At 39.3% G+C, this 72089-nt stretch overlaps 3 protein-coding genes across 4 annotated transcripts in view; 1 reads left to right on the top strand and 2 right to left on the bottom strand.

Moving 5' to 3' along the window:
• The window catches only part of LOC110889362 (uncharacterized protein At5g65660), a 1419-nt gene extending 964 nt beyond the window's left edge, over positions 1-455 (bottom strand). Inside the window, exon 1 of the mRNA XM_022136878.2 lies at positions 135-455. Coding sequence (XP_021992570.1) covers positions 135-359 — 225 coding nt within the window. The 5' untranslated portion in view covers positions 360-455. The remainder of the gene's footprint in view (positions 1-134) is intronic.
• A 44909-nt stretch (positions 456-45364) lies between these two features.
• Positions 45365-49422, top strand: LOC110889332 (auxin-responsive protein IAA8). 2 transcript variants are annotated; one of them, XM_022136845.2, is made up of 6 exons: positions 45365-45570; positions 46256-46889; positions 46971-47197; positions 47305-47437; positions 48865-48926; positions 49068-49422. In XM_022136845.2, the coding sequence occupies exons 2-6, from the start codon at positions 46285-46287 to the stop codon at positions 49103-49105; spliced, it is 1065 nt and encodes a 354-aa protein (XP_021992537.1). In that variant the 5' UTR covers positions 45365-45570; positions 46256-46284; the 3' UTR covers positions 49106-49422. The 2 variants fall into 2 exon arrangements, with proteins under 2 accessions (XP_021992537.1, XP_021992536.1); XM_022136844.2 differs by having other exon boundaries at positions 45372-45570; positions 46240-46889.
• An 18597-nt stretch (positions 49423-68019) lies between these two features.
• LOC110889333 (probable E3 ubiquitin-protein ligase EDA40) lies at positions 68020-70595 on the bottom strand. The gene is made up of 2 exons (XM_022136846.2): positions 69992-70595; positions 68020-69888 (listed from the first exon to the last, which is right to left on the bottom strand). The coding sequence occupies exons 1-2, from the start codon at positions 70307-70309 to the stop codon at positions 68227-68229; spliced, it is 1980 nt and encodes a 659-aa protein (XP_021992538.1). The 5' UTR covers positions 70310-70595; the 3' UTR covers positions 68020-68226.
• Between the last annotated feature and the right edge of the window lie 1494 nt (positions 70596-72089).

Below are 72089 nucleotides of genomic sequence, written 5' to 3'. Positions count from 1 at the left end.
TCGTAATTCTAAACTGGGTAAATTCGTAACTTACTCAAACCAACGGGGAACGCCAGGCACCCGAATTCTCAAAGACGGAACCCAAATTTGCTAAGATGTTAATGAATCAAATGAAACCGAGTCAATCAACTTACCGAGAAGGTGTTTCTAGGCTTAGAAGGGGATTGATCGTAGTCATCGGCACCCAAAAACGAAGCGCGGACGTGACGAAGCTTGTCCCAATGATAGCAGCAAGAGAGGATGCCGCTGAGGCTGAAGATCACAAGCAACAGCAAGGCAGTACCGAGCGGGAAGCCTAGAGTCGGGCGAGTCGAATCGGAATGGTGTAGCGGGGGTGGGTAGTATGATGGAGACTCCATTAGGTTTATTGAATTGAACTGGTTTTGGGTTGTTGTTTAGAGGTGGTTGTGTTGCTTGTCTCATGAGAGGAGAAGAGAGTGAGAAATGAGGATGAATGTGGTGAGGGGGAGGGGGGTGGGGTGGAGTTATAAAGGGAGGTGGGGTGGGGTGAGGTACAGCTGGGTGTCCCCATGGTACGGATGAACGGTGGAAATTTACTGACTTCTATATGTATCTACACACAAAATATATAATATCTTTTAACATGGTTTCATTATTTTTAGAGTTAAAAAGAAAATTTTAGTGTTTGAGTTTGTGTCATTTTGTTATTCTAGTTTAAATGTTTAATTTTTTTATTTATGAGTTTAAAAAAGATTTCATCGTTGCCATTTTAGCCTACTGTGTTAACTTTATCAATTTTTTCTGTTAACGAGAAGGGCAATTCGGTCATTTTATATGGCCGAATTGTCATTTTAGTTAATAGGATTTCATATAAAATAACCGAATTGTCCTCGTTAACGGAAAAAATAGATGAAGTTAACCCAGTGGACTAAATTGACAACAATGAAACCTTTTTGGACGCACAGGCGAAAATAAAACTTTTGGACTAAACTAGCAAAATAGCCCAAATCACAGGGACTAAAATGACATTTAACTCTTATATTTATTAACAGTTTTACTGTAACCATAATTATAACCGAACATCGGTTATGGTTAACTGGTTATGATGTCGGTTATGGTTCGATTTCAGTTATTAACCAAAAACTTTAACTAAAACAAACATTTCCGCTAAAGTTAAAAATTATATGCCAATGGGCCTATAAAGTAAGAATGAAATGAAACGCGAAATGTTGAATGTAGCTTGGCCTTTTTTATAAGATGATCATAACTAAACTTTTTGGTTAAACTATGGATGTGTGATCCATTTAAAAAAAGTAATTATGTAGCCAATGTTATACAGAAAATTGATACGATCATAACACCTTTAGTTCTTAATCAAAATAAAGGGCATCTACATCAATATCATTTTGTTACTACCATACTTTTATATTAGTAAAACGTAAATCCATTATATAGAATTATAGACTTAACATTACAAGTTCAATTTTGGCAATATGGGTTAACCAAAGCTTGATAACAATAACAATAACAAACTGGTCGGCTAACCAAAGTTTCATAACCGTAACCATCGATTATGTTGGTTATCGGTTAAAATCGGTTCAGTTATGATTCGATTATCGATTTTGGTGGTTAAATTGCTTACCCCAACCTCCATCTATTAAGGTGGACGGGAGACACGTAACACCAAAATGTCTCTCATCCCCTTAGGGTATACAAACCTTGTTGTGAGTTGGATTTAGTGTTACTTTGTTAGTTACAATGAAAATGAAAAGTAGTCCTTAGAATCCGTGCGTTGTGGCGGAACACTATTAGGCTAAGAGGTATAGGGACAGTCCCCACCCCGTCGAGAAACGGCGACGGCCGTCACACCGTGCCCCCCCCCCCAATGTCCCGTCGAGTCCATCGAGTTTCAGACGATGGCGACGAAGCAAAAATGGTGGGCCCCTCCATTCAAATGTTACCGTTACATTAAAAAAATAAATTCAAAAAAAAAGACCTGCCTTTGTTGAGGAGATTGGAGCTACCATTGTTGCGGAGATTGCTGCGGTAGGTGCAGGTAATAAAACCCTAGGAGATGATAGGTATTGGTTTAGGATGGGTTGGGCTTTGAGGCCTTTTATTTACTGGGTTGATTATTGAGCCTTTTATATTAGTTTTAGGATGGTATTGGTTTAGGATTTTTTTTTTAAGTTTATGTGTTTTTTTTTTAAGTTTAGGTTTTTTTTTTAAGTTTATCTAATATTTTTTAATATTAATGAAAATATTGTGTTAGTTTATTTGTTAAATGTTAAAAAAAAATAGAAGATTAAAAAAAACATAAAAGTGGTGGGGAGGACTATGAATAGGACCATCCTCCATACCCTCTACTTTTAGGGATGGATGGACCATCCTTTGGAGGACTATAATGTGGCACCTACATGGCGGACCATCCTCCCTTGAAGAACCATCACCATACCCTCTAGCCTTAAAGTAACTTAATCAAAAATATAATGTGCACGATGCGTGAATAATATAATGTTATCAAGATAGTGTATTTGTGATATACAACAGTTCATTTGAATTTTAACAAGGGTACATTAATGATATAATATATACAAATGATGTGTAGGTTGAAAACGAAGTTATTAACCGAGCAAACAAGAAACTAGGTAAAGCTCATGTCTGTTTAGGCTGGAGGGTGTGGTATAAAGCCCCTAGGGGCTTTATCACGCCACCTTAGCGCCACGTCAACGCCACGTCACACAGGGGGGCTTTAAAGCCCCTTACTTTAACTTGCAGGGTGTGATATAAAGCCCCCTTTACACTATAGTGCCCTCCTTTAAAGACCATCAACTTCGAAGATGGACATTTCCTTCGTTGTTTGCGATTATTTTGTAAAATTACTTTATTTTTTCTTTTGTGTAGCACATGGTACTAATTCCATATAGATAATCATATCTACCTAGTTCTTAAAGATGGACATTTCCTTCGTTGTTTGCGATTATTTAAGGCGGCTTTTGCTTCATCTGTCGTTTAGTATCTTATGCAATTGCCAATCGAGATTAATTCACAAACACACTATTAAGTTCTATACATAACTCAATTAAGCTATTCGAACGTATAAAATCAATGTTTTAACTAACACCCTTATTTAAAAACCATTTTTTATCTGATTTATTGTTCATGATATAAAGAAACACAATGCAAGAATGAATACAAAGGCGAGAAGTGGTTCTTTAATATGAACGTATGACCATATGTATTCAAATCGAATATTCAAAAGGCAAAAGGTGGTTTTATAGAAATTCAAAAAGGCTTGGACCCATTAGACTTGCAAAGACAAGCTGCCGTAAACTATAATCAACTGAGACAATTAGCCGAACCGGGTTTTACCACAGTGAGCCTTGAGGTGGGCGGGTTTTTCCCGAAACTGGTGGCTCGGTATGCATCCAATTCTGACCGTTATAGAGGAGGAGATGCATTTGCTCAATTGAAGGCTTATCCGGTGATTTAGCTAGCCGTTAAAAAAATGGACAATGAGCGGCTAGACTGAATCGTACAATAAAATTTGTGACACCATCGTTTTTATACAATAAGCACCAGTTGTCTCAAGCTTTTCGAGGGGCCCAAATCGTACAATAAAATTGAGGCTCTTTTCGTTAATGAAAATAGTTTTGGATCTAATGATTTTGTATATTATCCATGTGTGTGTATATAATTACAGATCATCAGGGGCGGATGTACAGCCACCCCAGGTTCTCATAATAACTTTCTATTAAGCTTGTGTAAGTTTATTATTTTTGGTTTTGAGGAAAGTTTAGAACAATGAAATACGGAAAAAGTCCTCAAATTTTCATTCGTTTTAGGCCTCTAAAAAAGTTAACCTGACCGATTGAAAATGCTAGATACGGTTCAACCAAAAAGATACCCGACCCAACAGATTAGATGTAGCAACATAATATAATACTCAAATTTAGAACTTCTCTGAGTAACTTTTGCTAAGTTAACTCGTATTCCATAAAATATACAAATTTTGTAGTATAGTAGTCTCCTTAAATAAGTACAATCTTTTTATCGATGAACCTTATCCGACACTACCTGAACCATCGAACCGACCTAGATGTTTTTATGTTCGGACATCTAAAATTGGAATATTTAAAAAAGTATACCCCAAAAATTTTTAAATCTGCCATTGTAGATCATAAACCCCTACGGCCTACGCCAACAATCCTAAAGCGTAAATTACATACATATAGTTGATTTTTTAGAATTTGGGGACATTAGGTAAGTACGGACTCAAGAAGCGAATGCCAAATAATCAAGAAAGTGACATGTCATCATTACACATCATCACTTCTAAACTAGAAAAAAAAAATCTAATGTGGAGATTCAGATATTCTTTGGAATTAATAGCACAATTATATCTGAAAAATATAGCAAGTTTGATATTGAAATCACAGTTGCTTGATATTTGATGTCTTGCATTATGGTCGGTTATTGGTCCCTGAAATGTACGTACGTTGAAAGTCTATCTTCAAAATCGGTCCCAAATCCAAGGAATCATGGAATAAAGTAGAAGAAAAACCCGATTTTGTAACGTCTTTTCATTTATAAATGGGGTATTAGATTTTAATAATCCCAAGTTTCACTGATTGGCAGGTAATAATTCCAACTTTAAAATTTGCCTACAACAGTCCCAACTTGTAAGATTTTGGCCACCAATGATTCTTGTCTAACTGGGTTATAACCTAGTTAGTTTTTTGAAGTTTTGAGCGGCGGAGAAGGTCACTAGAGGTTGGAGATGACAAGTGGTGGTCTCCTTTGGTGGTTTCAGGGGTAAAGAAGGTCGTCGGAATAAGTTGCAGGTCATCGGAGTTGCGTAGATGGTGGAAATTTTAAACTTTTGACAAGCGGAGAAGATTACAGGAGGTCGGAGATGATTGGTGGTGGTCTCGTTTGGTGGTTTCAGGGGTAAAACGGGTCGCCAGAATAAGTTGCAGGTCACCAGCCCAACAAGATTATAACCCAGTTAGACAAGGATCATTGGTGGCCAAAATCTTACAAGTTGGGATTGTTGTAGGCAATTTTTGAAGTTGGGATTATTACCGACCAATTAGTGAAACTTGGGATTATTAAAATCCAATACCCCTTTATAAATTTATAAAACAAATATATAAGAAAAATATATAATGGGATATTAGACTTAAATAACCCAATTTTTTATCAATTGACCGATAGCACTCTCAACTTTGAATTTGTACCACGTCACTCTCATCTTTCAACTTATTTTCCCGTGACACTCCCAAATTAACTGAATCTTAACCCAGTTAATTAGCTGAATGTTAGATGCCACATCATCAAAAATACCACATCAGCTGCCACATCATCAAAAATGCTACATCAGCCGCCACGTCATATAAAAGTTCCCAAATCGGATGCCACGGCAGCAAACAAAGTGCCACGTCAGCAGAAAACTAACTGGGTTAGAGTTTAGTTAGTTTGGTAGTGCTATCAGCCAATAAGTTGAAAGTTGAGAGTAACTTTGTACAAATCAAAAGTTGAAAGTGTTGTTAGCCAATTGGTAAAAATTGAGATTATTTAAATTTGCTATCCTTTCTTTTAGTAAGTATTTTTGTGTCTATCATCTACTGACATTATGCTTTTCACAATATGTGCAATATTTTCTTACATAAATTGAATATATCTTTCAACTAAATGGGTAACAACTTTAGTCTCTTTAACTAGTTAGCAACTTCTTTAAATCAGTTAATGGTATCAGATTCTGGGAAACCATAATTTTAAAAATAGACAATTGGGACCATGATTCCCACCCATAGATTTGTCATTGAGAACTTTTTGGTGCAATGTGTGTATATAAATGTGCAAGTATTTTGGTAGATATTTCAAAATTAACTAATGCACAATTCGAATCTCAGGTAAAACACCTAGGAAAGTAAAGATAAAATGAGATGTTATCTTAATTGATCATTTTTAGATATTTAAACTTGTTTTATGTGGTTGATTTTCATTTCAAAATTCTTATGTATGCTATGATGTTGAGGTGTAGATTGCTATTCAAAGTTTTGTTGTAAATAGTATATTCTTGTAACTTGTAAGATATTCTTTGCCTATAATGTTGTGGAAAAAATATTTACCGATGCTACTCGTTAAACACTTGTTTTGGATGTCCAGCTAGTATGGTCAAGCGCATGAATGGGTTTGGGTTTGGGTTTGGGTTAATTACTTGATTGGACTTTGATCAACTACAAACAACTAATCTAAAGCCAAAACCATGCTAGCTGAACCAAATTTACCCAAACTGACTTTTAGGTTAAAGGGTCGGGTATAGCGATACCTGAACTTATTGTTTGAACTTTGAAGTTTGGCCGATGATTATAAGTATCATATAACACAGTTTAAAAAGGGAGTTATAAACATATTTCAAGGATTTCATACTAGCTTAAAAAACTTTCTAGGCATATCCATACCAAGAACCCGAAATCTAATATGTATTATTATAGAGTAAATTACAAGTTTTGTCCTTTATGTATGTCCCAAATTGCAGGTGTTGTCCTTTAAACCAAAACTTGACAGGCGGTGTCCTTTGTGTTTTCAAAATCTTGCACGTTTTATCCTTTAGGCCAAACTTAGTTAGATTTGTTAGTTAAATCTGGTAACAAGGGGCTATTTTGTAAAAAAAAATTATTCAGGGACTAAATTGTACAAAACTTAAAAATATAAAACCCCCAAATTAGGTCGTCTTCCCCATTTATCCCCATTCACCACCGCCCCCAAACACCTGCAACCACCACCGCCATTACCACCACACCCACCGCCCTCCGCCGCTCAACCATCACCTTCCCTCATCACTCACACCACCGTTCGTTTTCCGGTGAAACACCCCGACCACCCCCCTCTTTCACTCACACCACCATCACCCTCCTTCTCCCTCTACTCTTTTCCCCTCTCCCCGATAAACAACAATGGCAGCAGCACCACCAGTGGTGGCGGTGCTCAGCGGTGGCGGAGGACCGAGAGGAAGCAAGTCAACGAGCAGGTTCGGGTAGTGTTGGTTCAGTCTCGGGTCAGCAGGTTCAATTCGGATCAATTCAAGCTAGGCGAGGTCAGGTTCAGGTTCGAGTCTCGGTCAGAACATCGATTTGAGTCGCTGGTTTTCCGATGAACTCGTCGGTGACACCATCAGTTCCAGGTTCAAGTTTCTTGTTTTGATTTTGTTTCCGATTGGTTAGTTTTCGTGTCTCGATTCAAGTACCGGTTGTTTTGTTATTTCAGTTAGCCCGGGTTTCATGGTGTGGGTTAGCTGGGTTCAAGACTAGGGGCTCGGTTCAGTTTTGACTCGATATACCCATCAGAATTTTTGATTCAGATGATAATTAAGGTGGGTTTGAATTTGGGGTTTTTTAATTTGTGGTGTTGGGGTTTCTTCTTCTTCAGATGATTATGATTGGTGATTGTGTTTTTTGTGATGATGGACAAGGCATTGTTGCAACCTGGGTTTCGGCTTCATCCCATAGATGAAGATTTGATTGGTTATTACCTTAGGCGAAAGGTTGAAACGCTAATTGAACTTGAAGTGATTTTTGTTATCAAATTGTACAAGTAAATTGATTTGTTTTAAAGGTCAAGTTTATGGAACTTTCATGCGAAGAATGGTGACCGAAGAGAGATGACACCGGATGAGTTTAAGAACAAAGATGGTGGCAGTAGTGGTGGTGGTGGCGGTGGTGGTGGTGGCGGCGGTGGAGGGTGGTGGTGATGGTGATGAAGGGTGGTGGTGATGGTGGTTAGTAATTTACTCAATAATATTAATAATAATAATAATATTAATAATAATAATAATATTAAGTTTTGTACAATTTAGTCCCTGAATAATTTTTTTTTTACAAAATAGCCCCTTGATACCAGATTTAACTAACAAATCTAACTAAGTTTGGCCTAAAGGACAAAACGTGCAAGATTTTGAAAACATAAAGGACACCGCCTGCCAAGTTTTGGTTTAAAGGACGGCGCCTGCAATTTGGGAAATACATAAAGGACAAAACTTGTAATTTAGTCATTATTATAAGAGCGGCAATTCTTAATATATGAGTTGATTTGTTAACCATAATATTAAAGTTATTAGGTTTGGTTGATCAATGTAACTCATTTAATAAATGGATCATGTATATAAATCATGTTGAACTATTTAATAAATGGGTCAAGTTCAAATAAATTTGTTTAATATATGAGTTGTCTTGTTACCTGTTAAAATTTTAAGTAATTTAATATCTTTTAGAGTTTGCTTTTATTCTCTCTTAGGGTTTACTCAGTCCACTCGAAACACCTCGTCGCCATCATCGGGAAAAACTGAAGCAACCAACCAATAGGTTCCACGTGGATTCGAGATCGAGGAGGTGTGAGAGGTGTCAGCCAGGCAAGGTATTGCGTGTGAGAGAGACCGAGAAAATAATGGTTCGGGTGGTGCGAGAACACCTCCCTCCCTGTGGTAAACACTATTTACTTTTTTTGAACGCTTAACTCCCTCAACTTAAAGTAAATATATGATCGTGTAAAACGATGTGTTAGGTCCTCAACTTCACATAAAAAGAAGAGTTAAATGCTTGGTTGGTCCCTGTGGTTTTCAAAAATTGCAGACTTGGTCCTAGTGGTTTACTAATTACACGCGTGGTCCCAAAACTTGTCAAAAATGCACTCGGTTGGTCCCCAGCCCTAACATCAGTTAAATTTCTCAGTTAAGTTCATGTTAAATGACCAAAATACCCTTGCTTATTAACAAAACCCACTGCATCATCTTCATCACTATCATCATTTGCATCTGCATCACCCTCAGCTGCTCCCACTCAAACAACCACCGTCGCCGCCACTCAAACGGAACCACCACGCCGTTGATTCAGGTCCGAATCTCTGTGACCATCCATGAACACCCGTGTCTGGCTTCGAACAACCAGACATCAGCGAGTATCCCCCGCCGTCGATCACCGAGCTCCGTCTGTCTTTCTCTTTCTCTCACTTCACTCTCTCTCTCTCTGTCCCTCTCCGTCTCTCTGATCCGTCGCCGCCGTACGCCACCACCAAATGGTGGTGGCCGGCCGTTAAAAATCGAGGGATAATAGGGTTGGTGTTGTGAATTTAAGATGAACGGGGTGGGGGTGTCTCACTGGAGAAACCCGTCGACCGATCAGTTGGAAATACGGCCGGAGCTGGGCTCGTGACTGCCGTAGAGACAAATGGAAACAGGGGTGTGTTATAGGGAGGAGGAGGGTGCTTGTCGGAGTTAAAGGGGTGTGCGACGGCTCGCCGGAATACGGCCAGTGCCGGAGAAGCTCATCAGAGAGAGTGGGGTGTCTGGTTTGTGTGTGTGCGGCTGGTCTGTTGCCTGCCTTAGGGTTATAAAATGAATTTATAGTAGGTGATGAAGATGCGGTGGATTTGTTAATAAGGAAGGATATTTTGGTCATTTAACATGGAATTAACTGAGAAATTTAACTGATGTTAGGGTTGGGGACCAACCGAGTGCATTTTTGACAAGTTTTGGGACCACACATGTAATTAGTAAACCATTAGAACCAAATCTGCAATTTTTGAAAACCACAGGGACCAACCAAGCATTTAACTCTAAAAAGAATCATTTTTTCTTTATTCATTTTTTCTTTATTTAAGGGACACACCCTAACTTGAAATAAAAGGTGATGTAGGGTTTACGTCATTTAATTTGTAGGTTTGATAAGAAGACCAAATGATCAATATATTTGTCAGGGTTTTTCTTTTCGCTAAAACTCACTCCACACTAATATATGTGGTTAAGTGTCGTTTACAAATCGTTTATATAAAACGTGCGTTATCATATTCCGACGTGTTAAACTCCTAAACTAAAATGATATATTTTTACAAAATGTGCCCCAAATTTTATAATTCACTTTAGATTTCATAAAAGGTTGGGGCGGCGCCCATAGACCAAAAGGCAAGAGGTCTAAAAAATATAAGAAGAAGGTTTGTCCTGTGTGTGAACAAGGATCTGATCCCCAGAGGCTAGTGGGTGCCTGGGTGGGCATTTGAGCATGCGACTCCTGTAGGCTGTAACCCACTTGAGTCACTTGACCACTTAAAAGTTTAAAGTATTACACACGCAACACTTTTAAACATACGGTTCAAACTATAATCCTTTTTAGGAAGCTTCTTGTGTACAAAGGGGTGACGGTCCATTGGTAAAGATAAAGTATTTAAACATCTGAGTTTAGGAGGGAGATGTTTTGGATTCAGGTTTTATTGTGACAAAGACTAAGGGGCTGTTTGTTTACCTCTTAATGAGGCTCTTAATGGTTCAGACATCTTACTGGTTCAGCACTTAATGGTTCAGACTGTTTGTTTCAGATATCTGAATGATTCAGACATTTGCCTCTGAATGGTTAAGATTTGTACAGAGTCTGAATAGTTAAGACCTCTACTCTGAATTGGTCAGATATTTGCCTCTGAATGGTTAAGTATTATACAGGCTCTTAATGGTTCAGACCTCTTACTGGTTCAACACTTAATGGTTTAAACCTCTTACTAGTTCAGCACTTAACCATTCAGATGTTGCCAAACAAGCCTCTAAAAGAAATTTGCTATTCAAAAAAATGGAAGCTTCGTGTGTGTTAATGAATTGAAAAGTTCGTAAACTAGCTAAACAATCGAATTAAATAATTTCTATCTTTTTCATATATATAGTTTACAAAGAATAATACGTATAATTACTTTATTGATGTAGTGTTGCTCATATTTTTTTGTATGTTTATAGTGAATCTATAACATGGATTAAAAGAAAAAAAAACAAATTAATCTCTTTCTAGTTCAGAGAAAAAGAATCTTCAAATTTATTTTCAAATGTGAAGTTTTAAAGTTCGATATTATAAAGTGTAACCTTTTTAATAAAAATGTGATCAAGCCGATAATTAATTAAAAAATGTTAAACTAACCAATGAAATTAGGAGTTAGAAACCATCAAAAAGGATAAAACACTATTTTGATAAATACTTTTAAAACAACGCTATTATGGCAAATATTTTTTCACCAACATCACTTTGGAAAAAAAAAAAAAAACTCCTGATTTAGGCAGTTTTGTATGTTTTCCGAATTTAGAGTAAACAACTTGACAAGTGACGCTAAAATAGACATAATAAGAAGCTTATCCAGTCCAGTAAACAACTTGACAAGTTACACTAAAATAGACGTAAGAAGCTTATCCAATCAGTATGCACATGTGTCATGTATGCATGCAAATGCACATACATTTACTTTTAAAAGAAAAATATAAGAGGCGTCTTTTTGAGAATTCACATACCCTATTTGATCTTGAAAAAATGTGTCCTTCCTTTATGTTTTGTTATTATTTAAAAAAAAAATCAAATTAGTATTAGGTTCAATAAACCTAATTCTAAGTGGGCTAAATTCTGAATCATAAAAAATAATTTGTAAATGGGCCTATATTGGAAGTGATATATGTTTACTCTTTAAAAAAATAGCATATACGTATAGGATTTTTTTTTAAATCGCATGCCCTTTGAAATCGCGAGCCTTGTGCGGAGGTCCTCCCCGCACACCATCAAAGCCTCCCATGAAAAATATACATAGGTTATGATAAAACACAATACAACAGAAAGTATAAAACATAATACAAGTATAATATGATTACAATTTATATACTACAAAGCCCAATTGATATGATCAAGCCCAAAGCCCAATACCATTCTAAATCAGTATTCTTTTAGAGTCCAGTAAGCGAATAAATCCATTTAAAACCTTTCCGTTTTGGTTATTTGATAATTTAATAATTTTATCATTACTTTTAGGTTTTCTTTTACAAAAATATACTTCCATTTTAGGTCTTACCGATGTAACATATGAAGTATGAACAGAGTTTTCTTACTTCCTCATGATGCCACAATAATTAAAGTCTATCCTCTTTAAAACCCAAAATGTGTATAAACATGGATGCCTTTAAGATGTAGTAATGTAATCAATTTGAGGTAGAGAATCATGATAAACAATTGAACTTAGTGTTGATTAGACATAGTATGGATTTAGGCGTAAACATTTGCTTTAATACTTAAGTAAAACATAAAACATTATTATCATCTTCCACTAAAAATAAATCATTAAAAAAAATAACATTTGATTTTTCAATTTTCAGAAAACCAAAAGTCATAACTGAACCGTATCTTTCGTTAAAAAAAAAAATCTAAGCGATCGATTATTTTCATAAAACCAAAGTCATAACTGAACCGTATCTTTCGTTTAAAAAACAAATCTAAGTCATCGATTATTAGTTTGGGTTAGTTTTTCACCACAAGGTTTTATCGGGTTTTTTAACGTTAAATTTGAATCACTAACGGACTATTAGAGTATCATCGTGCCATCAGCAGAACCACCCGATCATGTTTATCTATCTCCACTAGACAATAATGCCTATACACCGGTCACCAATTCAGGAGAAAACACAATAAATCTGAGAAAACCCCCCTGTCAGAATCAAACATAGGAACTAATGGTCTCTAAACCTTATCCCACCTCAATATGCCAATAGGCTATAATGTCATGCGAAGGTTTTATTGGTTAATCAGTTTTTTACTCACATCTTAATTAACATTTTACATTTTCTTTAAACAGCCAACATAATCAATCTCAAGTACTCTCAGGGTACCCACTGGACAAACGGATTACTCCGAGGGTAACTTAAGTCCACTACTAATTCCTGGGAAAACCCAATGACCCACCCGTCCGTAGTCACGATGGTGAAATTAACGATAAAACTCGTTTGGTTCAAGAATCCAACACAGGTTTCCCTGAGTCTCCTCTCATTGTCCACCAGTATCTCACTCTACACCAACTGAGCGTTGAACTTGCATCTCTCAAGAGAAATGCAAGCGTTCCAACACTTGATCTAGATATTATTGGCTGAAATTTTACATTTGATTATCATTTTACACTTAATTATGGAGTTTTTATAGCATAAGTTAAAAATAAATAAATTAAATAGTGACAAATCCAGTGGTACATCTTGCACGTGACCTGACCTCTAATCCTGATACACCTTTGTCGTCTAGGTGTTCCTCATATGTAGACTTGACCAAGAATATATACGTACACCTGGTCCCACACAATCACATCTTTCGACCCATATTCAATGCACAAGGTACAACTAGTTGATGCATCCAGCAACACTCCAATTTTCTAATTGTACAGTGGACACGTGTCTAAATACTATTGGATTTAGATAACCTAAGGTTTGTTGATCATGTTTAAATGTTAATCTAACCAAACCATGGTTATGAACAGTCACCGGCAAAAACGATTGACATCCGGTAGTGGGCCCACTTGGCCGGCCATAGTCCCGCAAATACTGTGGCCCTACGCACCTACCGCCACTCTTGTCCTAGCAATTTAAGTGTTCTTCATTTAATTAACCTTTATTTATTTTATACATGTATAATTTTTAGTATCAAAATTCAAACGAACCAAACGAACACGAAAAACACCTTGTTTGTGTTCTTTTTTCTAAGGATATGTATATGTTTACAAACGTTTATCTAACGAAATTTTATGTTTGTGTTCGTTCATTAAGAAAATAAACTTGTTCATGTTTGTTTGTGTTCGTTTGTTAATTTTAGGTACCGAACATTTATAAACGCATATGAACAAAACGAGCACAGACACGTGTTCATAAATACAAACAAAATAAATAAAAATAAAGGTATATCAATCTGTGTATGTATTATTTGGGTAACAAAATATAAAATAAATAAATATGTTATATTAATTATTAATAAACACCCTAAAAAATGAACACGAAAACAAACACTAAAAAAATGAACACGTTCACGAACATAAATAAACGAACGCAACATCTGTTCATGTCCGTTCATTTAACTAAACAAATGAAATTTTTGTTTTTGTCCGTTCATTTATTAAACGAACAAACACAAACGGACTTCCCGGCAAACAGTTCATAAATTTTCGCAGAAAGTTCAGTTCGTTTGCAGCCCTAGTTGGGGTGGATTGGTTTTGGGCTAAAATCAAATAAAAAACTGAAGATTCGGTTTTAGAGTTTTTAAATCAGTTTGGTTTAGTTGTATTTGGTTTTTGTTTTTTTAGTTTTCGGTTATTATAACTGGTTCGTTTGGTACTTTTCGATTTTGTCATTTGGTGTAACATCCCACAAAAATATATCGAATTATAACGCGACACGTGTCCAAACTCTCCGTTTAATACCGATTAGTGGAAGGAGAGGGACCATATACATTAGAATGGGGAAAGAATTAAAGTCCAGTGACTGGAAATGCAAAAATCCAAAATATCATCTTCTTCTGGGGGTTCCGAGGGTCCGCAAGGGGTTTAAATCCCCCCCGCTCCCAAGGTCCTTACGGTCCGTAAGGCATTCGCTGACAGCAAATAATTAGTTGTCAACTGCAGTTTGCTTGTTTGCCACATATCTTTGGTTGTTACCACCATAACTCTCTTTCTTCCACCTAATAGGACACTAATCAGCATGCTAGAGCTTCAGGGAAACTTGGCAACATCTCATGATTGTTGTTCAAGTATAAATAGGCCTTGAAGTTAAACATTTTAAGCACACACTTTCAATTTCACTTTAAATCTCTCTCCTGGAGTAATCTTTAGAGCTTAGGATCAACTCTCAAGTGTCCTTAGTAGTTCCTCAATCCTAGTCAGTGTTCCTCCTTGTTCAATTTCAATTCTATAGTTAGTTTTCAACTGAAAGTCAAACAGTTTGACTCTTCGTTTAACTTTCGGTTCTGACCACTATGGTCAAGTTAAAGTCCGAATCGAACTTTCCTACATGATCGTAATAACGAAGGTATGAATCCCCTATGATCATGCCCTCCGACAATCACGTTTGATAGGTGAAAGGATGAGTCAATCATGTTATATTTAAAAGTCAAAACTAGTAAATATGCATTTTACGCTAATTGGACTTTTAACTATCTAAACCAATTGTGTTGACATCATATCAGTTTATATAGACTAATAGAATGTAATTTGACATACTTAACTCATCATACTCAGTTTAGACCTCAATTCAATATCGAAAGTCAAACAGTTTGACCTTTGATTTGACTTTCGATTCTAACCCGTTTGGTCTACTTTGAAACCCAATCAAGGCATGTTATGCGACTATAATATTATAGGGAATAACCCTTTGAGGTTATAACTTATGGTCATACCATTTGAAGGGTAAATCGACAAGTCCACTATATATACTTTTATAAATGCCAAAAACACAATTTTTGGCGTAGAAATGATTTTAAAACCTACGCGGCATAAAAGTTGACATAGAAACTGATTATATAACAGTTGGAAATATGTTTCGACATAACGGACTTGTCATAGATCCAATCGACCTTCCGATGCCATTTTTACGCAAATGACTAGTTTAATATATATAATATATACACTAGTCGAATTGGGTTTAAACCTTTTACAATCACTCCAAATCAAAATATTTGGTTAAATAACCCATATCCAATGAGGCTTCGCATTCAGAAGGGTAAAAACCACATTCTAACCGTCAACGCTTAATCTAGCGAAACCGAACAATATTCTAAGTAACGAGTCAAGTAATATAACTTACAAAAAGACCCGTGAACATTCTAACGGATATATATCTGTTTCATTCTGGACTATAAAGCATTCCATATAATCGTGCCCTGGATATACAACTTGAAATACGACTTTGCTTCAAAGAACTTATTTTAACATAATATTTGCTAAGCAGAGGTAAATACTCTGAGCCTGGTTTTATTTGAAAACTTGGGATACGACAATTAGCCGTTTGGAGCGGGTATTATATAAATGGGCAAATGCATTTATAAATATAATAATCCAGTTTAATCCGTATTGCTTGAATAACATTTAACACTGGGGGTAATGATACCGTGTCCGGGCGTCCCGACTCATCAACTAGGAATGGCCATATAAAATACGTGCAAGGTAGTAGGCATACTCCCAGAAGACGTATTAAAGGTGGTGTGTACCATCATCACATACTGGCATAGATTTCTGGTTCCCAGCTGTATTGTCAAGCGTGTAAAACTGGTGACTAGAAATCTATCCGATAGAATACTAAATGATTAACCCACGGGTTATGATAATTTGCATCAAATGATTTTAAAAAACGTGTCAGTTAATTGTATTTACCAATGAAAACTGACGTATTTTTAAAAGATTAAACCGCAGGTAACGAGCCCTGAATATAAGGTGGAATCACTCGGTCAAAGGAAAAGCTTTGGAATTTGCGACTCCACTGCTTAAAGGCCTATGATGTCCTTAAGTTCGTTTTTATATCGGATATTATTTGTGGGTCACTGTATCAAACACTTATAAATTATATGTAATAAATTTAAAGTTTTATATTATTACTTTATCCTCCTATCTTCCGCTCCATATTTGTGAAACTGTTATCAATCGTCATATATAAGCCTACCATTCGGATCCACCGGAAATCGGGGTGTGACATTTGGGTATGTAACTTTTGGACCTAAATGTTTTTGGTAGTTAATGATTAATGGTTATTACTAGGGGTGCAAACGAAACGAGCGGCTCGCGAGCTACTCGAGATCGGTTCAAGAAAAAGCTCAAAACGAGTCGAGCCTTATCGAGCCCGAGCCGAGCTTGAGCCTCAAAACAAAGCTCGTTTGTTTATCGAGCCCGAGCTCGAGCCTCACATGTGAAGCTCGTTAGGCTCGTCGAGCTTTATCGAGCCTTAGTGTAAACGAGCCGAGTCGAGCCGAGCTTATTTAAACTTGTTTACAAGCCGACCTCGAACCTAAAAATAAGCTTATTTAGTAAACGATCCCGAGCCCGAGCTTTACTTATCGAGCTCGCAAGCCTAAAAAGTCTATTATTTATATTATTTTTATTTAATATACTAATTAATAGATAGCAAACGAGCCGAGCCCGAGCCGAGCTCAAGCTTGATAAAATACAAACGAGCCGAGCTCGAGCCGGAGCTCTCATAAGTTAATCGAGCTTGAGCTCGAACCTGGCCAAACTCGGGCTCGACTCGGCTCGTTTTCACCCCTAGTTATTACACATTTAAGCCAAAATGTTTTGGGCAATGTCATTCGTTAGTTTCTTATAAATTACTTTAACATTAAAAAAAAATACAATCCATAAGTTGATTAACAAACATTAAAAAATAAATGTTTTTTTTTTTGGCTTTTTTTCAATTATTTGTTCAGTTTGGTTCTTCGTTTTTCAAAAAATACAATATCGAAACTGAACCGTAAACTTCGGCTTTTCATAGTACAAAACCAAACTATTGGTTTTTGTATGATTCGTTAAGGATCATGCTAATCACACACGCCAAAATAATTTTCACACCCCTAAGCGCTCCGCTTTGGCCAAAGCGCGGCGCTTAGGGCGACAAAAGGTGATACGAGGTTTCGAATGACTGACTGAGTGACAGACTGACAGACATAAAGTGTGACTAGGTTTCAGTGAGCCCGTGAACCCTAAGCGCCGCGCTATGGCCAAAGCGCGGCGCTTCGATCCCACATTCTGGCTTTAAATCACTGGCCAGACAACGGATTCATCACTCGAATTGTTTTCTGTCGATCTTCTTTGCTCTATTAGTTAAATTTTTTGAAAAAACGATGTCGTGGTTCAGTAACTATCTTTTCGGTGATTATTCTGACGAGTCGGTTGTTCCTGATTCTTACGAGGGGACCGCTATTTCTGACTCGTTTGAGAAACCGGTGTCGTCCAACTTGAGGGAGACAGAGGTTGTCTCTGGCATTCGTTATCGTGATAACACGGTGCAGCTGGATTTGAATACCCCTGTGGAGGACCCTTACGCACAACAAGGTTATTCGAATTTCGGTTACGGTGGCGAGTATAGCTTTGTACAGCAGGAGTGTTATCCAAACGAAAGTTACGGTTGTCAACAAGGTTATTCGAATTTCGGTTACGGTGGCGAGCAAAGCTTTGTACAGCAGGAGTGTTATCCAACCCAGAGTTACGGTTGTGAACAAAGCTTTGAACATCAAGTCTATTCGAATGTCGGTGACGATGGTGAGCCGGAGGATGTGTCTGTTGACGAGGAAGGTTGTTACCCGGTTACATTTTCGTTTGATACAACGCAGACCTTTTCGTCACGTAAAGAGATGGTGCGTTGGGTACAAGACACGGCAAAAGACAATGGTTACCTCATTGTGACAAAGAGGTCGAATAAAAGAGGAGAGAATTACAAGATTTGGTTTCAATGTACTTTTGGTGGGGAGCATAAGAGTGTAGCTACACAGAGGAAAACGGGTAGCAAGAAAATAGGCTGCCCGTTCGAGATGATCGGGTTTTCGGAATCATCCGGAAGTGTTTGGAGGATCGAGGTGACGAAGGCGAAGCATAACCACACTCCTATTGAAAACTTCGAGGGTCACGCGTATGCGAGAAGGCTTTCTTCGGAGGACAAAAAACTGGTTAAGGAGTTGGCAGAGCAAGATATTCGCAACCAAAGTATTTGGCGAACGCTGACAAAAAACAATCCGGCTAGAAAGCTTATTCCGAAAGATATACACAACGCTGTTCAGAAGATCAACGCCGAAAAAATTGTAGGTAACTCTCCGATGCAAAAACTTGAAAACATTCTTATCGAAAAAAATTACACTTATTACATGCGCACGAATGAGATATCGAACGAAGTTGAAGACGTCTTCTTTGTTCACGAAAAATCATTCACTATGTGGTGTGCCTTCCCGCATGTGCTAATGATTGACGCCACATACAAAACGAACATGTACAACCTGCCATTTGTTCAGGTCGTAGGCATGACGTCGACAAACAAATCGTTTACGGCTGCTTGTGCTGTAATTTCCGCCGAGAAGTCAGAGAACTACCTATGGGTGTTGCAGAGGATCAAGTCTATGCTGGCAGGATGTATGGAACCGCGCGTGATTTTAACAGACAGGGATTTTGCGCTAATGAACGCGTGTGAACAAGTTTTTCCAAAAGCGCATAAGTATCTTTGTCGGTTCCATATTCAACAAAATATTAATAAGAACAGCAAGAGGAAATTCTCTGACAAGGAGTGGAAAGAATTCGTACGTACATTTTGGACATTGTGCGAATCTACGACCGAGGAAATTTACATGTATAACTTGGAAAACTTTGAAGCACAGCTGAAAGAGGCTGACCGTGAACGTGAGTATTTCTTACATAATTATGTTCAAATTTTATATAATAACAAAAACTGACTATTTACGTTTTTTAATTTTAGAGGTTTATGATTATATGAAGAAATCCTGGTTGGATCCGTACCGTGAAAAGTTTGTATCTTGCTGGATTAACCAAACTATCAACTTTCGCCAGACTACGACCAACAGGGTTGAGAGCATGCATGCAACATTAAAAAGTCACTTTCCAAGTCATCGCAACACACTGGATAAACTTGTACTGTATGTTGATCATGTTGTTGCTAAACAATACGCCGAGATTAGAAGTACCTTTGAAACAAGCCTCCGAAAAGTGATGACGCACCACAAGAAGCAGCCCATGCTTGCATATATTCTCAGAAAGGTTTCAATATATGCGATTGAGCTTTTGAGTATCGAACTAAAGCGTAAGGAAGACGGGTTGAGAGCCTACGGTGCAAGCTGTGGTTGCCAACTTTTTACCAGCTGTGGTTTGCCATGTGCCTGTCGTTTGGAAAAGTTGGAAAATAAAGGTAATTATTATTTTTGAACTTTCTCGTTATGATTTTGCCACCTAATTTGTTTTCATCCACAGGTCAGCAAATCCGGATCACACACATAGACGTGTTTTGGAAGAAGCTTGACTTCAAGCCTGCAAGGAATAAAATAGAGGATATTGATGTAGACGCGGAATTTGAAAAATTGAAAAAACAGATCGATCCAACACCCCCTCAAGTGAAAAGGAGCTTCTTTGAAAAGTTTCAGCAAATCCTCAATCCAGGGGACAGTAACAAAAAACCTCCTGCTGTTCTGAAGAAAACTCGTGGTCGACCAACATTGAAAAGGCAGGAAGAAAGAAAGGCTGAAGCTGCTAGACAAAGCTCTTACAATCCGTCAGAAGAAACTTGGGTCGATGCCTCAGACGATCTTCCCCGTCACAGCTCGTACGTATCAGCCGAAGATTCTTGCAGAGGAAAGAATACCAAACCGCTCAACCTACACCCTGATTTCCCGAATATCAAGCTCGGTCCTAAGACGGATATAGCGATCTGCAACTACGCATCTCAGATTCCCAACGTGATCCATCCATACATCGTTAAAATAAAGGACGTGAAACCAGATGGTCATTGTGGATTTAGATCGGTGGCTGTTGGGTTAGGATTGAAACAAAATTCATATTTGAAGATCCGGGAACAGCTTTTAAAGGAGTTACGTATGCACGAATCGCTTTGGAGGCAGGTTTTCGATCCGGAAAATGTAGGACATTATGATGAGCTGGTTAAACGGATCGATTTCAAGGGGGTGGGACGAGCAGGTATCGAAAATTACATGACGATGCCTGAGACGGGGTTTCTTATTGCCCAACGATACGGTGTGATTGTTCACACCTTCGACATTCGTGGGAGCGATACAATTTTCCCTATGCTGGGCGGCCCAAACGAAGCTGATGAACCTCACCTGGTAGTTGCGGTTGTGTTTGTCGACAAGGGTCATTTCATACATGTAGAGCTTGGAGGTTCTTATCCAATGCCTCCCCCAAACCTACTATGGACAGCGAACAGAACAGAGCGCGCAGCAGCCTGGCATACATTATACAGTGATCAGATCAACACGTACGAAATGCTTACGTATCGTGCCCCCGACCTTAATGCAACCCCATATGTTCACGATGTATCTTAAATGTGTTTAATAATAATCACGTTTGTGTTCGTGTATCCTAAATGTGTTTAATAATAACCACGTTTGTGTTTGTTCAATATACGCGTTACATCACGTTAAAAACCAAATGTCACCGACACGACCCAATCGGATTCAATACGCACTTGTACGACCCGAAATGACAACATACATCATAATACTACAATTAATGAAAAATTAAGTCATGTTCATGTACGGTAGGCGGCTGTTACACATAACACTTCTCACAGGAGTACTTGTGATTTCAAACCTAAATGACACGAGATAACGGAATAAGACATCACACGTAACCGATTTGATCCGAAACTTGCCGTATAGTCCATATATATTAAAAAATGATGTATAAAAGAAAAAACGGCAAATTTAGACTATTTATTGACCCGTTTGTTAATTAAATACAATTTTAAAAAATTTAAAAAAACACCAAAACGCCCCGCTATGACCATAACGCAGCGTTTTGGACCCAAAGCGCCGCGCTATGGCCATAGCGGGGCGCTTCGGTCCCTCGTTATACCCTGAAGCGGGGCATCTTCCCCCTCACTTCACCCAAACAACCAAACACACACAAACAGTGCGATTTACACACACTTGAGCAAATTTCGTTGATTTTCAGAGCTTATCTACATTATAAAGGTTAGATCTAAAGCCCTTAGTCTTCGTGTATCATTTCATTCGATTATATTGCATGATTATTGTTGATTTGAGGTTGATCCGCTGCCATGGGGGGTTCTGTTCTTCAGAATGAAGAACCAAAGCGCCGCGCCTAGGCCATAGCGGGGCGCTTTGGTTCATGTTGATTTTTTTTTTTAATTTGTTTTATTAAATAATCTGTTTAATTATTATTATTAGTTTATTAATTTTAATTATTATTTGTTGTTTAATTATTAATATTTGTTTAATAATTATTAATATTTGTTTAATTATTAATATTTGTTTAGTTATTATTATTTAATTATTATTTGTTTAATAATTATTATTTGTTTATTTATTATTATTTAATTATTATTTGTTTAATAATTATTATTTGTTTATTTATTATTAGTTTATTAATATTTGTTTAATTATTATTATTTAATTTTTATTTGTTTAATAATTATTATTTGTTTATTTATTATTATTTAATTATTATTTGTTTAATAATTATTAATATTTGTTTAATAATTATTAATATTTGTTTAATTATTAATATTTGTTTAGTTATTATTATTTAATTATTATTTGTTTAATAATTATTATTTGTTTATTTATTATTATTTAATTATTATTTGTTTAATAATTATTATTTGTTTATTTATTATTAGTTTATTAATATTTGTTTAATTATTATTATTTAATTTTTATTTGTTTAATAATTATTATTTGTTTATTTATTATTATTTAATTATTATTTGTTTAATAATTATTATTTGTTTAATAATTATTATTTGTTTAATAATTATTATTTGTTAATAATTATTATTTGTTTAATAATTATTATTTGTTTATTTATTATTATTTAATTATTATTTGTTTAATTATTAATATTTGTTTAATTGATCAACGTGCAGGGATGGATTTATCCGATGAGGAGATTGAGCATATTGATGAGGGAGTGGAGGGGGGCGAGGAGGAGCCGGAGTGTCCGTATCTTCAGTTTCCGGTGGGGTCACGGGCGAGAGGGAGATGCGCTAGGTTGCGCACTATACCGATTGGGGAGCACGTAGGTATAGACTGGGAGCTGCTAGCTACCGTGGGGGAGATCGAGCGGGCGCGAGAGATAGTTGGGCTAGATACTCCTTGGTCGCGCCTATTTCAGTTGGCGATGGAGGACTCGTACCCGGAGCTTACGTACGAGTTTTGCTCTACGTTTACATACGCGCCGCATCCGGCGGATTACGTGGAGGACCCTTTATTTCCGGTACACGAGGTTACCTTCCGTCTGGCCGGTCAGCAGTTTAAGATGAGTGTGCGGGAGTTTGCTGTCCACACAGGTTTGTACACTGAGCCTGAGCTTGATACTGATTTGTATACGCAGGCTGTTACGATGATGGACAGGCAGACGCTTATTAGTTTCTGGAGGGCCATTTCCAGGGTTCCCTTTGGGAAATCCTGGCAAAAGGCCACCACCATTGTAGATCCCTTGTACCGATACCTGCACCAGGTGATTGCGTCGACTATCGTGCCGCGGGGTTCCAGCAAGGAGAAGGTCAACCTTAGTGACCTTTTCTTTCTTTACTGCCTACTACGCCGCCAGCCCTGCGATCTAGCAGCCAGCCTGGCAGAGTACTTTGCTACTGCATACCACCGGCAGCTCCGCGGGTTTCTTCACACTGGCTCGTTTATCACTGCCATTGCACGATCGCTAGGGATCGTGCCCGAGCTAGATCCGCTGCTGTCCGATCCGGTCCCGTCATCTAGGTTGGGCCGCGCGTCAGTATCCGCTATGCAGATCACCCGTACCTTTGATGTCGGTCTACGGTTCAGGGGTGCTGACGGGCTGATTTGTCAGCCAGAGGAGTTGCCGGAGGTCATCCCGGTTGTTATCGAGGCGAGGCCTGGGATCTTAGCCCCTCCTGATGTTCAGCAGGCCGCTCGGCGGGCTCAGCGACGGGCTCTGGGCATCGATGAGCCTGAGGATCAGCCTGAGGGTCAGGCTCAGGCTCAGGCTCAGGCTCAGCCTCAGCCTCAGGCTCAGGATGATCCGGCGCAAGAGGACCGGGTCGAGGAGGTCCACGTACCACCAGTTGAGCCAGCTCCTGAGCCTCCACAGTACCCGCAGCACGTTTACGCTGACCTACCTCCGGTAGCGCGTGAGGTGGCTCGGGACTTCGACCGGCGCCTCAGACGTCAGGGCGCACTCATTGAGTGGATGGTCGAGACGCTCGTTGAGCTACGAGAGCTCGCTGCGTTGCCTCCACGTCCCCTCCCACCGTCCCCACCGCACGAGGATTAGTACAGTTAGTTTGTTTGTTTAGTGTTTTGTTATGTATTATTATTGACTCAGTTGTACCTTTTTGTTGTGTATTGTATGTACAAACTGATATATATATATATATATTGCAGTTAATCTTCTATTTACATCACGTTGGTTCTGGATTGTTTACGTTTAATGCTTTCTGTATATTTTATTTAACGTGTTCGCTTTATTTAACGCTCGTTCAACTTATTATATACACCTTCTGTAAAAATAACGACGTAACGACGTAATTATAAAACAACGTTAATTTAATAAAATAACGACATTTTAATTCAAAAAAGGCAACATTCAATCATTCAAAAACAAATTCCCATTCATAACGGCAAATATCACATAAAAATTTTTTACTTCAAAAATATCTACCATACTAATTCAACCAAAAATCCCTACAAAACTAACCAAAATCAACCCAAATAATCCCCACCCCAAGCCCCAAGCCCCAAGCCGTTTGTCTTTTTGCAAACCCAAAGCGCCCCGCTATGGCCAAAGCGGGGCGCTTTGGCTTAGTCAACAGACAAGGACTGACTTCTGTCAGTCCTTGTCTGTTGACCAAAGCCAAAGCGCCCCGCTTTGGCCATAGCGGGGCGCTCTGGGTGTGCAAAAAGACAAACGGCGTGTGCGAATAGACCTAGCCTTCGTTAATTTGTTAATTGGTTTTTTCCCACCTCTGCCGAACGTAAGATTTTAGAGTCAAGGTCGTGCTTATTTTAACCGTATCAAACTTAAAATAAGGTGGTTGTATTACCAATAAAACTACCGATATGGATGACAAGAGGACGAGTTTCGGTGATCTACAATAAAAAAAATTATCTCATATCCGATAGATATTTGTTACTTAGTCAACTTTACGGTTTTTCTTGGGGGTATGGGGTTTACCCGTTTGGTACCCATTACTTATTATAAATTAAGATCATCGTTACCCAAAACTTAATCTTGAACTTGCCCCAAAACCAACTTGAAATGTAATATACGTAACTACACTACACCGAATTTTTTTTTAATAATTTTAAATTTCTAACAACCTCAAAACACTAGTTATTTTACTTTCTAAGAGTTCATAATATATATTCATATATTTGAATGTTATACGGGTAAGGGGTCAGCTACCACACAAGTATCACCTAATATCGTAATCGTCTCAAAGTCTTTCAATCTTTATCATTAATTCCATACATGAGTAAGATTTGAATACTCGTCTTAAATATTTAGGGTCTCAGAGTTTCCCATTCGTTGGGACTAATCTTGTTAAATATTCAAAAGTTGGAAATACTAAAAGGTTTAATTTATTTTAGTAGGAAGATTTAGTTTTATTTTATATGGTTAATCTAAGGGGATTGTTTAATATAAATAGGGGTTATCTGTTTAGGGTTCATGTACATTCAATTTTAATCAAAAGTGTTTTTCCTTGTTAAATCCATTGTTTGATTAAGTTGAAAAAGGTTGGTTTCTTTCCTTATTAAATCCATTGTTTGATTAAGTTGAAGAAGGTCTGGTTTCCAAGACCATTGAACTTTTCTTTTATCCATAACCATCAATGTCTCAAGATGTCTCAAGAGAGACATCCAAAAATAAGAAACTATCTTCTTGTGTTCCTACCATATATCTATATTCTATAACACAAATTTGAGAGGCGTCACTTTTGAAACCCCACATCCTACTTTGACATTCAAGAGTCAAACATGGATACCAACAAATATATAATTCTAACAGTTTGGAGTTTCAGTCACACTAGTAAAGGTGGGGTCACGTATTTATAGCAATTTTTTTTTTTTTTTTTGAAAAGTACGTATTTATAGCTAGTGTTCCTTCCAAAAGGAAGGAGAGATGTCTTAGCATTATTGTAAGGCTTGAGCGTGGCAATGCAGTTAAAGAAAGCACAGATATACAATCATGATGTTTCAAAACATGTTGATATGTGTTAAATATGATCGATAATGTTTAGGTTTTGAGTTCATTCTGAAGATACATGTTATGCTATTGGAAAGTGAACCTACTCCATGAGCCTCTTTTCGGTTCTAGGTGTTCGACTTACTCCAAACACATCAATATGATATCAGGGCCGGCTCAACGTTTTTGGTGGCCCTAAGCGAACTATAAAGTCGACGGCCTTTTGAAGTGATCCTTTTTACGATTCGACATTGAGTTATTGGTATAAAATTATAAAAAAAAATGATAGAATAATAGGCAAATAGCAATCTGCTTAAATTATCGAAATGTCTGTATTATCAATTGCAATGAAATAATCAGATTATCACAATGCTTATATCATTAATCACAATGAAAAAAACTTATGATAAATCAGATTATGAAAAAAGAAAAGAGAAAAGAAATGGAAATTGGCAGACAAAAAAAAACCCGCATAGTTACCTTGTTCAAGGGTGTTCAATAAAAAGACAAAAAAGATGTAAAATGGTTATTGCTTAGAATCGAACTAGGGACATAAAAGATATAAAATGGCCTACATAATAAAGGAGGGGTCTTCAAACCACTAAACTACAATAAATGTTTGCTTATACAATCAGATTATTTATATTAATACCCACATAAGATTAATATATATTGTTTTTTTCTTCAAAATGAAGGCCCAAAAACTTTTGTGGCCTAAAACCCTAGCTTCACTTAGATGACCTTTGGGCCGGCCCTGTATGATATGATAAGGAGGTTAAGCATGATCAAGAGGTTAATTTCACTTCCGAGGTTTATTGGGTTTCCTTCTGAATTGGTGTATAGGCATTATTACATAGTGGATATGGATATGATCGGGTGGTTCTGCTGGTGACACGATGATACTCCAGTAGTCCGTCAATGATTCAAATTTATTGTTCAAAAAAATTCACTTCCGGGGTTGATCATGCACTCGAAGATGGGAATTAGCTTATTATAGTCTAATATCAAGCCTTAATTTAGGATTGTATGTCCTGGTATCCTATTATTATTATTATTATTATTATTATTATTATTATTATTATTATTATTATTATTATTATTTTAATAGCAACTTTTACAATTAAAAAATAAGTGTAAGGATTTGAACTTACACCACTTTTTAAGTTTGCAAGTATCATAGAACTAGACCACTAGGTCATGCGCAGGTCATGTTATACCGGCCAACAATCTTGTGTAGGTCCAAGATTTAGATAGATATACTCTTATCTATTGATCTGTATCGATTCGTCTGGGATATATATTCATGTCATAACAAAATTATATATTTATGTCATAACAAAATTACCTTCAAAGTATATGGATGTTCATGAGCTGAAGCTTAACTTGGGCTTGAAATTTAAACTATACGAGTCTGTTCGAACCAAAATATCTCTATCGAGCACAAGACTTGAATTCAAACGACTCATTTCCATACTGCTCCAGCTCGTGGCTCGACAAGATGACTCATTTTTTTAAATCCCTAAATAAACAAAAATTCAATAAACACTATTGTTTTGGTCAAAAATTACCTAAGCAATTTAGTGATCAAATTAGTTAAGTGAGGTAGTGTGCTGGAAAGTGTTGCTGAAAATGTGCTTGTTAAGTGTTTATAAAATCAGTGTTCAGGATACGGCTCAAGATATTGAGCTGTATTATTGATCAAACAATGAGCAAAAAGTAAAGTAAATAACACGAGATGTACGAGGAAAGCCCTTGATCAATCTAGATCGCCGGCATAAAACCTCGGGAGCTGACAATCGCAGCTGCCTTGTTCTTCTTATTGCTTCAAAAATCAGGATACAGTGCAGGATGTGGTGCGGATCGACTAAGTGTTACAATGTGATCTGAGTACAAGTGTAGTGATTGCTGTGAGCTAGAGAGCAAGAGTGTATGGAAGTGTTCGTGTAAAAAAGTGTGTGCCTTAAACTGATCCACCACATCTATTTATAGTAAAGATAATATAACAAATTATCCTAAACTCCCGGGATCCAACGAATATTCCCACTTGAACGTTGAGGACCAAGTCTTTCGGCTTCAACGGCTTCCTCATAACAAATTCGCCCGAGTCTTTAGGAGAAGAAGTCCTGATGACCGTTAGTAGCTTATAACCATTAACCTGCACGTGTTTAATTTACTCAACCTCAGGATATCGCCCGGGATGTTAGCAATATCCTCGTCCAGCATCCTGGTCATAAATAAACAATTACAAGCGGGATATTAGTCAGGATATGTATACTCAGAAAATGACTCATAACAACTATGATAGTAGCAATTTGGTTTGATTGATTCTCGTTTCCTAATAGTTGCCAAACTATCGGTTCTCATTGTTTAGCTAAAGATCGTTAGGTTAAACATCCAATGGCGGACCCAGAAATTATTTGCTTGGGTGCGGATGAGACGCTCAATCATATTTTCAAGAGGTGCGGTCAGATTTTTTTTGCCTAAAATATACACTAATTTTTTTCAAGGGGTGCAACCGCCCACCCACGACTGTGGGTAGGTCCGCCACTATAAACATCAATTGTTTTGAAGCTCCAGGAAGACTAATGTAAAAACACTGATTAAAAACAAGTGCTAGTGATGATGGTCTAGTTGTGAACAAACATACAAACAAGCGGAACCTAACATTAACTGAAGAGGTATGGTCCCAAACCGCGCATGGACACGTGTCAACGAGACCACACCACTCCAAACATGCGATGTCGCCATACAAGGTGATCTAGAAGGTTCCAGAAGAGAACACTTGACGACAGAAAGATGCTCCTAGCAGACAAGGAAGGACGACAGGTGGAACCAATTATAAGGCGCCAACACCGGCCACAAGATCTTCATGGGCAGACTGACAGCAGGTACAAAAGTACGCTGAGCTGGAACGAATATCTATACGCCACGTCGCCTCCGGTACAGGACCATATCTGGTTACGTCAGAGGAGACAAAATGGATATTCCTCCTGATCGGACAGCTGGCAAACGCCCAGCTGGCAGTCCTTTTCCTTTACAATTCTCCGGCTATAAATAGAAGGCTCAGCCTCCAGGTTTAAGGATCTTTTTCTCACTCTCTCACTTCATACACACACTTTATCCTCAAAGCGATTACTTATTCTCACGTCGGATGGTGGATACAAGGAGAACCCCCATCTTCTCTGTAACAGCCCAGCGTAACCGCACTATGATATTGTCCGCTTTGGCGGCTAGCACGCCCTCGGCGTCCGCCCCTCACGGTTTTCAAAACGCGTCATGATGGTGAAGATATCCAGCCCCTTATAAGGAAGCCTTTGTTCTCCTTCACAACCGATGTGGGATGTCACAATCCACCCCCCTTAAGGGGTCCAGCGTCCTCGCAGGACCTGGCACCACCGGTCCGGCCCTGGCTTTGATACCAAACTGTCACACCCCCAAAATACCACCCATGGAAAACCCTGTTAGGCGTGTGACAAACCAATAACGAGCCACTAATCAATTTGAACCAAACACAAGTTTTTAAATAAAATCATCACTTATTAATGAAAAGTACCATCAATAAGTTTAAATGAAAACCAACATGTTCAGCGAAAGCAAATAAAAGAAATCATAGTTTAACTGTTTCAAAACCAACGTATCATATCAATAATTCCAATGCATGTATCCATCCAGTTCGACCCATGACCACTCCAGCTACACTAGACAGCAAGTTCCAATCCAAGACATCTAACGACCTGCGAGCATGCAACAAGTGTATCAGACAACGCTGGTGAGTTCACTTCTCTTGAGCATGCGTCCCGGTGGGGGGACAATCAATCGGGTATTCCTGAGAGGAATAAGTCTTTTCTGGGTAAAAACTGGGATGTTGGATAATACACTCATTTCCTATCACCTTAAGTCCCATCTCATACAAAATGGTTACCTGAGAGGTAACGGGGTAATTAGTTGATAGCGCTATTAGGCTTGGCAACCTTACACCATACCTGAGAAGACGGGCGTGAACTAATGACCTTAAATCATGACCAATGCTTAGATAGGGGGCATTGGGGACGGGCAAAACAATCTGGTAGCCATCTTGTATGGTACTCGAGTTATTATCAACGTTATCATCAATGAACTGAACTAAACACTTGGTAACTAACGTTTTCGTAAAACTATGAACTCACCAGCGTTGTCTGATGCACTTGTTGCATGCTCGCAGGTCGTTAGATGTCTTGGATTAGAACTTGCTGTCTGTTGTAGCTGGAGTGGTCATGGGTCGAAGTGGATGGATACATGCATTGGAATTATTGATATGATACGTTGGTTTTGAAACAGTTAAACTATGATTTCTTTTATTTGCTTCTGCTGAACATGTTGGTTTTCATTTAAACTTATTGATGGTACTTTTCATTAATAATTGATGATTTTATTTAAAAACTTGTGTTTGGTTCAACATGATTAGTGGCTCGTTATTGGTTTGTCACACGCCTAACAGGGTTTTCCATGGGTGGTATTTTGGGGGTGTGACATTCTCCTTCTTGTGACGAGTCACCCGTGTTGTTCGTTTTCTAGGATTATTAGGAAGAATTCAGTCATTTGTCGAGTAAAGGAAGGAGATTGAACCGACGTATACGAGACCGTCAAGCTGAGTACCCTAGTGTTACTTAGTGTTTTCTTCATCAAAATTGAACACAAAGAAAATAAATCAAACACATGTGATGTCGGTGAGTGATTAACGGGATCAATGGAATACTGAGTTTGACAAACGTTGGGTGTGAGAAAAAGAGGAACGCCATGAGAAAAACGAACCAAGAGAAAAACATAAGGAAGATTATCATTAATCATAAAGCAGTGTGTGTTTGTGATTCAGTGAAACTAAGGGATACAGGCTAATGAAAGAAAAGTCATATGTAAAAACCAAGAGAGGTGGAGATAGGGCACATGAGATAATCTTGTGTAAACAAGTTCTTTTCAAAAGTTACTTCAAAATTTTCTTATCCAAATAAGACTTTTCAAATGTTAAAGTGTGTTTGTAGACAGTTTGCAGGGATGGCCCGTAAGGCTTATCAACCTAGGCTAAGGCCTAGGGCCACAAAAAAACAAAGGCCTCCAATTTTATTTCCTTTCATATATTAGACTTGTTTTTTGGCATTTAAACAATGTTTCTAGGCCCAAGATTTAGGCTTTACACTAGGAGTCTGCATTGTCCACGCACCCAACACATCAACCCTCGTTACTTGCGGCGTCTTTTGAGTAACCAATGTGAAACCGATTGCGGATTGAGCGAAATATTGCCAAGATTAGGAAAAATCATCGTTATGGTTATTCAATGTCTCAAATCTCAATCTCAATTCCTTTATACCAATTCAACAGGGCCCTGACTTTGTAGTTCGCTTAGGGCCTCAAAAAACGTTGAAACGGCTCTGACAGTTTGTTAGATCTCACAACCATTGAACTTTTAGAGCATGCTAGTAGTCTACCATTCATTTACATAAATGTAAACTCTATGAGGCTAAAGGGTGTGGAACGGGGAACGGGTGTGGGGCGCTGAGGTGGATCTCATCCCCGACAGGGAACACCGCCCCTACCTCCCGTTGAATTTCGGTGCCCACGGTGATGTTTCCCCGAAAATAGGCGTTCAAAAAATTCGACCGTTGAACAGTCAAATAAAAAAAACTATAAATAAACCCTTTTCCTCCATTTTTAATTCACACTCACTTCCAATCTTTCAACCATTCTCTTAACCATTTTGAGCTTTACAAATATTATCATGGATCCGAGCCGACCGAACCCGCCACCATCCTTCCCAAACACACCCGCTACTCCCTCGACCCAAGCCCCGCTCATATACCCCATGACACTCATAGATCCGAATATGTTTACGTTTGGCGGTTTTAGTCAAACACCAAACGTGTGGCAAATGCAAATCCAACAACAACAACTTGCTATGCAAATGCAATCGCAATCGAGCCAAATGCCATCGGTCCAACCATTGCATCATGCCGAACCTGATACGATTACGTTTCTTTAGGTGTAGACGATGATGTTATACCCGAAATGCAACCGCAAACCACGAAGATCAAGAAAGGAAAAAACGAACACAAGGAGGAATGTGGGTACCATAAGAAGCCTTTTGGAAAGGCGCAAAGCATTTCTTGGAGTCAAATCGAGTTGGAAGCACTTACACGAGCGTGGGTTAATGTTTCTACCGATCCAATTAAAGGTTAATTTTTTTATACTTATACATTTTCAAACGTTTAATTTTATTTTTTAAAGAAAGTATTAAAAATTATATATTTTAATAATATGGTTTTATTTTAAAAATTATATTGTGTAGGAACTAATCGAAACACAGATGGTCTTTGGAAACAAATTTGTCAACAATTTTTTAAGTTGATGCAACGCGAACTATATTAATTAGTCTGTTTCGTTCGTTCTAAATTTAGAGAGATGAACACAAAAATTGGATTGTTTGCGGGTTACTATCAACAAGCATGGAACAATTGTCTGAGTGGTTCAAATGATGAAAATGTTTTGGCGACGGCTATTGATAAATACACCAAGAAACATAGGGCGTTTCCATACATGAGGCCGTATGAAATATTGAGAAAATATGAGAAGTGTAAACCGGTGCCTAATGAGATATCACAAGCTAAAAGATCCAAAACGAGCGTGTCAGGGAGTCCTGAGTCATCAGAACCGAAATCAAAAGCCTACCAGAACGAGACCGCGTAGTGATTAAAAAACGAAAGACAAGATTGAGAAGAAATGCTAGGAGGAGATACACTTTAGTAGTTTTTTTATTTAAATTATGTCATTTTTATTTTTTAATTATGTCATCTTTTTATTTTATGTACCTTTTTTTAAGTTTTGATGAAAACTTTTATATTTTATTGATTAATATTAAAAAAAAGGAAGGGGAAGGGGAGAAGAGGAAACAAACGGGGAAGGAGGATGAGGTGGAAGGAAAGATTGACGTGAGGAGAGAGTGACGTGACACTGATGTAGAAGATGTGGGAGAAGGAGAAAAGAAGAACCACACCCTTTAACTTTACAAAACCGAACCTATTATAAAAGTTCATTTTTTATAATATGTGTTTTTTAATGTGTTATGCCATTTCACTAAACATACCAATAATCAAATGACATTTGGTGAGTTATGGAGAAGACGTTTATGTATCAAAGAGGACAAAGAAGACTAGGAGCATCAATCCCTCTATTCATCTAGTTAGGTCTATAGTATACATCTTAGACCATGCGTAATGGTTAAACATTATAATGCCCCCTCCATGGGGCGTTTTGCGCCATGTGGCAGCCCAGTCAGCAAGGGGCATTATACCATAAAATGGTGTAGTGGGGCATTATTCAAATAATGCCCATGCAATCATTTCCTAATTATTTTTTTTAATTTAAAACATAAAAAAATACAATACTAAAATATTAAAAACAGAACTTAAAAATAAAGAAAATAAAAATACAGAAAATAAAAAACAGAAAGTAAAATAAAAATACAGAAAATAAAAAAGTTTAAAAGTATAGGGGCCTAAGTGTCAATATCAAAGTTTTTAAAAAAAACCTTTCTTCTTCTTCATTCCCATTCTTCTTCCCTTCTGCAAACCCTGCAAACCCAGAAAATCCGGCCAAAAATCCGGCCAAAAATCCGGCCAAAAAATCCGGCCACAACCCCATCTCTCTCTCTAAACCCACATGTCCTCAATTGATTGGGCATTCAAACCATTGTTCAGCGTTTTTAAAACCACGCCACCACCATTTTTTTTCAAAAAAAACGCCCGGAAACGCCCCATGTAATGGGGGTTCCGGCGTTATCCGGCGTTTTTTTGCAAATTTTAAAAAAAAAAACGCCCCGTTACGGGGGGTCTTATAGAAATGTGTCACTCTAAAAAATTGACCTTTATGGGAATAGATCAATTCCACCTAGTAATCTTTAACCCAACCGACGTCATACTATCAATATGGTTTCAAATGGTATTCACACTAAATGAATCATCCACATCGAAATCCCAAACCCACAAATCTTGATCATGTACTAACCGAACATCTCTCATGACAACCAAGGAATCATTAAGTTGCTTCGTTTCTATTTCACTTCTAGAACACCCTTTTAGTGAAGTATACTACATGATTTGACAATACAATGCCAACCGCTATTATCTTAACAAATCCCTTTACCATCAATAACCCCCACTCTATCACCTTGAATCGCTTTGATAAATGTTACCCGAAGATGGCACTAGGCGAGGGGCGTAGCCAGAATTTTTTTTTTTTTCTACGGGTTCAGAAATTGCACTAGCCTATAATGTTATGGACATTAAGGCCCGAATTAATAACTTCTTGAAAGCAACTTGAAGGCTTTCCATTGACTTGCCTTGCCGAAAGCCATGTTCTAGATTAAACTCCATAGGACTCACCTTTATCAAAATAGAAGACTTCGCCGAAGATAGCTTTTTTTTTTTTTTTTAAATTAAACTTCATTAAAACAGCCTCCGACCCAAATGGGCAAAAGGCCAAACACAACACAGCACCCCGTCCCAAACGGGCAAAGGGCAAAGAAATTACAACATATACATCGGGTATTTATACCACTCCGACCATCTAATATACTTACAAGTAGTTCTATTTTTAACCCAAGCAAAACTTCTAGATTTTAACTCCCCAATAATGTCATGCGAACTGCATCTTTTCTGATTAAACACCACTTCATTTCTTTCTTTCCATATGCACCAAGATGTTATCAAAGCCAACCCATAGATAATCTTCTCCTCCTTCTTACTACGCTTCATGAATTTGTGGATATCTAAAATATCTTTAAATTCAAAAAGATAGAGAGGCGGGATGTTGCACCACTCGCTGAATGCCGACCACACCCTTAGAGTAACCGAACAAGCAGTGAACAAATGTTCGACCGATTCCTCGGCTTCCTCGCAGAATGGGCACATAGATGAAGATATGTCCCGAAGATAGCTATGAAGAAATCCATGTGATCCATCTCTCATTAAATCCCATAAATGCCATTAGTTTAAACAAGTACTCCCAACATAACGAGTCATACACATTCTTAAAATTAATCTTGAAATTCATCAATTCTTCTTGTACCATTGAACAATCATTCATGATTAAAGAACCGTCCAAAAATGACTCTTGTACCATTGAACAATCATTGATAGGTAAATAACCATCCAAAATTTAACAACCTTCAATAAATGCATATTGTTATATAGTAAGACCATGTTAGTAGTTTTGTGAATAATGCCCTCACCCTTAGGCGTTTTCTGCCACCTGGCAGTCCAGTCAGTAAGGGAACATTATTAGGCGTTTTTACAAAAGGGGCATAGTGGAATAATCCTCAATAATGCCCCAAACAATCATTACACAATTATTAATTTTTTTAAATTAAAAACTAATAATATTTCATTAAATAAAAAAAATTACAATACTAGTATTAAAAATAAACTTATTTGCCCAAAACTATTGAAATTCAAGTTTTTAACAACTAAAAACTAAAACCACAGAGGCCTAATTTGCCATTTTGCCAATGTTCAAGTTTTTAATTAAACCAACCCACCTCCCAACCCATTCTTCATCGTTTGACCGGCGCCAATTCCGGCTAACCACAAAACCCAAACCCACTCGAATTCGTCCCTTTCCGGCAAAAATTCCGGCCATCTCCATCTCTATCTCTTTAAACCCACATGGTCTTATCTGATTGGCCAACAATTTACCATTTTAGCGTGATTCAAAGCATGCCGGTGGGTTTTTTTGCGAAAAACGTCGGATCACGCCAGAGGGGGTGGGGGGAGGGCGTTTTGGGGCGTGTTTGGGGGGGGGGGGGGCGCCGAATAAAGCCCACTACGCATGGTCTAAGCACCAAATTAATCTCCTAATCCAACCATATTACCAACAACTTTGTAGAGTTTTTTTTCCAAACTAATGTTGGTGGAAAAACTTATTTACCAAAATTAGTGATTTGAAAATTATTTACTAAAATGGGTATTTTTCTAAAACATGCTTTTTCTCACTCCCAATTGGGTAGAAATATCTTATATTTAAAAATATTTTTGCTAACAAGAGCTGAGAAAAAAATAGTAAAATTTTAAAAAAGTTTTTGTAATCCAACTTTTTTCAAAATTGATAAAAAAAAGGTTTTCGTTTTTATATTTTAAAGAATGACTAAGCAATTTAGGTTTAACATTACTGAAGTTTATTTTTTATTACCCTACGTAACATTGTAACAATGAATTCGAGAAGACAGCATCTTAAATTGAATAAACGTAAATATAGTATCAGATGTTGAATCCTTTAAATTTATTTTTATTCCCTTTTTTCGCTTATGGATAAGAAAACTAGAGAAAGTGATCGAAATACTTTTTTTGAAGATAAAATGAACATTTGTGTGATTAAACATTTGAAAGAAAACAAAATCGTCTCAACCCAACTTAAAATCGAGAAATAAAAGATCTTTTTATTTTTTTAAATTGGAAAAAAACAAAAGCTTTTACAAATTATTTTTTTAAGAAAATATAATAAACATGAAAGAATAAAAAATGTCTTTTTATGAAACATTCAAAATAGTTAAAGAAATCATTTAATTAAAGAGTTTGTCAAATATATTAATTTTTTTTATAAAATTTCATGATCAACACAAAAGGTTTTTAAAAACTTTACTACTTTTTTTTTCTCAGCTCTTGTTAACTAACATATTTTTTTTTGGAAAAATAGGTGAAAATAACATTTTTCACAAATATAGGAAAATGATTTTTTCCTATTTTGGACTAGAAATAAATATAATAAAATGAGCGGGTTTTATATATTTATTTGTGGGTTTGTGTTCTATGTTGGAAGAGCTTCGCAACGAACTAAACCACGTCCAAAACGGAGCTAAGATGAATGAAATATCGATGCTCAAAGTTGGGTGTTTGAAACATTGAATGCTGAAACAAAAGGGAAAGTAGCACATTGTACCACATCGGAGTAGAGATGGAACTTAAATGGGTATTTAAGTGAGAACTCTCCATCCTTATTGTTTCATGGAAGCACACACTAAGTGTCCTCACGAAGGGTGCGAAGCACCCTAACTTGCGCTCGCGCGCGCGCGTGGCGTGGGCGATGAGGCGCATCGCCGCGAGCCGCCTTTGTATTTTTGACCACGTGCGCGTGGTGGATCACAGAGGCTGCAAGGACCAAGTGGTGAAGTGGCATGCAGGATCGAGGCGCGTGACGTGGCAGTCCGCGCGCGAGTACGAGTGGCACGAAGGCGCGCGGTTGCGCATGGTGCATGGGTCCTGATGTGTCGTGCGGGCGCACCAAAGTGAGCCAATACAGCGCAACTGTGTGGCGTGCTCGTATAGGCCCACAGGTAACGTGGCGCACGCGCGCATGGCAGTGAGCCAAATGGACGCGGTGCGCATGAGCGTGCAGACCCGCGCGTGCACCAGTGTGTCTTGCGCGCGCGCACAGAAGCTTCCGGCATTGAATGACAGTGCAGTTACAGTTCAGTTTCGAAACTGACGAGTTAACGGTCTTTAACTGAGAATTAAATGATGTACTAAATTGCATTTAAGACGTTTAATGCAATTTACACCTCTCCTTAATTCCTTTTGACTGTTTCGACTTAGGAGTTGTATAAATACAGCTCCATACCCAGCTGCAGAAGACATCAGCTATACAACAGCAACTCTAACTTTCTCTCTACAGTCTGATCTTCTTCCAGCATTCTTCAAGGTAGCCTTCGGGTTGTAGGTCATCTCCGGCAGTACGCTGCTCCGGCTGTTGTACCATGGGAAACAAAACGAGTACTCTTGGGAGACTCGGAATTTGTTTTAAGGGAAGCGTGTTGAACACGTGCCTCAGTCTTTCTTCTTCTACATTTCTTGTACTTTGGTTATTTTCAGTTGTAATTGTACTAGTTGTTCAGGCTTTCTTATTTCTGTATTGTAGTCATTTAATAAAATTTGTTTTATTTTATTTAAATTACGCGAACGGTTCCTACAATCTTAAAACAAATTTTTAAAATCGTTCGTGTAATCAAAACCATTCTGTTTTGTGACTCCAACAAGTTTTGATTCACTCAGTTTGTGTTTTAAAAACAATTTTTTTGTTGTTTTCTTCTTCAAAGGAGCGACTTTGGTTGAAAACAATTTGGTTACTTCAGAACTTGTCCTAAATTGCTAAAAACTTTCTGACTTGGTCTTCAAAGTTGGACTTAGAAGGCAATCAGTAAGTTCTAATAAATTAAAAATATTCTGTTTTTGGCCTTTAAAGTTGGACTTAGATAGGGGTGAGCAAAAGGAAAAACACGACCCGACCCGACCATTACCCGACCCGACCCGACCCGAGAATCGATCAAACATAAAATATAGAACCGATTCACTACCCTAAATATAGGGTCGGTTCCGGTCCATAGGTCCAAGTCGGGTTTCACCATGAAAAGAACTGAGAACCGACCCGACCCGACCATATTTTATATGAAAAATTGGAACCGATCTAAATACCTAGGTACTTAGGTTCGGGTCGGGTTGGGTATATTTTCTAAGTCAGCCTAAACAGTAAATTTGTGGTAAAATTAAAATTTACTAGTTTACTTCTGGTTTTTGCGTAAATCAGATTTTTTGACTAAAACTTTAAATTTTAATTTTTCAGAATGTCGACCGAAAATGTCAACGTTAACAACACGAATGTTGTGACGGGAACCCCCCTAAACGCCACCACTGTGGGAGCATCCACAGTGGCTAATCACGCTGAACGACCCGAGAAGTTCTCGGGTCTACACATCAAAAGGTGGCAGCAGAAGATGTTCTTCTACCTGACCACCATGAACCTTGCGAGGTTCTTAACTAAAACCACTTCCCAACCCGCGTAAGGGGAGACCAACGCTCAGGCTCTGAGCGCGGTAGAGACTTGGAAGCACTCGGATTTCATTTGTCAAGGCTATGTGTTAAACGAGCTTTCGGATGCATTGTATAATGTGTACTACAATGTCAAGACTTCCAAAGATTTATGGGATGCCTTGAACAAGAAGTACAAAACGGAGGATGTTGGCACAAAGAAATTTGTGGTAGCCCGTTTCTTGGATTTCAAAATGGTTGATTCTAAAACAATTATGTATCAAGTCTAGGAATTCCAAATTGTACTACATGACATCTTTGCGGAAGGCATGACACTTAGCGAGACATTCCAAGTGGCAGCGATGATTGAAAAGTTACCTCCTAGTTGAGTTGATTTTAAGAATTATCTTAAACACAAACGAAAGGAGATGACTATAGAGGACCTTATTGTTCGTCTTCGGATTAAAGAGGACAATAGAATTGCCCAAAAAGGCAGCCTTGCGCAGACTAGTGTCAGCGCAAATCTGGTTGAGCATGGGCAATCCTCCAAGGGTGCGAAGGGCAAGGGGAAAAAAGACAAACAGAAAGCAAAGGCTAGCAAACTTGGACCGAAGAAAGGGGTTGTGAAAAAGAAACCTCAGACGTTCCAAGGGACTTGTTACAACTGTGACGAGCCGGGGCATCGGGCTAACCAATGCAAGAAACCAAAGCGTGAGTGTGCGCACATGGTGGATGAAAACGGAATGCCTTTGGTGGCAATAGTTTCCGACAAAACCGCAATGATGGATGAAGTCAATGCTGTGACTAACACTCCAAAAGGATGGTGGGTTGATACGGGAGCCGACCCGTCATGTGTGCCCAGACAGGAGCCTCTTTACCACCTTCAAAGAGCTTGCGGGAGATGAGAAACTGTACATGGGTGACAAAAAGTATATTTCAGAAATAGGGGTGACAAAAAGTATATTTCAAAAAAAATACCCATTTTAGTAAATAAGTTTTTCATCCACACTGGGTTAGGAAAAAACTCTAACTTTGCAATAATCTTATACTATAATTTAATAAGATTAATTGGTTTAAAGTCACTAATCAAAAAGGACTAGCAGATTTTGGAATTAATGTTATAAAAAATTATAACGTTAGGAAAAGCTGAAAATGAATAAAATTTTGTCATAAGGTAAAAAAATTATTGAATTTCAAGTAATCCCTAAACTTTTAATTAGCCAAAAAGAATAAAATTTTGTCATAAGGTAAAAAATATTGAATTTCAAGTAATCCCCAAATCTTCTAATTAGCCGGAAAGTGAATCCATCGGGACAGAGATTTATATGAACCACACGACCAAACAACCTCCTTTTACCTTTTTTTAAGGGTGTGAATTATTCGCGAATGTTGGAATGTATAGCATACATTGTTTTAACCGCGTCCATGAATGCAAGATTAAAACACCATACGAAGATTATACGAAGAACACATACTGGACTGTAGGTTTAAAACCTACACAATAGATTTTCGCACAGAACAAAAAAGAAACCGTATTACAATGATGATTATAACCTTTTGCGATCTTGAAGATTTATACGAGATGATAAATAAACCATAAATTCTTAAAGGATCTTTAAAAAAACAAATCGGAATCCTAAAATAACTCACAGGAGGTTCTGAGAATATTTATCATTTAATTGAATTATTGAGTAAATTACTTTTTTACCCTTTTGAATTAATATAACTCAAGGACACATGTCAGCCCCACAAGATTTCTTACACTTCTCACACTCAAGCCCCTTTTTACAGATCCTCAATCTGTGTACCATAAATACTATAAAACGAAATAAAACATAATCTAAAAAACCTTTTAAAGTTCTATATAAAATTCGGTACCAGTACCCGTATCAATACCGAAAATATCGAATACCAAATTAATAAAACTGGGTACTGATATATGTACCGAATACGTAAAATCGGTACGAATATAGATACGGAGATAAGTATGATACGAGTACGAGTATTTGAAAAAAAAAAAAAAAAAAAAAAACCCCTCAATCCCATCAATTAACTCCGTCAAGAGTAGTAATTGTCCATGTGTTAGGGGGGCATCTTTTTCAATTCCCACGTTTGCCCGTATGCTCTATGGGGAACGAAGTGGACCCACATGAGCGAGAGAATACTGCTTGTGTTGACATGTGAATGGAGACACGTGTGGATATAGACTAAACCTAAAGGGTGGTTTCTGTCAATTCTTCAAACTCAAGTGTTGGTTGAGTAAAGTTTGTTGAATTGTGACCTTTTTGGTTAGACATAATCAAAGTTTGTTGATTTCGTTATTATCGTTTTTCTGCAAAATCTTTAACTTCACACTTTGTCTACCGTTTCTTATGTCTATTTATGTATACTCTATTTCAGTCAATCTTATTGGTTTATTTATTATAAGAAGGGTTTTAAAAATCAGTTTCTAATCATATCAGGTTCAGCTTAGAAACGGTTTAATCGGCTGTATTGGAAAGTTCAATCAGGTTAACTAGTTTACCTTATAATTCTACAAAAAAATACAATTTCAACCCAAAAAATAATCCAAAACTATATGATCGGATGATCAAAATTTAATTTTTCAACAAAGTTTTTTAGATAAAAGTCTACAATAGGTTTGTGGCATTAGAATGTTGTTTGAATTAAGTTCACGATCGCTTAAAAGATGAAATTCACTATCATCGCTATTTTAAACTCAAGATTTTAACATGGGATTAAACCGATAGGTCGGTGTGAATCGGTACTACTGGATACACTAGTGGTTCGAGAACTGTACCAGAACCCTATTTATACCGGGCTCAACGTACTATATCGGGACAACAAACAATAGCCGGTTCAACCAGTATTATTAGCTGGTATTTAAAGCACTGCTTATAAGACATGAACCTGTGACTTTCAAATCTTAGATGCTTTTAAAGGTCTTGCCCCTGTAATTGGGCAACCAACCCCAATAGTTATCGGTTTAACTAGTTAGACTGCTCAAGTCAGGTTTATGTTACAATTTGTTTAACAATAAGAAAAATACAAAAGAAAACTACATACAAGGATTTAAAAAAACCACATTAAAGTAAGGGGAATATCATATATTTAATGCTTATTTATGCTAAGTCACTCATTACTCAATAGTAATCAATCTACTATTGAGATAAAGTGATACTCATCTACTTTTTTATTTTCCTTTAGATAGCTTTGGGTTATTATAAGATCTAAAATCATATTCTTTAGAATAATGCTCAAGGTAAACAAATTTCTTTTCTAAAAAATGAGAAGAGAGTTTAGCATGTTAGATTTGTAGTATAGAATTTAAGAGTTGCTATTAGAATTTATACCCTAGTAAGTTCTAGGTTTTGTTTTCTTCTGTTCATAGTTTGTCCACTTTTATTCTTTTACATCAACTATTTATTTATTTTGATTAATTTTATACATATGAAATAAATTTGATAAATATGTTTGCGTTTATTTTGATATTATTTCTAATTGTTTTCGAATCCAGCTTGAAATATATATGTAAATTTGTACTTATTGCGAACGCTTGATAAACTACCCGGACCACATCGCATAAAACAAAATATATCGCCATAACATGTTTAAGCATGTCTATGACATGGAAGTTAAGATTACAATCAAAACTATAAGAGTTTGTCAAATGGAAGAAGGCAAGAAAGTGTAGACAAAATGCAACACTGTGTTTATATCTTTTGTTTTCTTTTTCTTGTAGAGGAAAGTTATTATTATTATTATTATTATTATTATTATTATTATTATTATTATTATTATTATTATTATTAGAGAGGTTGTAAGTATCGATATAGAAGTATTTAATAGTAGGTTAGTTTTCCAATAAAAATTATATAAACCTTCTATTTGTGAAAATCACACTTTATTTCACAAGTCAACAAAAAATATATAACATATCCATATATCATATTATTCAAGCAAGTTATCATTACTATCCATATTTTTAAATATTACTCAATTAGTTTATGGAATAATATACAATTTTATAAAACGAATATTAAATTTAATATTTGTTACAAAACCAATAAAATATATTTATTTACTATAGTTTTCATAATTTTTAATTCAAGTGGTGGGTAACAAAAGCTAGTATGTGGTTATTAATAATGATGTTGGGGGTATTAATATATGGTAGTGACCAAAATACAAATGATTACAAAGATATGTTTTTGTTAATAAAAAATGTTTACGGTAGCTAGGGAAGGTTCATCCTATGCCTTTAAAGCTTAAAGAAATTGCATTAGTTAGAGGGCAATTTATATGGACAAACATAAAAACTTTATTTGAAGTTACATTTAAGACATCTAATAATCAATTTTCATTTAATCTTTTTTTATGATAAAAAACTTTTAAAACTAAGGAAAATGAAGGTTTTTATGTTTTTCTTTCCCTTTTCTCTCTCTTTCTATATAGAGAGGGGGGGGGGGATCAAGTTATCTGTTAATTAATCGGCTCATGAATATAGTCGAAAAAATATACACATGCTCACATCTATGTTAGGGCCTGTTTGGCAACATCTGAATAGTTAAGTGCTGAACCAATAAGAGGTCTGAACCATTAAGTGCTGAACTAGTAAGAGGTCTGAACCATTAAAAGCCTGTATAATGGTTAACCGTTCAGAGGCCAATGTCTGACTAATTCAGATTAGAGGTCTTAACAATTCAGACTCTGTATAATGCTTAACCATTCAGAGACAAATGTCTGAATCATTTAGACATCTGCTCGTGAAACAAACAGTCTGAATCATTAAGTGCTGAACCAGTACGAGGTTTGAACAAACAGCTCCTTAGATTCATTAGTTAAACACATTATGTTTAGTAGTTATTACAAAAAATATAAAAATTGTTAAACATATGTCATGAAAGAGCAAGGGTATTTTGATATAAAAATTGTTTTTTTTTTTTTTTGTATTTAAAAAATATGGACGACTATTTAAGCTTTGATTACAAAAAATATTGCACACCGAATCACGTAATTATGTTGGTCGAGGAAAAGAGATTAAATTTTACATCTAATTAAAGCGATTCGAACACATGTCACAAGATTCACACTACATGATAAGACATATTTATGCAATGAGGCTTTGTGTTCAAGATACTTTATTAGTTTATGAGTAATGGCATGAATTAATGATCCTTTGTAGATATTATTCTACTTTAAAATGATTATTTTATTTTGTTTATATGTGAATGTTCTGGATTAAATCCATATGATATAATAATAAAATAACTAAAAACACAACCAAATGTTCATTGATGTATGCCCGGTAAACCACTACAACCATATCCAATTTATATAAAGACCAAAGGTATTTTATAAACTCAATAATGGCTCATGCTTAGTCACTTGTTGATAACATAATTTAACCAAAGGTGGTGGCTGCAAAACATAGTAGAATTTCAAAAATTAGAAAATAGAAATGCCTTTTTTTCTATTCAGACATTCCTATAGAATTTCAACTTTCCATGAACAATCTTAACATATTGTTATACATCTGTCTAAAACAACAATTTGTAACAATATATTGTCACGAATATCAACTTTTAATTTTAATAGTTTAACAGGATTAATAAGCATGGTACTAAACACATATGAGGAAAATATAATATAACTTAAAGCTTATTTACCCGCATGTATGGCTGCAAATGAACCAAACGTTTGGCGCACAGTTCGTGAATTGTTCGGCGGGAAGTTCGTTTGTATTCGTTCATTTAATAAATGAACGAACACGAACAAGAAATTTTGTTCGTTTAGTTAAACAAACGAATATGAATGTCCGGTAACGTGTTCGTTTGCATTCGTTTGTTTATGTTCGATAGTTTATTAGAATTTTTAACAATTATATTTTATTTAATACATCAGAATTGCCACTAAGATATTATTTAATAAATAACAAACTATTTAATTATGTTTATCAAGATTATGTCAAGTATGTTTGGATAATTGGGTTAGTGTATCTTGGGCGGATCTACATCATGTGTGTGATGAAAGAATTGTGTTACTTTTTGTTAATGAACGCTTGTTTATATTCGTTGGAGCTCATGAACGTTCGTTTGTGTTTGACTGTGTTAATGAATGCTCGTTTGTGTTCGTTTGCATTCGCATTTGACTAACACCTAAAATTCACAAACAAACACGAACATGTTCATTACACAAACAGAAAATCCCGTTCGGTAAGTGTTCGTGAACAGTTCGGGAACACATATTTTCTTTAACAAACGAACACAAACAAGGCCTTGTTCGTGTGTGTTTGGTTCGTTTGCAGCCCTACCCGCATGACAACAACCGTTGTACGAAGTTTCCATGACAAACACAAATAAGCGTTCATGAACAGATTATATAATACACTTGCACTAATTAAATATTTTATTTGATTTGTCGTAATTTTAAAGTATTTAAATAAAATATAATAACTAAAAACTAAAAACACTAATGAAGTATCGAACACAAACGGACACGTTATCGAACGTTCATGAACATAAATGAACGAACGCGGCATCTGTTCATGTTCGTTCATTTAACTAAACGAACAAAATTTCTTGTTCGTGTTCGTTTGTTAAAACAAATGAACGAACACAAACAAACTTTCCGCCAAACAGTTCACGGACTGTTCGCCAAACGTTTGGTCTGTTAAATTGACACCTAAATCATGGACAAAATGTGGAGGACTAAAGAGCATACTCTTATAAAACCTTGGACTCAAAAGCTAAAAGAAAAAAACTTTCCAACTTTTTTCCAAATCTTACACTTTGCCCCCCTACAAAACACACTTGTTTATAATATTCACTCTTAACTTATTACATAAAATCCGAATTTCACGGCACACAGCTCACAGACCTTTTGTTTGCTTTCTTCTTAATGGAGGGGCCTTAAAACACACTCTCTCTCTCTAAAACATAGTTTCTCTCTCCTCATCTTGTAACTTCTCTGCGTTCAATTCCTTTGAAGATTGTTCTCATCGATCGGATCTTCTTCTTCTTCTCTCAACTGTCACTTATTTCCTGTTTCTCATCAATTTCAGGTAAAATGCTTCATATAATTCGTTGATTTCGTTAAATTATCCGATTATTACTCTGTTTACAGCTTATTTGTTTAACATATTGAAGTTTATTAACGCCGAGATCTGGATTTTGCTACTTTTTGTGTAGTTTGTTAGTTTATCATGTTGTTTGCTGTATGTTTTTGCTTGCATGAGGTGAACGCTGTGGTTATGAGATTAGTTTTGGTGTTATGTGTTTGTTTGTTAGGTTTTCTGTTGATTTGTTTCGAGAAATTTGTTGTGATTGTGAGATTTATGTTGAAATTGTTTTGTTTCCGGTTGATTGATTATGTTTTGTAAATTAGGGTTTTAACTTGTGCTGATTGATTTTAGTCTACTGACAGCTTTAATTTTGAAGATACCGGATATGCATATACTGAGAAGCTTTTTAAGTTTTTTTTTTTTTTTTTTTTTTTTTTTTTTTTTTTTTTTTTTTTTTTGTCCATTGCCTTTTCCAAAGGTCAGATACAGAACTTGTTCACTGGTATATTGTAATAATTTTTCTTTTATTTTTAATTATTTTATTATTTATTATTATTTTTTGACTATGTGTGTGATTGCTGGTTTATAAATTTATTTAAGTGACTGGATTATGGATGAATGTTGTATCAGTGGAGTTTTGAAAGATTGAAAGATATGTTGTGTTAACAGTTGGATATTCAAGCAGATTAAAGAATTTCTACAAGTTTGGATGTGATGACTCCACCTCTGTTAGATGTCGAGGCGGATGCAACGGGAAACGCGTCCCTAATGACTTCTGCTTCCAGTATGGAATCAGTGTTTCAAAAGAGCCCTGGATTAACCGAGCGGAATTATCTCGGATTATCAGATTGTTCATCCGTTGACAGCTCAGCTGTTTCTGGAATGTCCGAGGTGAAAAGGGATAATCTAAACCTTAAAGCTACTGAACTGAGGCTCGGTCTTCCGGGATCTCAATCTCCTGTGCGCGATTCAGACGATTGTCTTGATGAGAAACCGTTATTTCCATTGGTGCCTTCTAAAGAAGGAATCTGCTTAGGTTCACAGAAGATTGTTGTTTCTGGAAATAAAAGAGGATTCTCTGACACCATTGGTGAAGGGAATTGGATGTTCGGTTCATCTGTGATTGATTCTGACGGTTCGAAATCTTTGGTCCAAGGAAAGTTTACTGGTAACACGAGCGTAAGCGGTAAGATTTCGTCGGGAACTCAGGCCGCGATGATTAAAGATGCGGCATCAAAGGTGTCGCCCCAGGAACAAACTCATGTACCCTACGGAACTAGCCTTAACAAAGCCAGTGCTTCTAATCCTCCTGCTGCTAAGTAAGCGTAATAGAGAAACTCGTTTTTTTAATGAAATGAGTAAATATGAGTTTATCGATTTATTATCAATCTTGTTTGCAGGGCACAGGTAGTTGGTTGGCCTCCTGTTAGATCGTTTCGCAAGAACATTTTGGCTACAAATTCGAAGAACAACGATGAGGTGGACGGAAAACCGGGTCCCGCTGCTCTCTTTGTGAAAGTTAGTATGGATGGTGCTCCTTATCTGAGGAAGGTTGATCTAAGAAGCTACACTACTTATCAACAGCTTTCATCGGCCCTAGAGAAGATGTTTAGCTGCTTCACTATTGGTGAGTTGTTTCTATAATCTATGTAAACTTTTGTCTGTGTAGGCATTCAATATTCACGCAATATTACTCTCGTTATAACGCGCAATATATATTTTTTCCTAATGTAGGTCAATGTGGAGCTTCCGGAAGGGAAAGTCTGAGTGAGAGCAAGTTGAGGGATCTGTTGCATGGATCGGAGTATGTGCTCACGTATGAGGATAAGGATGGTGACTGGATGCTTGTCGGGGATGTGCCTTGGGAGTAAGTGTCACGCAACTTGCGCTATTTTTTCGCTTTAATAATGTTATTTCTTATTTTAGTATTGTGGCAATTTGAAGGGCGCCAAACTCAAGTAACCGAATAATTAATAGTGCCCATAAAAAAGGAGAATCATTGCCATCTTTGTTGATAGCCTTCTATCTATGAGTATATCGATCCTATATTCAAATAGCTATCATGATACGTGTTCTCGATAAATATAAATTCTTAACGGTCCAGTACTGAATACTGATAGAATGTGTATTTGAAAATTGCTATGGAATACGAGATTAAATTCTGAATAATTGGAGGTATGTTTATCAGGGTAATATACTATAATAAAGTTCCTTTGCCTCTTTTAAGGAAAAATTGGATCCATGCTAATTTGTACATGTGTAGGTATATTTATTATTTAATCACTTAATTTGATTATTTAGTTAGCCTATTTACCAATTTAAACCCAATAATGCTCGAGTGTTCTTACGTTATAATCAACCCATAAGCGAAACATATATAATCACACCACCTTAGATAATTATCATTTTTGTGAACTTCTGTTATTTGCCTCATAAAAAAGATCATGTATTTTAGGATAAAAAAACTAATAAATCCATTGTTTTGAGATTCGGGTAATATATTTATGTGCTTTAAACAAGTTAAAACGATACTCGAATTTCTACAGTATCATGTATCCATGTGTAGTAAATTCAGATGCTATGCAGTTAATGCGGTAAAATATCGGATATCGGTAATGGACCGATATTTGAAATATAGGTTATCTCGGTGAGATATCGGTGGGTTATCGGTAATTTTAATATAATGCAGACTTTACATATATAGCAATTTAACACAAATAATTCAGTGATATATCAGTGATACATCGTTATATCGGTCAAATATCGGTGATATATTGGTTATATCGGCCAAATATCGGTGATATATCGGTTATATCAGTCAAATATCGGTCAATATCACCGATAATATCGGTACCGATACTTTGACCGATATTTTACTAAGGGACCGATATGACCGATATAACCGATATCTCACCGATATTAACTGCAAATCAGATGATCTTTGAATGTATTGTGCATACTCCTCTTGAAATTGTTGTGAATCTCTTTGTGAGCCGTTGGTTGACTTTTGCATTTAATCCTGACCATTGTATATAATAGTTGGATTCTATATTCTTGTCAAATCTATGTTCTGTTACCGTTAACATGTTTGCTTTTGATCATTGCCGTAATACAAATTTGAATTGAAACATAAACACTAGACGAGTGATCAGCTGTTTATCAAGTATTTTTCACCATATCTCCAAAATCATTTCACCTGTTTATCGGGTCTGGTGTAATAGATATATACATATACATGTACATATATCATTTCGATTGCTTTCTAATATGTTTTTTTACTCTGCGTGATGCCAGTATGTTCATCGGTTCTTGCAAGAGGCTGAAGATCATGAAGGGCTCTGATGCAATTGGCTTAGGTATGCGTCTAACTCCACTGTCGGATGAAAACCGCAACTGAATGTCAAATTACTATATTACCCTTCACTTAGAACACAAATCGACCAACTTGTTTATAACATTAACATGATATCATCCTAATGTTTAATGATGTACTACAGCTCCAAGGGCTATGGAGAAATCAAAGAACAGAAATTAGCTTCTCTTCCGAGTGAAATGCCGTTATGTTTTGAGGGGAAGTGGTGTGTGTTTCTATAAATAGTAAGAGTAAAATGTTTCTGATATATTAATATAGGAAACCTTTGTTTTCTGACTACTTACTCTTTGTCTTTTGATGAATGTGTGTTTGTGTGATTTTAAAACACTTATTATTGTATGGATGTTTACTATGTAGTTAATATCCCGATATATTACCGATATATCAGTGATATATCAGTAATATCTCAAAATATTGGCCAGAATATCCGTACTGATATTATCGGCGATATCGACCGATATATCACAGTTTTTCCTTGATATCAATACCTTTCTTCTTAGTTCTACCATTCGTCTTTCTTCTTATTGCTACTATTAGTGATTTAAGTCTTAATGTTGTTAGTTATTAAATATTAGTGTTTTAAGTCTTGGTTAGTTCGTACTTGATACAATTGTTAGGCTGCACGGTATGGACGTTGAGGACGGTCCGTCCTCCACCGGCGCCGGCGTCGACCCCGTCCCGCCCCCCCGTCCTCCATCCCGTCCCGTCTTCAACGTCGAAGTTCAGACGGTGGCGACGATCCTCCAATGGTGGGCCCCCTTTGTTGTTTGTTTGTTTGTGTTAGGGACTTGTACATTAGGCTTCAATACTTGTACATAGGGCATAGAAATTAAAAAAAAAATAAAAAAAACTGGTGGGGTAGGATCATCCTCCCATACCCTCTAGTGACCATCCTTGGGAGGACTATGACGTGGCGCCTACGTGGCGGATGGTCCTCCAAGGATGGAATGTCACCATACCCTCTAGCCTTAGCGTTTAGCAAGTTGCAAAAGGTTAATTTGTCAATGGTAGGAGAGTATACTAAATTGTTAGTGTTTAATTGCTATATATATATAAATTTAGCATGATATTAAAATTACCGATATCCCACAACGATAACAGATATCTCAAATATCGATCCTTGACCGATATCCGATATTTTACGGCATCAACTACTTAGGATGTTTGTGATGGTGGTGTTTAATTGTGTATAGTTGAGGGACTGAACATGGAAAGAGAGAAAAAGAGAGGTCTTGGTTTTTTAAAATACTGAAAGTGGAAGGACTAATGTTGTAAAAATATGTTGAAAATTCCTGCAGTAGCAGGTGTTGTGCAGAAGCCCAGCACAGCAGTATACGGACGTAAAATAATACAAATCCATCAAAATGTAGACAGGTTTTCATGCTTTTTGTTAAATATAATCCAATGTACAACTTAAATTGCATTAGGTACAAGTATCTTTTGCTTGCAGAACCCATCCCACATTGGGGGGTATCACCGGAGTTCACGGTAGGGTCGAGTCTAAGTTAAACGAGAGAAGCTCGGGTTGGCTCGTTTGTTTATTAACGAGCTGAAACTTGAGCTTGAGTTCGGTTCGTAATATGCTCGAGCCAAGTCGTTTATTTTTTATTTATTTTGTTTCAAGTTTTTTTGATTATAATATTTTGTTTGCTTGAATGCAATTTTTTTTATTATATTGAATACTAGCTAAACAAGCAAGCTAATTAGTTTAGATTGATGTAAAACTTGGTCTTAGAAAGATTAAGATTGGACTGTCATTTCGATTATAACTTATAAACGATAAAATTTAGGCTTATCTTAAACGAGACAACGAGTGAGCTTACCTTTGCTTGAGCTCGCTCATTTATGAACAAATCGACTTTGAACAAGATTCAAGTCACGATCTTTTAGAAGTGCCCTAGTCCACAAAGATTGAGCTTGGTTGAACTCCTTAAAAACATTGCCAAACATGTATGAACTTTCTTTCGAATCAAGTGAAATAATTAATCATATGGGTTAGGTTATTCACACACCCAACCGTTATCTATACGTCTCGTATAGGTCTATACCAAACGTATAGACACTAATCTTAAAAGTCAGAGTTGTAGGTGTCGGTTTTTGTTTGGCAACTAGACTATATGGTTTGTATAGGACTATATCGGGCATATAAAAGTCTTGCTTTATTAGTATTACAAATTTTTATAAAATATCTGTTATTTTAGCAAGTTTTCTCTAGCAATTTAGGTATATTATTTTATTTTATAAAATAATTGTTAAATTAACTTCATGTAAGAACACTAGATATAATATAGTAAACATTAGATTTAAATATAATGTACATTAGATTTAAATATAATGTTTTTATAAGATATAAACTTTGTTAATTAGTCGAAACTAACCTATCGTATGATACATAACCAACCAAACAAGCTAAACACTGCAAACAAACATTACAAATATGAACAACCGAACAAAGTATACCATTAAGCGTACAACATAGCATAACATAGTAAATAGTATAATACAGTATAGTATAGTATGATACAATACACAATACATTACACTTTCACAATATGATACAATACAAAACACAATACAGTTCAACACACAATATGGTACAATGTACATTACACGATACAATACAGTTTACATGAACCAAATCCGCATGTTATAACCAATTAACCACAAATCTGCATGACTGCATGTTGTATTCTCGTTGCGTACGTAGCGTACGTTAAGGCCAATTGTACAGTACATATATACTATACTAATACTATACCATACCATACCATACCATATACCATATACCATATACCATATACCATACTATACTATACTACTATACACTACACTATACTATACTATATACCATACTATACTATATACCATACTATACTATATACCATACTATACTATATACCATACTATACTATACCATACTATACTATATACCATACTATACTATATACCATACTATACTATATACCATACTATACTATATACCATACTATACTATATACCATACTATACTATATACCATACTATACTATATACCATACTATACTATATACCATACTATACTATACTATACTATACTATACTATACTATACTATACTATACTATACTATACTATACTATACTATACTATACTATACTATACTATACTATACTATACTATACTATACTATACTATATACCATACTATATACCATACTATACCATACTATACCATACTATACCATACTATACCATACTATACCATACTATAGCATACTATACCATACTATACCATACTATACCATACTATACCATACTATACTATACTATACTACACTACGCTATACTATATACTATACTATATACGCTACGCTACGCTACGCTACGCTATGCTACGCTATGCTATGCTACGCTATGCTATGCTATGCTATGCTATGCTATGCTATACGTATCATGTAGGTGCCTATATGCCTCGTATAGACAGTGGCGAAGCTTGAGATTTCTAACCGAGGGGTCGAAAACGTATATATAAAAAATTTCTATAAAACCGGGGGGTCAAAAACGTATATATCCAAAAATTTCTATACGAAAACTACATACTCTCCACTTACGAGCGAAAAGTTCGGGGGGTCGGCCGCCCCCTCCCGCCCCCACAAAGCTGTGTATAGACTTATACGAATCATATAGCCCAACCACCAGTCATGATATAACAGCAGCAGCGTTTCTTGAAAATTAACAAAGTTTTATGCTACGTATAAGGGTTATACATGGCCTATAAAGGGTGTCAAAATATAGCAGTGAGTGTGTATATTAGGACTCATTTATCTCTCAGTCGCATGACAATGATTTTCTGTATAATAACTGTATATTGTGGCTCCTTTTATAATGTTGAAGGGGTATGGTCCCAAAACGACCATTACCCACATCAAACAAACCCCTACCAGTAAGCAAACCGCACCCATGCGGTCACATCCTTCGAACCCATTCGGTTCGAAGATGAATAGCTTGACCCAAGTACGAAAGAAGATGAACATATCGATGCGGCTGGCACCGCATCATATGGCCATTTTCGTCACGACAAGGGAAGCGAGCAAATAGTCTCCACATACGATGATGCGGCCAACACCGCATCTCGCGTATTTCTTGATCACAAGTAGGAGACGCGGTAACTTCAGACGTTACCGCATGCGGCGATGCGGCTTGCACCGCACCCTGCATATCCAGCAAGTGGACTGACACGCCAGGCAAGTGGCTGACACCACGAGGCAAGTGGCGCCGGCGACAGTCCCCTGTCAGAGCTATTAAAGCAATGGGCTGACGTGGCGTAACCCCCATGGCCGGCGAGACTGACACACCTGCAACGGTGCAGCTCGTCGTCAGCCCATCCATCAATCTCCTCCTTCACTCCTCGGCTATAAATACCGACCCCAAACCAGGTTTGAGGTATCTTCTTCACAACCCTCTAACTACTACTATAATCTTGCTTTGCTTCCCAAGCAAACTACTGATTCTTACGCCGGAGAGTGGTAACAAGGAGCACCCCCCACCCCATCCTCCTTGTTACGAGTCACGGCTTGTTTCCTTGTGCAGGAGATCATCCACCGGTGACCCAGCCAGCGATCTCCGAGAGGAAGGGATTAACCCTTCTTGACGAGACCAGTGTGTTAACCCTGCCCGGTTAACCATTGTTTCATCATTGGCGCCCACCGCTACTCTTAGCACTTTTTAATCCATCCCTCTCCCTCTCAAGATCATGACTGATAACCAAAACACCAATGCGGATAACCCAAATCCCCCGGTAACAACAGGGGTCCACCCTTCGACCCCCCAACCCGGACACATTGGCACGTCCACCCAAAGGATCCCATCCTTTGCGTTCGGACACGACTTATCACAGGCCCCAACTGTGCTTCCACCAGGCGTGGACTTACACTCCTGGTACCAACAGCAGACTGATCTGCTGATAGCGGCTTACAACCGCGCTTGTACGGAAGCAAACGTACAAGCTGGGCCTACTCCAATACAACACACACCTGCCAACCGTATACTCCAATACGATGGCAGGTTACACTCACGTCCGGCTTCCAGAAGCCGACATGACGACCGTGGATCATCTTACTGTTCGATCCATACACTCAATGAGGACACTTCCTCATATGAGTCCCGCTCCAGAGGGCCAGTGCATACCCGCCTGGGCCCCTATGGGGAAGATAGGAGGCGGTCAGCCTCCAGGCGCGGCCCAGGCATCCAGAGCCGACTGGGCCCGCAACCCTACACGGAAGGGTACGGTCATACCGACCCCGACGATCAAACCTACCGCGGGGAATCTCACGACACCAACAGCAGACCGGGGGGACGCAACTATGTTCCTCCCAGTCACCCCCGCACTACATACCTCAGGGCGGCAAAGCGCCCTGTGCACGAACCATACAGGCCAAGGGCCGCGGCCGAAAATTCAAAATTCGTCCCGCACATCGCCAACGCCGATATCACAACGACAAAATTCCCAGTCAACATTGGGAAATACAGTGGCTCGACCGACCCGGACGACCACATGAACATCTTCACAGGCGCAGGCGTCAATGGCAGGTGGGACGAACCCACCTGGTGCAATTTTTTCCCCCAGACCCTTATCGGTCTGGCCAGGGCATGGTTTGATTCTTTGCCAGTGGGATCACTGGATTCTTTCGAGGACTTGCGCGCCAAGTTCCTCGCCCACTTTAGCCAACAGCGACGCCACGAACGCGATTCGTTGGACGTCATGAACATCTGGCGAAGGGATGACGAATCGCTCGAGGCATTCGTCATCCGTTACAATAAAGAATGCCTAGAAATAGGCGACGTGGCGGACCAAATGGCGCGAAACCATTTTATTCGGGCCGTCAAAGACAGAGAGATGGTCATGACCATCTCTGGCAAGGAGGGTTTGCCTAAAAAATGGGAGGATGTCATGACCGCAGTCAAGACATACGCCCAGACACAGCGGTCGCTCGAACCGCACGTCAAAAAGGCAAAACCTCAAGCCGAAACATCCCACCAAGGGTCCAAACGTAACAACAAGCGACACCGGGAGGCAGGAAATCGGGATATTACTAAACCCTATTTCCCGCAACCCAACACGTTTGACCCACAATGCTACAACCCGGCCCGAGACACTCGGGCACCAAGAAAAGAATCTCGGGACCGCAAATGGACCGAGATCACCCAGTCGCCAAGAGAGGTCCTCCTCGCGGACCCACAATTCTTGCGACCGGCCCAACCAATGAAGTCCAAGAAAAGTCAGGACCTCACACTATACTGTGAGTACCACAAGGACTCGGGCCACACCACCAACAACTGCATCAGTCTCCGGCTGGAGATTGAGCGGGCGTTGAAAGAGGGGAAACTGCAACACCTTTTACCAGGTGGACAAAAGCCCACCAAGCATATCACCCCTCACAACGAAGGTACCTCCTCCGGAAAGAAAGCCATGTACGTGGCTTCCACCCACATGATCTACGGAGGCAAGGGTAGGCCGCGAAAAGCGGCACGAAGACCGGACAATGATTGGAAAGACGAGCAAGTCGTCTTCCCAAAAGTCCGAGGCGGACCGCGTGACAGACGCGCCGTCGTCATTTCAGGCCAGCTGGCCCATTACTGCACCGAGCGTCTGTTCATCGACCCGGGCAGTACATCCGATATAATCTACGAGCAATGCTTCAATCAATTTGACCAAGAGGACAAAGATCGGTTGCAAGCCGTAGATTACCCGCTGGCCGGATTCGCAGGGGAAACAATCTTTCCCCTAGGTCAAATTACATTTCCCGTGCGTCTTACCAATGGTAAACACACGCGGACAGAGGAGGTTAACTTTATGGTTTTACCCCACACCTCCAATTATGACGTCATCCTTGGGAGAGAATCCCAAGGAGACTTCAATATGATCACATCCGTCCCCCACTCCGCGGTTGGTTTCCCAACCGCATCGGGGGTTGCAATCATCTACGCCCGCAAGGACGTTATGATGACGGACGAAGCACGTCCGACAAAGGTCGCAAGGCCCACCCCCGTCGACCAACCGGAAAAATGGGTTCTCAACCCAACGCATCCGGAACAGAAGGTCACATTGGGTCACGCCTTGTCCTCGACCACCAGAGCGCACCTGAAGGAGCTCCTCTTCAGGAACCAAGACATCTTCGCGTGGACTCCTGCAGACATGACAGGGGTCCCACGTGAAATAGCGCAGCACTATTTGAATACCAAACCAGGTATCAAACCAGTGATCCAAGGCCAACGCCACCTTGGGTCAGCTAAAAATCAGGCGATGCAAGAGCAGATCGAAGAACTGCTCTCCGCAGGTATACTGCGGGAAGTCAAGTACCAGACTTGGTTATCCAACCCTGTCATGGTAGAAAAACCATCCGGGGGCTGGCGCATGTGCGTCGATTACAAGGACCTTAACAAGGCCTGCCCCAAGGATTGTTACGCGCTTCCAGAAATCGACGAAAAAGTCGATAACCTCGCGCCATTTCGGTGGAAGTGTTTCCTCGATTGCTACAAAGGGTACCACCAGGTACAAATGGCACTTGAGGATGAAGACAAAACGGCATTCCGGACCCCAACCGGAAATTACTGCTACACAAAAATGCCGTTTGGGTTGCGCAACGCGGGCTCAACCTACCAAAAACTGATGAACGACACTTTCCGCGGTCAAATAAGCAAAAGTGTCGAAATCTATATGGACGACCTGGTCGTCATGAGCATGGAAGAAGATACCATGCTCACCGATATAGAAAGAACATTCCAAACTCTGCGAAGCGTCAACATGAAGCTCAATCCAGGGAAATGCTCGTTTGGAATGGAAGAGGGCAAATTCCTTGGGTTCATCGTCACCAAAGATGGATTCAAGGTAAACCCGGAAAAAGTGCAGGCGATCGAGCGCATGCCATCGCCTGCATCGATGAAAGATATGCAACGCCTGGCCGGAAGGCTGGCGGCACTCAACAGGTTCTTGGCTAACCACGCAGCCAAGTCATACCCTTTCATCAAGACCCTGCGAAGCTGTTCAAAGAAAGAACAATTCCAGTGGACCACAGAGGCCGAAAAGGCCTTCCAGGAAATGAAGGAGTGTTTGATACAACTCCCAACACTAACCGCACCATGCAAAGATGAGCCACTCATCTTATACCTATCCGCTGCGGACAACGCAGTAGGCGCGGTATTAATAGTGGAACGAGCGGGGGTTCAAACACCCATCTATTATATCAGCAAAATGCTCAACGATCCGGAGACGAGATACTCAATAATGGAAAAATTGGTACTAGCACTGGTACACGCTTCAAGACGGTTACGACGCTATTTCGTAAACCACATCATCACAGTGCTAACCAATTACAGGATCGGCCCGATCCTGTCCAAACCCGACATCTCTGGGAGATTAGCAAAATGGGCAATTGAGCTGGGCGCACATACAATACATTACAAACCGCGCCCTGCCATCAAAGGCCAAATCTTAGCTGATTTCGCCGCTGAAGTACCAGCGGATCGCATCCAAGAATGCGAAGAATCCCAAAATCCCGCGCCCCCACCACCCTCCTCAGAAGTATGGGCACTATTTACTGATGGTGCATCCAACGAGGACGGCGCGGGCGCAGGTCTGCGACTCGTCAGCCCTGACGGCCAAGAGCTTACATATGCCATCCGCCTCGATTTTAAAAGCACCAACAACGAGGCAGAATATGAAGCACTATTAGCCGGGCTACGTTTAGCAGTCAAAATCGGCGTGCAACATCTGGAAGCGCACGTCGATTCCTTGTTAGTTGCGGGCCAGGTACGCGGCGACTATGCCGCCAAAGGGGATATCATGATCCTCTACCTCGAGCAAGCCCTGCGGCTAAAATCCAAATTCGCTTCATTCAATATTCGACACATTAATCGAAGCGAGAACAAATCTGCGGATGCACTATCAAAACTTGCATCCACCAGCTTCCAACACTTGGCAAAAGAGGTACGTATCGAGATTTTGCAAAATCCTTCGGTTCCTCTACGCCAGGTCAGTGTCATCCAATACGGAACAACGTCATGGATGACACCAATTATCGCATACCTTCAGTCAGGTGTGACTCCCGAGAGCAAAACAGAGGCACGTAAGTTGCAATACAAAGCGTGCCACTATCAAATGGGAGACGGTATCTTATACCGAAAGTCATACCTCGGACCGCTCCTCCGATGCGTTAATCCACAAGATGCCACATACCTCATCCGAGAGATACATGAGGGCATATGTGGCATACATGCCGGACCACGCATGGTCGTGGCAAAAATCATGAATGCCGGGTATTACTGGCCCGGCATGCACCTGGACGCCGTCAAAGAATTACGCAAATGCATGGACTGCCAGCGCCATGCACCAAAAACTTTGCGGCCAAAAAACAATCTGGTCCCCGTCACTACTGCATGGCCTTTTCAAAAATGGGCGATCGACGTAGTGGGACCATTCCCGGACGCACCAGGTGCAGTTAAATTTATCATAGTGGCGGTTGATTACTTCACAAAATGGGTAGAGGCGAAACCACTCGCTTCCACCACTGCTATGATAACAAGAAAGTTCATTTGGGAGCACATCATCTGCCGTTTCGGTTTACCAATGTACATTGTTACCGACAACGGCACCAACTTCGCTGCCGACGAATTCCAACAATGGCTAGAAGAGCTGAACATCAAACACATATTCTCGTCAGTCGCACACCCACAAGGGAACGGCCAAGTCGAGAGTATAAATAAAGGCTTAGTCGAAGGAATCAAAGCACGATTGGGAACAGCCAGGCGTGGCTGGGTCGATGAACTCCCAAGCATCTTATGGGCTCACCGCACTAGCCCAAAAACAAGCAACGGGGAAACACCTTTCAGCCTCGTCTACGGGTCTGAAGCGGTGATACCCGCGGAAATGGGCCTCCCATCTCCTAGAATGTTGGCTATCGAAAAGCTAGACAACAACAGGGAACGTAGGATCGATTTGGACCTCCTAGAAGAAAGGCGCGAGAACGCCGCCATCAACGAGGCCAAATACAAATCCAAACTGGAAAAGTATTACAACGCGCGAGTTCGCGTTTGTACTTTCACTCCAGGGGACTACGTCCTACGTGACAACGAGGCATCTAATGCCGAGCGCCCAGGAAAACTTGCCCCCAAGTGGGAAGGACCCTACCTCATCAGCGAGGTCTTAGGGAAGGGCGCATACAGGTTACAAACACTAGAGGGCGAACCTATCGCCAGAACATGGAACGCACAACAGCTTAGACGCTGCTATATGTAAGCTATGTTCCTACACTCTCTATGTAACCTATTGGGCCGCAGGCCATTTGCAAATAAATAAATAAGCAATTTTCTACATTATTGTTTGTTATTACTATTACAAATGCGTGTTCCACTTTGCGGTATCCCAAAAACAGATTGGCAAAATCTTCATTCATGATACCCATACAAAGTGGTAACCACACACAAATATTGTAATAGGCCAGCAAAAGACAAACAGACTTGCATGTTTTATCCGGCCGGATACACAAGTTTTTGTTAAACACAATTCCTGAGCCCCAAAAAAGGCAAACAATGGAATTGACGCGGACTCATACGACAAAGGTATGGAGTACACTCGACCCCATTCACAAATGGGTAGAGTTCCGGTAACATAAGCTTTTACAAAGCTTAAGCAATTCTAAAAACCCTCACACGGTAAATAACAGAATTGATGCATACCCATACAACAAAAGTATGGAGTATACTTGACCCCGTTCATAAATGGGTAAAGATTACGCATACACACGTTCAGACATGCAAGAATTAAAAACACTTGTATAAACTGAACAAAGAAACTTTATATTCAAAAAATTCAAGTATCTACATGATGCTTACTGAATTTACATAAAGTTCCTACTCTATACAAGAGGAATACAAAAAAGGAGGCACACTCGCCAACCTAAACCCTATTTTGTACCGCTGGTCCCCGCGTCTCCTCCGGCACCACCAGCGGGTTCTTCCTCTTCCACATCCGGATAAAGCATCCGCAAGCGGTCGACATAGTCCGCAACCTCCAAACACTCATCCAGCTCCCCTACACAGGCAAGGGGCGTGTCATAAAAGGAGGCTACGGCCGCTTTCAGACGACCCTCGGTATCCACATCACGGAACCCGGATGCCTGATCGGTATAACCGCCTGCGGATAGTACATTGATGTGCCCAATGCAGCGGTTAAAACCAGCCTTGAAGCCAGCATCACGCGCACGTTCCTTAACCAGGTCCAAACCTGATGAGGTCTCAGGGGCGTTCATGATAGCCTCGACAATCTGCAATAAAAGAATCATAAGTCTTGCAATATTAATCCACGCCAATATAAAGGCAAGGGATACTTACACGCGCGATGCCGTGAGTCCGCAACCACTCACGGTCAGCTTCCAGTTGGTTAAAAGAGGACACCAAGGCATCCTTGGCCTCAACAGCAGCGTCAGCCCGGTTCTCCGCAACAGATACGCGGGCAGTAAGGTCCGTAACCGCAACCTCCCGGGCCTGAACCTCAGCCTGTTACAAGAACAGCAAACAGTTCACTCAATGAATATTTTCAAAACAATAAAGACGAAAGTAACAAAGGTAAAGAAACATACCTGCAGGCTTTCAACAACTTTGCCTAAACGAATGCGCTCCGCATTCGCCTCTTCAAGAGCCTTAGAAGCACGGCTCTCCTTCTCTGCGGCCTCTTCCTGGGCCTTTGAGGCACGAGCCCCGGCTTCTTTGGCCTCTTCAAGGGCCTTCAAGGCGTCGGCCTTCGCCTGCAGCGCCTTCACAGAAACGGCCTCAGCCGCAGCCTTCTCCTTGCTCAAGGTAGCATTCGCTGCCTTGGCAGTCGCCAACTCCTGCCGAGTATGAAACAGAACGTTATTCTGCTTAGCCCAAGATTCATTCCATTTCTTGCGCTCATTGGACAACTTTTCGTTCCAACTCTTGCGCTCATCAGCAAGGAGTTTAGCAAGAGTACGCACCTGTTTCAGCTGGGCAGTGGCAGCCCACTCAGAAGTCTGCTTTTGCTTCTCAAAAGCAGCTTTGTCCTTCTCCAGCTGCTCCGCACCCGCACGGGCAGCCTGGACCAGCTTTTCCACTTCTGCCCGCATGCGAGCAGCATCTTCCTCGCGGCGGCCCAGCACCTTATAATCTTCTACAATGGCATTAGCCACAATAGAAATCCCTACCAACATGGTCGAGAGCTGGTTTATACGCAGCTCCCGCGGGGCGGCACGAGCCCGCTCAACTTCAAAGGGGGTCCCAAGACCGCCCAGGATCTCCCTGCAGGCCGCAGGGTCGTTAGCAATATCATCCCCCTGCAATACAGTCCAGGGGGGTCGATGGTACAGCGTACTGCGATCCTGGGAGTAGGTGCGGTAGTAATACTCCAATTCAGTCTCCCCAGGCTGAATCGGAGGCCCGTCATACCCCGCACCACCGGCAGACGAGCTGGTACCCTTATCAACCGCAGACTTCTGCGGCCCAGCATCATGCTGCCGCGCTTCATCGCCAGTTTTTTGCGGTTCAGCATCAGAATGCTGCTTCCCGGTAGCAGTAAACCGCAAACTCAAGTCGTCTCCCTCATTGGGAGAGATCAGGTTGTTGGACGAGTCGACAGTATCAAATATCTGGGCCGCAGCATTCTCTGCGGTACCCTCCTTCTGCACGATTGACTCAGGTACCACCTTGACGGGAGGTGTCGACGGCATCTCCGTTCCACCCGCACCCATGGCACGCGGAGGGGACTCCGGAGCATCGAAGATAGAAAAATCTTCATCTTGACGCTCTGCAAAAAAGTGAAATAGCTATCAGAACTAGTTACACAACAGTTAACACTAGATAGCCTACACTTACCAACGACAACCGCAGGTTTTTTCTGCGCCGGAGCAGACCTTTTGGTTACTAGTCTCCGACGTTTGGTTTCAAGACCACCAGCAGCTTTCTGCTCTGGTCTCCTCTTCTCACCAATCACAGGGGGACCCGCAGCTGTCCCTCCCGCAGCCACCTCTTCTGCATGCTTCTTCGCAGCACCAGAACGTGACTCCGCGGCTGTACTCAAACCCTCAAGGGTATCAGATACTATCACATAATCCTTGTGTCGACGAAAAGAGGAATGAGAGATACCTGCTGCCTGCGGCACCAGATGAGGCACAGTAGTGACCTCCTTTATCTTCTTTTGGCGAAAGCGCACGCCCTTCACAGTTTGCCTCTTAGGCACACCTTTCGCTTCAGGGTCCCCCAAGGCCCCAAGATCACCTGCATGGAATCAATACGTCAATAACACAACATGATCAACACAAGTAGCAAAGCTTTGATAGTATACCTTTGCCTACTGGCAACTCAACTGCCAGTGCAGCCGCAGTAGGCACCCGGAAGTTACTACGGATGATAGTGTTGTGATCCTGTTCACCATCCGCACAAACTACGGTCTCAACCGTACCCTCGAAATCCGGAGCAAACATCCTCCATGCAGGAGCATCTTCTGATAGTAAACACAAAGGTCAGTAACACATGTGAGGGTAAAGAACGTAAAGAAACAAAAAGTACGTACCACCGCTCTTTTCCCGCACCACGGGTTTCGAGTTCTTGCCCCTCCTCAACATCATACGCAACAGCCATAGTTGCGTGTTAGTCAACTTCACAGACTCAATAGTCTGCAGTTGCGGGAACCATTGCACTGATTTCAAACTGGGCATCGCAATGGTCTCTGCTATGATCGTCTCGGTCACATTCCGAAACGTCATATCCACAGCAAGGGCAGCAGACTTGATGTAGAAGAACTTCTTCTTCCACATCGTCATCCCCTTAGGGGGAGTCATCAGCTTTGGGGTACCGTCTCGTAGACGGAAAGAAAAGAACCCCATAGACACTGTCATCTGATAAAACCGTCGGAAGTCTCCAACGGTAGGCTCTATGCCAAGAGCACGAAAGGTAAACTCAAAGTTACGAATCCGAATCATCCCAAGCGGACTCACTTGAGAAATGTGGACCTTGTACCACTCCAAGATATCCACAACAAACACCGTCAACGGTAATCGGAGGTTACAATCTCCGAAGAAATCGGACCACATGGTCACATAACCGGCCGGAGCGTCGGCACCAGTATCACCCTCTGATGGGTACCGAGCCCCATATTCCGAGGGCATTTGGACCTCAAGCATAAGGCGATCAAAGCTTTTCTTGGTCCACTTCAACGCCGGTAATCCACCACCGGCAGCCCCCTCTTCTTCTTCCTCAGCCACTATCGGCTGTTCAGGGTTTTCACCCTCCACATTGTGTGGACTAGATGGTTCAGCCATCGAAAATATCAAAGAAACGGAAGATGGTGAACAGAAACACTAGAAACCTCACCGGAATTTCAGAAAAAATCGTCGGAGAAGACAGATGACAACTTTCTCTCAAACGGCAAATTTTTTGAATTTTCGACCAAGTGAGAGAAAACCACAAACGGTTTTCCCCTTATATACCCATCGCAATTAATGCGGAGGGAGAAAGCAAATCATCACGTTCAAAAAGAGCGTATCCTGCAACAACACGTGTCGAGCGCCGTTTCAGCTGACGGTTATCACGTGCGCGTGGCCGCCCACGCGCCTGACAAAGAAGACGTTTACACTCCCTGCTACAGTGCATTTAATACCTCGGGCAGTGCAAATGTCCTTTCATTTCAGCACATGCAGAAACGTCTCACCAACTTCTACCAACTCACACGTGCGATCAAGCCACGTAGGCAAGAAAAAGCGACAACATTATCCAGAAAACATAAGCGGCATGCGGTTTTTTCTGGTTTACCGCACCATAACCCATACCGCATGTCGTTTTTTTATATACCCTAAAAAATAGGTAGAAATATATCTATCTATGCTATAAAGGGATATATTACCTTTTCCGCATCACTCACGAGCACACGTGAAATATGCGGAAGTGACACACATGAACCCATTCAGATGTGTCAGATGCTCAGAACCAGTGTTGTTCTTTGGACTGAACCGCATCTCAGGAACAGGCAAAGCGCATTGCCTTCCTTTTCTTCAAGCTTCAAATCCCTCCTGTCCGGTTCACAACCACAGAGGGTGCATGAACAACTTCTTCAGAAGAAAGAAGGAACGGAATCTACGCGCCCGCACATCAGCAGCCCTGACTCCTGAACCTTCAAGAGTTACATCCGTGCAACAAGCACACTTTAAGCGAATATGGGACTGCAACATCGCAGACACCCATAAAGAGCTACAGACATAACCATAGCTTCCGCAGAGTGGTTGCTACGGAAGAGCAAAACTCACTCCACATCACCGAACGAGGCTACCTCGTTGTAAAACTCGGTATTGGAGCGTGAAGGTAAGTGGCTCCAAAAAGAACGCAGATACGTGCTCTAAACAAGCACTTATCAAGCAGCAAGTGTCCGAACAGCGGTAACAAGTCTGCCTATGACTTTGTTTACCTGCCAACGGACCGCGGTGACAAGTCTGTTTGGACTTTGTTTACCTACTAATGGATCGCATGGAATAAACAACGATGGGCATCCCCTTGCCTATGACCATGTTTATTTACCCATAGTCTAGATCCACATTGTTCGACCAAACACGGCCAACAATGACGCAACGAAGTAACCGCAAAGAACGTACGGTTACTTGAGAGCTATCAAGATGAACACGAACACCCAACAAAAAAGGGATGGTCATCTCATCATAGGATGCTGAACATAGAACTTGAGCAAAGTTCTAACACAACATCCAAAACCTTCAAACCTGACCGCAAAGGTTGGTTTACAAGTTTTTCTTTTCTTCTTCGTGCACCATTCTGGCAAATGGTTCGAAGAAGAAACCACCTCCAAGAGGTTCGAAACATGTGCAAACCTTCGAACCACCATCCAAGAGGTTGGTTCGAAGTTTGTGCAGCATTACTATGAAGGTCCCTAACAGGCCTTCAACACAACAACAGGTGGCAACCCACCTGACGACATGCAACGGCTGAGAATTTCGCATCAAGCGAAACCCCTTCACCGGTACGGAAGAGGCATAGCCGGATTTTTTACCAGATCACCAGGTTGATCTGGCCTAAAATTTTCTCCAGACTGCCACACTACCTTCCTACACCATAAGTCCAGTACTCCTCCCACGTGCAACTTGCACAAGGGAGCAACACTAGACTGGGGGGACTTGAAGGGGTATGGTCCCAAAACGACCATTACCCACATCAAACAAACCCCTATCAGTAAGCAAACCGCACCCATGCGGTCACATCCTTCGAACCCATTCGGTTCGAAGATGAATAGCTTGACCCAAGTACGAAAGAAGATGAACATATCGATGCGGCTGGCACCGCATCATATGGCCATTTTCGTCACGACAAGGGAAGCGAGCAAATAGTCTCCACATACGATGATGCGGCCAACACCGCATCTCGCGTATTTCTTGATCACAAGTAGGAGACGCGGTAACTTCAGACGTTACCGCATGCGGCGATGCGGCTTGCACCGCACCCTGCATATCCAGCAAGTGGATTGACACGCCAGGCAAGTGGCTGACACCACGAGGCAAGTGGCGCCGGCGACAGTCCCCTGTCAGAGCTATTAAAGCAATGGGCTGACGTGGCGTAACCCCCATGGCCGGCGAGACTGACACACCTGCAACGGTGCAGCTCGTCGTCAGCCCATCCATCAATCTCCTCCTTCACTCCTCGGCTATAAATACCGACCCCAAACCAGGTTTGAGGTATCTTCTTCACAACCCTCTAACTACTACTATAATCTTGCTTTGCTTCCCAAGCAAACTACTGATTCTTACGCCGGAGAGTGGTAACAAGGAGCACCCCCCACCCCATCCTCCTTGTTACGAGTCACGGCTTGTTTCCTTGTGCAGGAGATCATCCACCGGTGACCCAGCCAGCGATCTCCGAGAGGAAGGGATTAACCCTTCTTGACGAGACCAGTGTGTTAACCCTGCCCGGTTAACCATTGTTTCATCAAATGTATAAATATATGTACATTTATAAAAAAAAAAATCTAAGGGGCTATTTGGTAGCCTCTGATTCTCTGAATGGTCATTAAGAGGCTCTTAATGGAACCATTAAGAATTTTACCAATGAGAAGGTAGAAGAATGTGACATGTGATGATTTATCATTCAGAGGTTATCTCTTAACCATTCAGAATTGAGGTTACCTCTTATTCATTCAGAGGTTTTAAACCATTATGAGGTAGCATCTGAATGGTCATTAAGAGGGTACCAAAGTCACTTTGCAATACTTATTATAACTTGAAATAAAATAAAAGTATTATTTTTATTTTTTTTACAATTTCATGTCTGCTTAAATATATTAAAAATTAAAGCGTGTTTAGGGAAAAGAAAAAAAAACTTATTATGTGTGACATGATACAACACATATTTTACTCGAAATTAATAAGCACTTCTGGGTTGGATCTTGGGCCCCACACGCTCTCACGTCGGCCCACTACTCTTTTTCTCGACGCACCTACAAGGCTACAAACAGGCTGCCTAATCAAACAGCAGGTGGTGTGGCCTGAATCCTTCTGGGCCCATACACAGAAAACACATGCTATGTTTCTCTTTTCCTTTTAAATGTCGAGCCCATATTAAAAAAGTACTTGGAGGAAGTACTTAACGTTTATTTCCACTGACTGTCCTATAATTCAAATATTTGGCCTCTACTGGTCCGCTGTTAAAAATATTTTAACAGAGTTAAGTTTGTTAATTGAAAGTTTAAACACTCGAAGTGAAATACCGTTTTTGTCATTTGGAGCACTGTTTCGAGGTAAGTTTTACATCAATCGGCTTGTGTTCTCCTTCTGATAAAAAAACCCTAAGATATCAGTTTGTAATTCGAAAAAAACTTATTGGAATTAAGTTTTTTTAACGGCGGACCAGTGGAGGTCAAATATTCGAACTGTGGGATTGTCGGTGGGAATAAACAAAATTTGGTCTGCCAATGGCCAATGACGTCAACTAGGGATTTTTATAATCCATTTTCCCGTGAATTAGTTACATGGATGGTCCAGTGGTGTGTCTAGTCCAGACGATGGTTTGTAACATATTTGGTCCTTGAATTGGATAAACAATTAACTTTTTTCGTGTAAGTGATGTGAAATAACTAAAATACCCATTGTTATTATACAAAGAAAATAAAATCCTAAAATTTAAAATAATATATACATTTTAGTAACCACATACTCTTCATCTACACAATAAAATTAAATTTAAAATTTTTAAATTTTACAATCAACAAGAACTAATAGCTAACCACATACTCTTCATCTATACAAAACTCTACTTTAATGTACTTCAAAGTTTAGAGTAAATTTTGATTTTATAATAGCAATTTTAACCCCTTACACTAACACTGCTACATGTTGCTATTATATGGAAGAGTATAACCGTTATCTTATCTTAGGTGCATGTTAATATTCATAATGTGCACGCTCTTCATTCATGACTCGAATAAATAAAAAAATCACCCTTCATTCATGACTCGAATAAATAAAAAAAAATTACCCATCTTTCCTCCATGTCATCAACCATCACCCTTCATTGTCATCAAGATCGCTTCTAAATCTACAAATCAAAATCGAAGACCACCATGAAACCTCACGCCACCTGAGAATCGATCTCAATGGAAAATCGATTTTTGTTATCCAAATAAGTTCAATCGAGAGGAGAACCTAAGCCTCAAGATTCATAAAACCCGTGCGCAAAATCGCCATCAAATTTTTTGATCACTTAACTGCATGGTTGTAAAACAAGGTCTCGAAGGCCGAGTACTCACTATAAGACCCAAGTACTCTTCGTCTAGGCTGAGTACTTTCTGAGTATTCTCCACTTAGACCGAGTACTTCCTGTGTACTCTCAAATTCGATTAGAAAGTGTCTAACGACTTTTGCAACCATGCTTAACTGATGACACAAAGTTCATATGATTGTTAGATTATTTTGGGGAATATGGTGATGAGTTGTTCTAGAAAAACATAGCTACCACCATCATGGTTTCTCTCTCTCGAATGTTATCAAACAAAATCATAATATTTGTAATTGTTGCAACCAATCAATATTAATAATTATATCAGACAAAATGATTTTCCTTTGCTTATAAACAAATATAATATTTTACAACACAAAAGAACAAGTGGTACACTCTTTATCTACCCTCTCAATCTCACAATCTTTTTTTTTTTTTTTACATTTTTTTCGTTTTGAATTTCCTACAAAACAAAAGGACGAAGATAAGTTGGTCAACTATGCTTATTTTGGTAATTTTCTCATTTTTATTAAAATCTAGCGTCCTCAAAGCCGTGCAAGTCGCTAACTCGGTTTAACGACTTTCTTATAACGGCAACCTTAGCCAGTTTCTCAGCCACACGCCAAGCCGACGTTGGCGTTAACGGCTCCCCCCTTTCATCTACGCAAGCCGAGCTCCTCCTTAGCAACTCGTTCAGCTCGGCTTCAATATCAACTACAAACTCACGCGAATCCGAGCCAGTTCGGTTCACTACAGCCCGGGCCGATATAAGCAAGCGGTACGCGCCAATCAAATCGTTACGAGCCACTAATTGGCGCGACTCGGCTAGAGCTCGAGTTGTGATGAAGAGGCTTCTCAATCGTTGGATCGTAGAGTTAGATGATCTGACGGTGTGGGGCCGAGGTACAACCAGTGCGCGGTCGCTACAGTAAATAATATCTTGGGATATTGATTCCCTGTAACTACAGCGCACGGATAGTACCCTGCACACCCCAACCGCAGACGGAACTTTCAGTTCAATCAACACTTCTCTCTCTTCATTCGCACACATTTCTCCAATCAAAACCGTACTCGCTCCTAACACCATTGCCCGCGGCGCGTGCGAATACACCGCCATGATTTCCGCCGGATCCGAACCGGAAACTAACCCTAACCGCAGTTCCAGATCTTGAACCGTCACGTTAATCAAACGTCCGACGGTTTTCGCAACCACATGGTCATCAATCGCGGCGAGCTTCACCGTATGTACCGCGACGTTCTGGTGGCGCGTGGACGACACGTACGATGCCTGTTTACGCACGTCGGATAAAAGAATAACGCTCGCAACCGCGTTTCTATCTCTTCGATCTTCTAACACCTTCACCGCCTTTCTCACGGCGTCGTTCGCGTTCGGTAAACCGTCAACCACCGCCATCGCCTCCACGATACGACACGCGGCTCGTTTTCCGGTGTTTGTCATCCGCTTTAAATGCAATAGTCTCTTTGAATAAGAAGTGAATGCTACTATTGACAACCGATCTGATGATGAAAGTGATGAAATTATTATTCTCATTGTTCGTTTCAGTATCTGAAACTTTTCATTGTTTCCGTTTTTGCTTCCATTTCCGCTTACATCAACAACAGTTACTAGATCTACCGGAGCTCTAGTTTGCGCGTTTGGTGTAACATCCGGAGCTTTTACTCGCATAACAATCGCACAGGTCTCGTGGATCCGACCTGATGAGATAACCGCTGCTTCCGGCAACAATCGTATCTCCACATCCTTTTCGTTACCGTTAAATTCACTATTCCTGTATCTATCGGTTTCAAACCGTTGGAACTCTACGATGGAGTCTTCGTCGCAGCTTTCATCGGATTCTGGAATCGGATTGAACCGAGATTTAGGCGTTAACGAAGTTAACCGTTCGTCATCGTTGTATACTTTCAAATCTGGTTGAAACGGATTTTGTTTCTTTGATTTGGTAATAAGTTCCTTCTTCTTGACTAGATCCTCTGTTCGTAGCGTCTGTTCGGTTACAGGCAACAGAGGCGTCTGTTGCCATGTGACCGAACATACAGGACAGTCGAGGCTTTGTTTCGTCTTCACGTGACTTGCTATGCACGGGAAGTGGAAACCGTGAGAACACTCTGCGGTGTAAATCGCTACGCCTCGGCCTCTCTTTAGGCTCTGAAAGCATAATCCACATTTATTCTGCAAATTTGTATTGACACGCCTTAGAATATATATTGTGAATCTATGACGATTACATGGAAAGAAATATTGAACAGGTATTGGAATAGAATCTAAATCTTACTATGGAGATTCGTAGATTTGATTTGAGGATAGAGAGCGGTGAAGGTGAAGGTGAAGGAGAACCCGAGCGAGGCGAAGAAGGAGTTGATGACCAGTGAAACAACCTATGGTTGTTGCGGGTTTTGCGACGATGCTTTGGACTTACAGGAACAGATGATGATTTCTGGACGGCGCTAGTGGTTAGACAACGTAGTTTTGGACTGAAATCATCACTAGTGATATGCTCGTGTTGATCTTTGGTAGGTGTAACTGTGGAACCGGGTTGTACTTCTCGAGGAGGAAGTGATGTGCAGAAAGCTTTTCGCCATCGAAACACCATTTCACTAAGATTTGGTTGGTTTAACAGGATTTGCTTTTGGTGATTTAAGTTGATAAATAAATCTGTAACCAGGTTTGATTTATAGATGAAAATTATGATACTGTGTAGTGTGCACTAGTGTGCACTTCAGCTCAGGCTAGGGGTGTGGTTTAAAGGTCCTACGGGTTTATAGTGTCACGTTAGATCTACTTCACCGTCATGTCACATAGGGAACTTTAAAGGTTCTTCCTTTTAACTTGCATACAATGATTTAAAGCCCCATATTAAACAAAATAAAAAAAAAAGCAAAAGATTTGATTGGTTGAAAAGAATGACGCACATGCACACCCCTTTTAGCGCTCGTTAGTCGTTACTGGGCCGGCGGAGCTTCGATGAAGCCCCCCTTTGGCGCGCAGGGGATAGGGGTGGAGGCGTTATAGGGCGCTAACGGAGCTGATGTGGCCAGGGACAGTATATCACACCCCCTAGCCTTACAAACCGGGTTGTGAGCTTATAATAAGTTGAGTTGGTCTGCTTTGTAAAATTAAACCGGTTCATATTTTTATTTTTTAGTTTTCATCCGAATTGTATATTAACTTATTACTCTTTTGCTGATATTAATACGTTTTATTTAATTATTATAGCTATGTCAACCAACATCTTATTATTCTTCTTGAATTTAATTCTAAGTATCTGATTTGATTTCTGTTGCTTTCCTACAATATTTATATTGCATTGCTTTTCAATATATCACAAATTATAATATATGGAGTGGTATACGCAAAATTATACCCCACCATTATACTCTTAACAATTTATATTTATGAAAAATATATTGATAAATTATTTAATTTTTTGAATAATAGTATAATAACAAATTTATTAGTGTTATTAACTTTTTTTTTATTTAAGAAAATGTAATATTTTAAAAATATAATTAGTATTTTGAATTTTTTTTATCAAACTAGAAAAACAAAATTGAGAAGAGTGGGGAGTGGACTCCTAAAAATTTAAAAGGGGAAAGGTTTGGTATATAAAGCTAGTAAATTTCTTCGCGCGTTGCAGAGGGTCAAAATGCAAGTAAGTCGAATTTATATCGTCTAATAAAACGTAATATATTTGACCCGACTCATTTCCAAATAAAATTTACGACAAAACGTAGACCAACCGATAACATGCATAAAAATAAGCACAGAAACACATTATATTTGACCTGGCTTACTTGCAGTGGCGAAGCTTGAAAAAAAGGTTCGGGGGGTCAGAAGGTAACATACCTAGAAAAAAAATTCTATCGCGTAGTTTTGAGGTGTATGTTCAGGTCGGACGTCGGTGATTCGATTCGGGTCATGTCGGGTCGGGTCGGGTCAAACATTAATATCAAATAAAAAACGTTCTCAAACATAAAATAGAAGTTATCATTTTATTCTTCCCCATAGCATAATCTAATAACAAAACAAGTTAACGAATCACTTTAAATTTCAAACTCTAATTTCTATCTAAATCAAATCACAATAAGATTAAACAAATAAAATTAGACCTAGTTACAGAAAGATTCAACAAGTTTAGAGCAAAAATTCGGACCAATTTCACCCCTAATTTCAACCTAAATCAAATAAATTGCAGTACTAAATTAAACCTAAAGATAAAAAGGACATACCTTTACCATTATGAAGATTGAAGAAGTCGAACAAGAGTACAAGACCACAACAACGAGCAGCGTTTTGACTTATGTTCTTCTGGTCGATGTCCCAAAGTAAATGAATTTGTTTTTTTTTTTTTGATATGGTGAGCTTTTAAGTTG

The sequence above is a fragment of the Helianthus annuus genome, chromosome 11, assembly GCF_002127325.2.
Source record: "Helianthus annuus cultivar XRQ/B chromosome 11, HanXRQr2.0-SUNRISE, whole genome shotgun sequence".
NCBI lineage: Eukaryota > Viridiplantae > Streptophyta > Magnoliopsida > Asterales > Asteraceae > Helianthus > Helianthus annuus.
This window is presented reverse-complemented; position numbering and strand designations above follow the sequence as displayed.

Coding starts and splice junctions, on each gene's coding strand:
- LOC110889332 (XM_022136845.2), top strand. CDS start 46,285: ATGACTCCACCTCTGTTAGATGTCGAGGCGGATGCAACGGGAAACGCG. Junction 47,438..48,864: donor GTCGGGGATGTGCCTTGGGA/GTAAGTGTCACG, acceptor GCGTGATGCCAG/TATGTTCATCGGTTCTTGCA. Junction 48,927..49,067: donor CTCTGATGCAATTGGCTTAG/GTATGCGTCTAA, acceptor GATGTACTACAG/CTCCAAGGGCTATGGAGAAA.
- LOC110889333 (XM_022136846.2), bottom strand. CDS start 70,309: ATGGTGTTTCGATGGCGAAAAGCTTTCTGCACATCACTTCCTCCTCGA. Junction 69,889..69,991: donor CAAATCTACGAATCTCCATA/GTAAGATTTAGA, acceptor ACAAATTTGCAG/AATAAATGTGGATTATGCTT.